Genomic DNA, 72089 nt, shown 5'->3' on the forward strand with positions numbered 1-72089 from the left:
ATGAGACAATATATGCTAAATAAGGAAGCATATTATTGACCAAAAAACACACAAAAGGAAAGAGGGTTTCCGGAAATTGAAATAAAGGAAACCAAATATTTCCAAACAAATCCGAACAATATAATAAAAGAAAAACATCTATTTTTCGAAAATTATAATAAAAAGAAAACAAATATTTCCGAAAATTATAATAAATGGAAAACAAATATTTCTGAAAATTATAATAAAAGGAAACAATTAAATCAACCAATTTCTCTTTTAAGAAAAAAAGATATTTCTATAAAAATGCCAATTATAGGATTTACAATATATATAAATAAATAAACAATTTTCTATATATATTTCCGTTAAAAAATTAAATTAATGTCACACATTTTTTTTTGGTAATCAAGCAAATTCATTAATAAAAAAAACCTCCAATACAACCTACAGTAACCCAAGAGGGAAACCAGAGTAATAAAGAACAAACAAATTTTATACAATTAACTCTCCAAACCAGATTTTATCTAATTCAGAAATACTATTCTTCAAAAAAATATTCCCCCTAGCTTTAATGTCTCTTTTGATATGTCTAACTGTACAATCAACATTCTAAGCTTTGTCCTCCCACAATGCAGTGTTTCGCACTCTCCACAAATAATAAGTAGTTGCAGCTAAACTAGAAGCAAAAATCTCCCTCCTGAAACGGGAGAGACCCTTCCCTCTAGCTAGCCATCTCAGAAGGCCTTGAAGATTCTCAGACTCGAATGTCAATCCAACCAATGTTTTACCTCTGTGATACACTTCCTGCTATAACAACAAGAGAAAAACAAATGAAAATTATCTTCCTTAGCAGCGTCACATATCAGACAAGATGATGAACTCGTTATTCCAATGTGATATAATCTAGCTCTTGTTTTCAATCTATTCAAATTAGCTAACCAAGTAATAAAAGCATACTTAGGCACTACACAAGCACTCCAAATAAATTAGTCCAAATCAAGTTCCCATTCTCGGTCAAGCCCAAAAGTTTGCCATAAACTTCTTGAGTGCTATACCAAATAGAGATAAAGGAGTGAAAAGAGTAATAGTTTTTCAATCTATTCTTTACTGCTACCATTTTCTTCCAATACCAGCTGGAATTTATAGGAGCCTCATATTTCCACCAATTCTCTCCCCTAAGGTACACCGAATGAATCCACTTAATCCACAAGTTCTCCTTATTTGTTGATATAGCCCAAACATATTTACCCAAAGCTGCAATATTCCAAATTTCAATATTTCTAATGCCCAAACATCTTTCTTTCTAGCGTTTACACACTTCTTTCCAAGCTACACTACCCGGACCTCCATAATCAGCCACACCCTTTCATAAAAAGGCTCGACAAACCTCATCAATTCTACTAAAAACTCATTAGATTATACAAATTTAAATAAAATTTAAATTAATATGGGATGTCACACATTTTTTAGTAGTTTAAATAAAATCATTAGATTATACAAATTAAAAAATTAATAACAAGTTTAGTTGATTTAATTTTTTTTCTGTTACGTTGGCATATATAGAAGTTAGGAACATATACGTAAATATAAATATAAATATATAACAAAATAATAACAGAACTAGCTCCCATATTATATGAATATTTAATTTCAAGTTTAAAGTGGGGGTAGAGTAGTAGTAGTAGTATACTACTAAAACTAAATTATATATTAGCTATACTCCTCAACAATTTACAAGTTTGGCCAACTTTTTTTATATTAATGTCTCAAGTCCCTCACCAAACCAACTCGGTATAATTAGAGTATTGTTATTTGGTACATTCCAATATCATATGGGGTGACACTCTATAATTGGTTAGCGATACCCCATCATACTTATTAAATTCAAATAATTAAGATCTGATATTAAATTGCCCCAATAAAAATATTTCAACTCCTTATAGCGTTGGTTAACAAATCTCTTATAATTAAGTTAGCAATACTTAATTAAGTCCGGCACGTCACGAAAGACCAAGGCTAAGTCAATGGTGGAAAAAACTTAAAAAAAATATGAAATGTATATATATATATATGTCCATATTTATTTACACAAAATTTTACAAAATCAATAAATTACATACGAATTAATATGGGATGTTTGGAATTAATATATAGGTTCGATAAGGACCCCCCACCCACCAGTATTGATTATTTCAATTGAGAATTTGTAATATTTGTCAATATATATATAATTCGTGAACCTAACAACGTACGAACGTGTGAAAAATAACACTCTTATTACTTTTAAAATTGTATAAAGACTCTAGACTTAACAAGAACCACATAAACAGACGATAAACGATAAAATATATATAATATCTTCATTATCATTTTCAAAATATATGTGGGATATAGTTTTACTTGTACTAAAATATAACACACACATATATAAATATACTAGTTACAAGCAACGTGTGAAATATGCACGTTTACTTAGTTTTATTTATATAATTTATTAATTATTTTTATTAAATTTATATTAATGTCATATAAATTTTAAATAAATATCATATTTTAATTAAATAATTTATTTATTTTTGTTTAAGTTTATGTTTGTTCTAGTTTTTGAATTTAGGAGTAACAACAAGAGATTATATATTATATGTTTAATGTAATATTAAATATTATTCACAGTAGATTATATTATATGTTTAATATGATATACTATTCTAACAAGCTTATAAGTTTAGTTAAATTTTATTTAAGTTATAAAACGTATGATTTTATTATTTTTAAATAATTATTATTGTAAAATATCTCAAAAATATCATATTTTAATTTGTTTAATTATTTATTATTTTTAAATAATTATCATTGTAAAATATCTGAAAAATATCATATTTTAATTTATTTAATTATTTATTATTTTTAAATAATTATCATTGTAAAATATCTTATTTTAATTTTTTTAATTATTTATTTTATTTTATTTAAATTTAAGTGTTTACAAATTATCGTTAAATATAAGAATATTCTGTTAAATATAAGAATATTCCGTTAAAATTAATATTAAAAAAATAAAAAACCGTTAAAACCAAGAATTTTACAAACTTATTATATAGAAGATATATATATACTAGATACAAACAACGTGCAATATGCACGTTTGCTTTGTTTTACTTATAGAATTTATTAATTATTTTTATCAAATTTATATTAAGGTCATATAAATTTGAAATAAATATCCTATTTTAATTAAATAATTTATTTATTTTTGTTTAAGTTTATGTTTGTTCTAGTTTTTGAATTTGGAAGTGACAACAATAGATTATATTATATATTTAATGTAATATTAAATATTATACGTGGATTTTAAATTTAAGTTTCTTGCTAGTTTTTTTATAAAAAAATAATTTGTTACTAATTCACATTAGATTATATTATATGTTTAATATAATATTATTATAATAAGTGAGTTTAAATTTAATTAAATATTATTGAAGTTATAAAATATATGATTTTATTATTTTTAAATAATTATCATTATAAAATATCTTAAAAATATCATATTTTAATTTTTTAAATTATTTATTATTTTAAAATAATTATCATTGTAAAATATTTAAAAAATATTCTATTTTAATTTGTTTAATTGTATATTATTTTTAAATAATTATCATTGTAAAATATCTCAAAAATATCATACTTTAATCTTTTGAATTATTTATTTTATTTTATTTAAGTTTAAGTATTTATTAACTACTGTTAAATATAAGAATATTTTGTTAAATATAAGAATATTCCGTTAAAATTAATCTTTAAAAAATAAAAAACCGTTAAAAGCAAGAATTTCCATTATCTACACAATTATTATATATAGAGATATATATTGCCAGGTCATGATCACTCGGCCAAACTCTCCCACCCTAAGCTTTGTTAAGTTATATAGCTAAATAGATCGAGATATAGAGTCAGTCATAAAAGAATATATATATATATATATATATATTTATATATATATATATATCTTTATATTATTAATGGTGAGTTTGTGATATATATATATGGAAGAGGTAGCCATGGCTGTGGAGTGTGACAAGAGTTTTTCAGCTAGCTATATGTTATTGAAATGTGAGGAAGTGGGTTTGTTTGATTTATTGTATTTATTATTATATTCGAGTGATTCGGTGAAGAAGAAGTTATTGGTTGAGTCGTCGGATAAAGCTGAGGAAAGTTTTGGCCGCCGTTGGATCATTTTCTTGTCCATTGTGGTTCAGAAGGTTTTGCAATTTGTGTCCATACCCCTCGCCGGGGTTGGGTCTGCCTTTGAGATGGGTTTGAATATCTTGTCAAGTAACGGGAACCTCTTTAATCTCATTCTAAATTTTATTCGAGGTTCGTTTTGCTTTATCTATATATAAATATATATATATATATATATATATATATTATGTTCATATCACTTGTCTACAAATTTTTTATGTCATGAAAAATTTATCACTAAAAAATATTATCATAATTATAACAAATTTTATTATTATTATTATTATATAAAAAATAATAATAATCTTTTTGGACCCGAATTGATTAAAAGTAATTTAGTTTTGATCAAAATATTTCTGAATATTAATTACTCCATAAAAATCGATGCTCATCATAGATTAATGATTTTTTTAGGTTGATCGATCCGGCAAATAAAATATGAGAATAAAAATATTTTGACAAAAATAAAGTTCAATGAATTATTTTGAACTAAATTGAAAATATGTAGTCCACAAAGATAATTTCCAAAACAGACAGGACCCAAACAAGTATTTCGCAGAGAGTCTAAAATTGTATTATCCAAAATTATAAATCAATGATAATTCGTAATTAAATATTAATTTTCATTCACTATAAGGAGTATTTTTTAGCGACAAAAAAAACTTATATTGTGGGCACATATATTTTGTAGCGGATGTGTGTATTATAATATGGATTCTACCCATTTAATTGATTTAGTTAAAAGGTTTTATTTAGTATGTATATTTGTTTTCTTATAATTAAGTCGATTACACTATTTTTTGTTGTCTGTGTTGTTCTTGTTATATATACTAACTAGAAAATATAATCGCTTTTCGCACGGTCTTTTATAATAATTAAAAAATATTTTTTTTGGAGATTGTATAATTGAGATTCTTTTTTATCCTACTCGTACAACATACTTCTTACATGGACACGTGAGGATGTCTTAACCATAGTTTTTTAATGATGATGTTCATTGTATAGCAAATCTTCTAGAGGTTTTCGAAAAATTATGAATAATAAGGGTTATTTTGGCCAATTACCCATTTCGATCATTTATTTTTAAAAATTTATTTTTAGACCTGGTATTTTGTCAAAATCTTCAAAATAAGAATAGAAAGATTGATTATTTGAATACTATATATTGGCAGATTATCTATTTTGACACTATTTTTAAAAATTACCTTTGGACCACACATGTTACAATTCTTGTTACATAGAATAGTGTTACGATTCTTGACAACAAACAACTTATAATAACCACACATGTTCTAATTTAAAAGGGAATAAGCTTACTCTAAATAAGGCTCAATTTCAGGAAAATTATCAAGTATGAACCACTCAGCTATTTCACGAGTGTTATGATTGAGAGGCTTCAAAGTTCCCTTTGTGAGTAGACGACATTGAGATTGGAAGGTTTCGTGGGATATAAGTTGCATCTTCATTTCGATCAAGACGGTTAAATCTTGTTTCAATGTCTTTGAAATACATTGAACAAAAGGTCAAAGCATCATCTGCAACATAGCCTTCAGCGATCAACCCTTCAGGGCGAGCTTTATTTCTCACGTAATTCTTCAATTTTTTCATGTACCTTTCAAAATGATACATCTACCTCATAAATATAGGGCCACCCAATCTAGCTTCTTCTGGAAAATGTAATACCAAATGAATCATTATGTCAAAAAAAGTTGGAGGAAAAATCAACTCCATCTTGCACAATATCTAAATAAGACCATTTTGTGCTTCCTCCATATCTTTAACATTTAAAGTCCTCGAACATATTTGCCTGAAGAAATTGCACAATTCTGTAATAGTGGTTGATATAGATTTTGGAAGAAACTTGCGAACACCGAGAGAAAGTAACCATTGCATTATCACATGACAATTGTGTGACTTCAACCCAAAAATATTTGTATCATTCTCAGACACTTTCTTCTTCAAATTTGAACAAAAGTCATCTGCAAATCTAACTCCTTTTATAAACTGACAAAATTGTTGCCTCTGCGCCGAAGTTAACACATAAGGAGTGTGCGGCTTCATCAATTTCTCGTTCTCATCTTCATAAATCCACAATGATTCTCTCACACCCATCTTTTTAAATCATGTCTTGCATTAGTGGTGTCCTTAGGTTTATCATTGTCTAAGATGGTGCCAAGGAGACTATCACACACATTCTTCTCAACATGCATGACATCTATATTGTGTTTTAATTTGTTTGTACACCAATACTCAAGCACGTAAAAGATACTTTTTTTCCTCCAATTACCTTCATCTACACCTCTTTTACATTTCACACCCCCAAACTGGACGTGTTTTCCTGGAACTTGCGCTGCAAGAGCATTAACTTGTTCTAGTATATCCTCACAAGTAAACCGTCTCGGAGGATGTCTTGTCTTAACTTCTCCATCGAACTCGGTGTCTCTTCTTATTCGATAAGTACTTGACAAGAATCTTATGTGACCAAAATAAGATGTTTTACCGATCACTCGGATGGAAGTTGTATCTTTATTACACGTAGGACAAGCTTTGTATCCCTGACTACTCCATCCAGACAAACTACTGCGAGCTGGAAAATCGTTCACTGTCCACAAAAGGGTTGTCCGCATCTTGAACATCCTATTGGTCGTACTATCTCTTGTATCAACTCCGTTAACCCATAGATCCTTCAACTCATCCACCAATGGTCTCAGAAATACATCCATGTCCTTACCTGGTGATTTTGGCCCAGGAATAAGGAGAGTCATCATGAAATAATTGTCTTTCATACAAAACCGAGGTGGCAGATTATAGTTTGCCAACACCACAAGCCACATGTTGTATGCAAGGTTCATGTTGCCAAATGGATTGAATCCATCGGCAGCTAAGCCCAGACGAACATTTCTAGGATCCCTTGAAAAATCAAGATACTTGATGTTTACCCAAAAAACGGCTGCTGATGATGTGGCAAGGATTTCTCACACATGGTTGACATGTGGCGGAAGTGTTGTTCGACTATCGACCAAAGGCACATCACTTCGTCAGGTTTAACTATTAGATACGACCAGACTGGTCGTATAATTTGATTTATTTACTTCTAAGATTGTAATCCTATAATAATTGCATTGAATATTTTCTCTTTATGACCTTGATACGCGGTTATTAAGGAAAGTTAAAGGCCCATTGGCTTAGGTAACCCTCCTTGAGCCTATAAATATGCATGAAATAGCTCAAGGAAGAGACTTTTGGACTTTGGAATCTTTTTCTGAATATTGAGAGAGAACTATAGTGCAATTATCCATCATTTTATTGTAATTCTCTCAAGGTTTGTGAAACTCAAGAACCGTAGTTCTTTGATCACGATTTTGAGATCCAATATTAATAATAGCACTAAGTGGACGTAGGTCATTACCATTCTTTGGGGCCAAACCACTATAAATCATTGGTGTTTTCTTTTTTTCCATTAGATTGAATTCTTAATTGTCGTCTCATTCCCTGTCGTATATTTGACTCCGTGTCGTTGGCCAAATCGAGGGTCAACACTTGACATCAAAGTCCTTCCACGCAGAGCCATCCACCGGGTGTCGCATCACCCCATCATCTTTTGATTTCCCGTGATGCCATATCATGTGTTTCGCTGTAATCTTTGAACTATATAATCTTTTCAACCGAGGTGTCAAGGAAAAGTAACGCATCACCTTGTGTGGCACTGTTTTTCCTTTTGTCATTTCGGAAGTAATCCATCTACTACTTCTGCATACTGGGCATGTCTCTTTAGATGCATGCTCATTGTAAAATAAGCAGCAATCATACTGACACACATGAATGGACTCGTATCCCAACCCTAATTTTTTCAATCCCTTTTTCGCCTCGTAGTACGATCCAGGGATTTTGTTTTCCTTAGGAAATGCAAGCTTTAACAACTTTAACAATTCATCAAATATGTCGTTAGGCACCTTCACTCTAACTTTTAGATGCAATAACTTTGCTAAAAAGTTCAGGGATGAAATCCAATCACATCCAGGATACAACTCCGCTTCAATCTCCTCAAATAACTCGTCATAATACTGACTCCCACCGAGATCCCTTTCTACTTCCTCAGTTGTCGGTAAAAGGAAGTCTTCCACAATGTGAATCATCTCATCATCTTCATTCTCATCAACCACCTCATCAGCAACAATTTCTTCCACCTCACCATGAAAAATCCACTAATCATAAGCTTGATGAAAACCCCTATCGAATACGTGTGCCCGAAAAACATCCAAAGATTCAAATCTATTATTTTTGCATCTCACACACAGGCACCTAATTCTTCCATCAGAATATTTATGTTCCGACGCCATCCTCAAAAAAGCTTGCAGACTATTCCAATATTCTTGACAACCATGATTTCTCAATGTTGTCCAAGTCTTGTTAATCGTCATCTAAAGTTTTATAAGAGTGTGTGAGTTTTAGTAATGTGAATAGGAATGGATAACAAAAGAAATTTGTTATCATTTTTGAAATCTTATGCAATATTATAATATCTTATGCTATTTTATGATGTTTTATTAGATAATGTTATTTATAAACAAATTAATATTATTTCCTATACTAATTTATTATGTATTCTTAATTTTTTAAACGTTTATTAAATATAATTATCAATTTCTATATTCGACTAATTTATAACTATTTAATATTAGATAGTGTTATTTAATAAACAAATTAAATTAAATTATTTAATTAGATAATGTTATATCAAATTTTTATTATTTAATTAATTAAATTAATAAAAAATAATTAAAAAATAAATTATTATTTATTTAATTCTTTATTCATAATAAAAAGTGTTTAGAAAAATTTAAAAGTGAATTAACAACTTTCTTTTCAAAATTTAAAAAAGTAAAAATAATTACCGAACTTTTTTTTTAATTTGTTTTCCTATTAATTTTCAATTGAATAAATAAATAAACCTATTTAAATTATAGTTTTATAACATTTAAATATATATATAGTTTCATAACGTCTGATTGCAACAAATAGATATTTTAACAGATTTTTTTATTATAATTTAAATTTAATTTTCGTTGGTATAAATGTCAAGTCACATATGCACAATATATATAGACCATCCTCACTCCTCACCATTCATAAATTATTATTATCATCATTCATATCATTGATAGATTATTGACCTTTTTCCAAACAAAAAGAAAACCAATATGGATTATTATTATTATTATTATTATTATTAATGAAAATTGTTATTATTCAAAAAATCAATGAATGTTGCGTTCCATCATTTAATAAATTCATTATGTGTGTTTAATATTTATGAATGTCTAATTTTAAATAATAATTAATTATAGTCATATTCATCCTATTTAACTTTTTTTTTCTGGCTTCACCACTAATTCATGTATTCTCTATGTGTGATATTCCCAACCCGACCCACACCCACTCTTACAAAATTATTTATATATAGGCTAAAAAATCCTAACTACAACACATTTTTACACAACCAAGAACACATTTGTACAAACCATTCATATCATTGATAGATATCAAGAAACCAAGAATCAAGTATAGTAACCCAAGAACAAAAAAAAATGCAATTCGGAGCAAAACCCAGATACGAAAACCGATCTTAGATATCAAAAAAAAAATCCAGACTTGTATAACCTGTTGTTGCCGAGAGGACCCGAGGGACCGTTCTTTGCGTCTGAGAGATAGAAGAGCACTGCAGACCGTTCGTTGCGCCTGAGAGAGAGAAGAGGAGAGGAGATACGAGAGAGATAGAAGAGAAGAGAACTGAGAGGGGAAACGAAGAGAAAAGAAATAGGCTGTGAAATTTTTAAACCGTAAGGGTATCAGTGGCGGGACCCGCCGCTATTACTATAGTCCGCCGCTAATAATACTATTACCGGCGAGTACTCTGCCGCCAATGAAAGAGATTACCCACCGCTAATACTATTAGCAGCAGATAGTCCACCTCTAATAAATGTGCATATCCGCCGCTAATAAATCTTTTAAAAAAAATCTCTCTGTTTCCCGGGCATTTCATTAATGTATTAGCGGCGGACTACCCGCCGCTAATACATAATAATATATATTTTAAACTAATCAACACTTTATTAGCGGCTGACCCCCTAGTCCACCGCTAATAACCTATATAATAGCGGTGGATTTGGACCGCCGCAAATAGCATTTATTGTTGTAGTGAATAATTATAACAATTTGACATTTAAAATTAATAATAATAAATATTTTTTTAGAAATAAGACTATCATTTGTAATTATATTAAAAAATCTTGTATACATATAATTTATAATAATGTGTGACTAAATTTAAATTAATGTGTAACTAAATTAATTTTTTTTAGAAAGTAAACGTGTTAATGTGGATTGTGTAATGTTTCTTTTTTTTTTTTAAACAAAAAAGAAATTACGTTTTTTTTAAAAGAAAATAAAAAAGAGAAGAGGTATCTCAGTCATGTTATTATATTACATATAACATGATATATTTATATATAATATTATTAATTTAAATAAATAACTTGTAAATATTTATTTAAATTTAAATTAATATGCAACTAAAATGAATAAAAAATTAAATTAAAGGAGAAAATAGTATGAGTGCTTTGAAGAGATTTTAGAGAATCGCATTCTTTATATATATACTAGATACAAATAACGTGCAATATGCATATTTGCTTAGTTTTATTTATAGAATTTATTAATTATTTTTATTATATTTATATTAATGTCATATAAATTTAAAATAAATATCCTATTTTAATTAAATAATTTATTTATTTTTGTTTAAGCTTATGTTTATTCTAATTTTTGAATTTGGGAGTGACAACAATAGATTATATATTATGTGTTTAATGTAATATTAAATATTATATATGGATTTTAAATTTAAGTTTCTTGCTATTTTTTTTTAAATAATTTGTTGCTAATTGACTGTAGATTATATTATATGTTTAATATGATATTATTCTAATAAGTGAGTTTAAGTTTGATTAAGTTTTATTTAAATTATAAAACATATGATTTTATTATTTTTACATAATTATCATTGTAAAATATCTCAAAATATCTTATTTTAATTTGTTTAATTATTTATTATTTTTAAATAATTATCATTGTATAATATCTCAAAAATATCAAATTTTAATTTTTTTTAATTATTTATTTTATTTATTTAAGTTTAAGTGTTTATAAACTATCATTAAATATAAAAATATTATATTAAATATAATAATATTCTGTTAAAATTAATATTAAAAAAAATAAAAAAATTATTAAAATTAATAATTTTTATTATCTACACACTTATTACATTAAAGAGATATGTATAGACAGATATAGATTGTTTCTTATGAACTTTCTTAATATTATTCGTATCATTCCGTTCTTTCGTAAAATAATTCATTAAAATAAAATCACGCGCGCTATAAAGTTTTTTATAGGGTGAATAGCTTTACATTATCAGAGATACAAAATTTCCATACTTTTATAATTTGAAAAACTTCGATTTATAATAATAATAAATCATCTGGGAAAGTGATATAAATAGCGAGCTATCTGCAATCTCCATGTGTTATTTGGAAGTGATAAAGATATTCATATACACGTTTGTACTGCGAAAAAGCTAATTAAGGGACTGTTTGGTATGATGAGTTTACAGTTTTTATATTACTGAAAAAGTTGAAGAGGATAATCTAATAATCTGGAAACTTACATCATTGTGTTTGATTGTGCACTTTAATCTTATCTATGATTCCTGAGAATATCACTTTATGTGTTTGGTTGTGCATAGTAACCTGTTAAGTTTTCATATTTTCATAAAATTAATATAATAATATATTTCATCAAAATAATTTATAAACAATTTTACTCATGAAATATTTTTTTAACAGAATTAAAAAAAAAAGTATATCTATTGAATTTTAGAATCAAGTATAATTTTTAAAATTACAAAAATACCCTTATTTTATTTTTAATAATATTTCATTTGTTATTTTAAATTAAAGGAATGATATAAATGATTTACAAATCAATTTATTTAAATAAACAAATATTATTTATCATTTTATAGTTTGATATATGTATATTTATTTTTATATTATAAGCTCCAAAAATAAAATAAGTTATTAACTAAAAAATTATTACTTTAAGATTTTTTTTTTAAAAAAAAAATAATAATAATTTTGAAGTGTTTCACATTTCTGGGTATCTGAAAACCACTTGTCAGATGGGTTTCACTTGAACCTAGAATCAGGAAAAGTTAAAACCCCTGGAGTACAGATTCCCAGGTTAGAAAAACTCAAATCCAGTACCAAACATGAGAAAGTGTTCAGATTCTTATTCCCGTATCCAGATTCCTGCATACCAAACGATCCCTAAGATTACTTGCATATTCCATAATAACCCCGGAAAAAATAATATATTAATTAGGCTAATATTTTAGAATTGAAATAAGTTCCATATACTTTAAATGACACAAAACACTACTTGTAGTGATCGATTACTTATAGAAAACATGTTTAATTATATAAATTTCTTAATAAAATATCAAACTGGTTATATATACAGGGGAATTCTCTTATAGGGGCTTCATTTTAAGCCCTACCGATAGGGCTCTCAGTGTTCTCAACCCGTGAACAGCTTTCGGCGCGATTTTTTTTTATAACAGTGTATATTATAGCTATTTAGAGCATCCTGCAAATTGTCAAAAAATTCTGAATAGTTTACAATACCGAAAACTAGGTTCAAACATATTGTTGCACGCGTGACTAATTTTTTTTATGCGCGTGGAAAACAACATGTTTGAACCTAGTTTTCGGTACTATAAACTATTCGGAATTTTCTGAAAATTTGCAAGATGCTCTAAATAGCTACAATATACACGGTCATAAAAAAAAAAGTCACGCCGAAAACAGTTCACGGGTCGAGAAATACTGAGAGCCCTACTAATAGGGCTTAAAGTGAAACCCCTATAGAAAAATTGTCATATATATATATTAGTGAAATTTATTAGACATATAGACAGTTAAAAATAGACTAATGTTATATTTTATGATATAGGTGAGATAGGTTGGAGAAAAAAAAGGAAAGTGTATTTTTATTAAGTATTTTGATACGAGTGTTGTTATTTCACTTATAATTGGTTAGTTATGTTCTATAATAAGTATTAAATTAAAATATATAAAATCTAATGATAAATTTCACTAATTGTGGTAAAATGATTGTGGTAAAATTTCACTTTTGATATATATTTATATATATATATAATTATAGGATAATTCTTCTATAAGGGCTTCACTTTAAGCTCTATTGCTGAAGCTCTTAGTGTTTCTCGACTTGTGAACAGTTTTCGGCGCGATTTTTTTTATAACCGTGTATATTATAGCTATTTAGAGTATTCTACAAATTTTCATATACAAATTTTCATAAAATTCCTAATAGTTTACAGTACCAAAAATTAGATTCAAACATTTTGCTTTCTACGCATATAAAAAAAATTAGTCATGCGTGTAACATGTTTGAACTTAGTTTTCGGTACTGTAAACTATTCGGAATTTTCTGAAAATTTGCAGGATGCTCTAAATAACTATAATATACACAGTTATAAAAAAAATCGCGCCGAAAACTGTTCACGGGTCAAGAACACTGAGAGCTCCACTGATAGGGCTTAAAGTGAAGCCCTAGACGAAAATTCCCCTATAATTGTATTTATTTATACATTTTACAGGAAGAATAGTTATATATATAATTATATTTATAAATACATTTTACAGGAAGAGTAGTTATTCCGGTGAGAAAATCAGCAGATTTCAAGTCCGTGATTGGAAATGTAGACTGGCGGCTGGGGCTTGACCCTGAAATTAAACATGGAGATCCACGCTATAATGCAGCTCTCTCTATCATGGCTTCCAAGATCTCCTACGAGAACCAACCTCTCATTCAAAACACTGTCACTCATCACTGGAAGGTATATAATTATAAATCATTAATTTTAATCAGAGCTAAAAATTTATTGAGATGATTTTATTCATATTTTTTAAGATCCAACATTATAATGAAGTTAATTTTTTAGTCATATGATATATAGTATAATTACCAAAACTTTAGTTTGTCTTCTTAGTTAAAAAAAATATTAATATATATATATATTCTAATTTAATTCCTCTACAGATGGAATTCGTGGGATTTTATGACTGCTGGAACGGTACGAAACCAAATTATTAAGTTTGTTACGTGGTCAACGCTACAAAACATGTCATTTTATAGTTTGAATGATTAATTATAAATGGGTTATGGGTCCAATTAAAAAAGTATTACAAATGGTCCGATTTTAAATTCGACTACATAAACTTTAGGTTCTTAACTTATTACATTAATTTTGTCATGATTCGAGTGGTAAGCTGTGACAGATTTATAATATTTATAACTTAAGTAGTCAAATGTCTACTTTGACCTTTGTTAAAAAACAATCTTTATAAATAATCATTTAGTTTATATTAAATAGTATTATAATTATAAGTCAAAATAATGGAATAACTCCTATATTTATATATAAAAATATTAGTGATAAAAGGATAATCATTTATCATTATACCTAGAACAATAATATATCCACAGTAATATAGTCACCAAACAGTTAAATTTAATAAGTTATAAAACACCCAAAATAATAATTAGCATTCACCATTCCGCGTTCATAACTATTACATGACTAATTTAGATATACAAACCATTAAGTTCCAAATTAAATACATATATAATGTTCAAAAGAGAGGACTAGGACACTAAATAGAACTAGGCTAAACACATTGGCTCCATCAATAATTCATCTTATCCACATTTGTGTCACTAGATTCCTCGAATGAGAGAGATATAGGGGGTGAGCTTATAAAGCCCAGTAGGAAAACAACTAATATCATAGGACCCAAAATATTTAATAAAACCCCTCCATGATTAGCTTTGAAAACAAAACATATATCATCATGTATAAACCAAAATAGAGAGAAACCACAAATAATCATAAGAGCATAGCTACAAGTGCACATCACATCGTCCACTAGATCCCTAGTTCCCGTTACCCACCATAAAAAAACCGACATCATAAACTAGGTAGCCGGACCTGATAACCACCACAAGGGGGAGGCTAAGAACACTTCCTGTATACAGATGCTAGGTCTTTACACCTACAGGTGAGTGGACACCTGATCTACCTATGATGACATAGAGACTAGGTCGTGAAACAACAACATGCACAAATCATGATCACTATGACTCTCATCGGTATAACCAAATGCAGGTAAACATGAAAAGAAAGAAACATATTCCATTTATTTTTTATAAAATTGGGCAGCATAACAACTGCATTGGAATGAAAACCAAAAATCATAACCTGCATAAATAAGTGAACAAAAATATATTTGGCACTCAGTGCCCTCAAAACAGATCAAAAACACATGTAGATTAAGTTTTCAATTTTTCAAATATTTTATAAATATCGAAATTGGAATATGTTTAATGTAATTCAATACGAGTAAAATAAGTCAAATAGTTAAGTTGAGTCCCTACCTCCTTAGAATTTTCAATCCGAGCCCAAAGCGACGCTCCCAAGCTTAACGATGATCCTAGAATGTTCTAGTCCAATTTTAATATCACGCTTTTCCTACATAGACCAAATGAGAAAACGATTATCATCATTGCATTCCTTATTCAAAAATCGTATCCAACGACATATAATATGACCATATTTAAAATTTCAAGTTCTGGAACCTCACCCAAGCGGTGCACAGTAGCGGTTGCTGGCAGCAGTTAACGGTGCACCGGAAAAGTCGAAAAATATATGCATGAAATATATCAAAATGATCCCCTCAATGAGTACATCAAAAATACGCAACTCATTAGCCCAAACAACAGTCGGTGTCGCCAGAAAATGCTTCCAAAGGGGCGGATATACCCAATATCTCACCGGAGAAAAACGGTGAGTTGATTGGAATGACTTAGTGAGCAACGTTCCTCTCGTGACGCTGATTCCAACGGTGCCATCCACTCGATGAACACGTGGTCAGAGTTCGCCGGAAAGTCACCTCAAAGTTTCGACGACAAAATTTCGGAGTGGTCGTATTGGCACGTCCTTGCTCCGATGGTCACCAAATTTTGGGTCTGCTATCGTCGTCGGTCAGAGAAGTTGTAGCTCCGGCGCATGTCAAAAATGGAGCTCCGATGGTGGTCCGACTGGGTTTCAGTCGTGGCTAGTTTGGAGAGAAAACAAAAGGAAGAAAAGAAAAAGAAAAATAAAAAGAAGAATAAGATTTAAGGAGAGAGAAGGGGAAAAGAAAAAGAAAAAAGAGTCATTTGACTCTTTTGACTCAGGTGGGTCCACCCACTTAAAAAAAATTTAAATAATATTTTTTTTCTGAGTCTTTACATTCTTCCCTCCTTAAAGAAATTTGGAGATGTTATTTATATGGGGCAAAGTTTGAATTATATTATGATCATAAGAGTTTAAAGTATCTCTTTACTCAAATAGACTTGAATTTGAGGCAAAGAAGATGGGTCGAGTACATGGAAGATTATGATTTCACTTTGCAATATCATCCTGGAAAAGCAAATGTGGTCGCCAATGCATTAAATAGAAAACCTCATGGCACTTTGGCTTGTTTGGCTGTTGTGGATTGGAAAAGAACGATCTGAGTGGGTGATTATGAATTAGAGTACTATGAAGGAAAAGAGATTGTTTGTATTTCAAACGTAGTGGTTACACCAGTGCTACTTCAGCAAGTTAAGCAATGTCAGTGGCAAGATGAAAAATTGAGACTTATTTGGGATCGAATCTGAAACGGTGATGAGTTAGACGGGTGGGCAGTAAATGTCGAAGGATTCTTATACAATAAGGGAAGATTGGTCGTAGAAAATATCCTTGATCTTAGAGTCAGTTATGATTGAGACTCATAAGTCTAAATTTGTTGTACATTCTGGAAGCACAAAGATGTATCAAGACTTGAAAAGACAATACTGGTGGGAAGGTATGAAGAGAGATGTGGCTAACTTTGTAGCAAAGTGTATGGTTTGCCAGCAAGTTAAAGCTGAGCACCGGAGACCTTCAGGGTTGCTTCAACCTTTATCTGTACTAGAATGGAAGTGGGACAATATCACGATGGACTTTGTGACGGGATTACAATTAACACCATTAAAGCATGACACTATCCGGGTGATTGTCGATCGTTTGACCAAATCTGCTCATTTCATTCCAATTAGGAAGGATTATAAGGTTTCTAGACTAGCTCGACTTTATGTGGGTAATATACTTCGACTGCATGGGTTGCCTTCCAACATTGTTTCTGATAGAGATCCTCGACTTACATCAAGGTTTTGGCGAGCATTGCAAAAAGCTTTAGGAGCTGAACTTAACTTGAGCACCGCTCACCACCCTCAGACAGATGGACAATCAGAGAGTACTATCTAAACTTCGGAAGACATGCTTCGTTCTTGTATTTTGGATTTTGGGAGTAGCTGGGGATAACACTTGTCATTGGTGGAATTCACTTATATTAATAGCTACCAGGCCAATATAGGTATGGCTCCTTATGAGGCCTTATATGGGAGACCATGCAGATCACCTTTGTGTTGGGCAGAACCAGATGAGCATGTCACAATTGGAACTCAAATAATCGCTAGTACAACTGAGAAGGTCAAAGACATCCAAGAGAGACTTGAGGTTGTTGAAAGTCATCAGAAGAGTTATGCCGATCTCCACCGACGAGAAGTTGAGTTTGAGGTTGGTGACTATGTCTTCTTGAAAGTTACTTCTAACCGTGGTGTGATAAGATTTGGAGTGAAGGGAAAGCTAGCCCCGAGGTATATTGGACCTTTCGAGGTTATCGAGAGGGTTAGGGAGGTCGCTTATCGATTGAACTTACTAGTGCCGTTGGGGCATGTTCACAATGTGTTCCATGTATCGATGCTGAGGAAGTATACTCTAGACCCATCGCACATCATTGAGTAAGAGGCTATCCTATCCCTCTTCAGGAGGACGTGACATATGAAGAACAACCTACCAGAATCCTAGCGAGAGAGTTAAAGGTGCTAAGGAACAGGGAGAATCCAGTAGTCAAGGTCTTATGGCGGAACCATAGAGAAGACGAGGCTACTTGGGAGTTAGAGTCGGACATGTATGAAAAGTATCCTCATTCGTTTAATTTCAGCTGGAAATGGTACTTTGAAAAATTTCGGGGCGAAATTTCTTTAATGATGGAAGATGTAAAGACTCAGAAAAAAATATTATTTAAATTTTTTTTAAGTGGGTGGGACCCACTTGAGTCAAAAGAGTCAAATGACTTTTTTATTTTTATTTTCCCCTTCTCTCTCCCCGAATCTTCTTCTTCTCTTTTTCTTCTTTTTCTTTTCTTCCTTTTGTTTTCTCTTTAAACCAGCCACGGCCACAACCCATTCGGACCACCGCTGGAGCTCATTTTCGACACGCGCCGAAGCTACAACTTCTCTGACCGGCGAAGACAACAACCCCAAAATTTGGTGACCATTGGAGCAAGGACGCGCCTGTACGACCACTCCGAAGTTTTTTCGTTGAAACTTTGAGGTGAATTTCCGCCGAGCTCCGACCACCGTTCGACGAGTGGATGGCACCGTTGGAATCAACATCACGAGAAAAACATTGCCCACTAAGTTATTCCGGTCATCTCACCGTTTTTCTTCAGCGAGATTTTGGGTATCTCCAAGCGTTTTTCGGCAACACCATCGGTTGTTTTGGCTAATGAGTTGCATATTTTTTATGTACTCAGTGAGGGGATCATTTTGATATATGTCATGCATATATTCGTCGACGTTTCTGGTATCCCGCTTACTGCCGCCACCAACCGTTACTGTGCATCGCTTGGGTGAGGTTCCAGAACTTGAAATTTTAAATATAGTCATATTATATGTCGTTGAACATGATTTTGAATAAGGAATGCAATGATAATAATCATTTGCTCATTTGGTGCACGTAGGAAAAGCGTGATATTATATTTGGACTAGATCACTCTAGGATCATCATTAATCTTGGGAGCGTCGCTTTGGGCTCAAATTGAAAATTCTAAGGAGGTAGGGACTCAACTTGACTATTGGACCCACTTCCATTCTGGTACAGGTAAAGGTTGAAGCAACCCTGAAGGTCTCTGGTGCTCAGCTTTAACATGCTGGCAAATCATACACTTAGCTACAAAGTTCCACATCTCTCTTCATACCTTCCCACCAGTATTGTCTTTTCAAGTCTTGGTACATCTTTGTGCTTCCAGGATGTACAATAAATTTAGACATATGTGTCTCGATCATAACAGACTCTAAGATCAAGGATATTTGCAACGACCAATCTTCCCTTATTGTATAAGAATTTTTCGGCATTTACTATCCATCCATCTAACTGATCACCGTTTCAGATTCGATTCTAGATAAGTCTCAATTTTTCATCTTGCCACTGACATTTCTTAACTTGCTGAAGTAGCACTGGTGTAACCACTACATTTGAAACACAAACAATAGTTTTTCCTTCATAGTACTCTAATTCATAATCACCCACTGTGATCGTTCTTTTCCAATCCTCAACAGCCAAACTAGCCAAAGTGCCATGAGGTTTTCTACTTAATGCATCAGCGACCACATTTGCTTTTCGAGGATGATATTGCAAAGTGAAATCATAACCTTCCACGTACTCGACCCATCTTCTTTGCCTCAAATTCAAGTCTCTTTGAGTAAAGAGATACTTTAAACTCTTATGATCAGAATATAATTCAAACTTTGCCCCATATAAGTAACATCTCCAAATTTTCAAGGCAAAAATCACTGCTGCAAGTTCCAAGTCATGTGTAGGGTAGTTCTTCTCACAATTGGCATGAAGCATATGCAGTAACCTTGCCATTGTGCATGAGAACTCCTCCTAAACCAATACCAGAAGCATCAGTGAATACCACATACGGTTCATCACTATTAGGCACGGTGAGAACAGTCGTCGTAGTCAATCTTTGCTTAAGTTCTCAGAAAGCTTATTCACAACTGTCATCCAACATGAACTTTAAATCTTTTCTTGTTAGTTTTGTCAAACGCGTAGCAATTTTGAGAAAAATTCTACCCAAAGCGGCGATAGTAGCCTACTAACTCAAGAAAACTTCGAACATCAATAACATCCTTGGTCTTTCCCACTGCAAGATAGAAACTATCTTCGCAGGATCCATAGTAATACCTTCTTGAGATATTACATGCCCTAAGAATTTGACCTCGGTCATCCAGAAATCACATTTCTCTTTCTTAGCATATAATTGATGATTTCTTCAAAGTTTGCAACACAATTGGTAAGTGTTTTGCATTGCCCTCAGGTATCTTGGAATACACCAAAATTTCTTCAATAAAAACAACTACAAACTTATCCAAATAGGGTCTAAAGATCATATTCATAAGGTCCATAAATGTTGCAGGCGCATTCGTCAATCCAAATGGTATCACCAAAAACTCTAAGTGTTCATAACGCGTTCTGAAAGTAGTTTTGAGGAATATCCTCTTCCTTAATCCTCAATTGATGATAGCCTGACCTCAAATCAATCTTGAAAAAAATACTTTGAATCTCTAAGGTGATCAAACAACTCATCTATCATTGGCAAATGATACATGTTCTTAATTTTCATCTGATTCAATTTCTTATAATCAATGCACAGTCACAAGGATCCATCAGCTTTCTTGGCAAACAAAACTGAAGCTCCCCTTAGGGAAGTACTGTTCCTGATGTACCTTTATCCATTAGTTCACCCAATTGCTTTTTCAATTCAGCCAACTCTGCAAGTGTCACGCGATAAGGTGCAATAGAAATTGGTTGAGTCTCGGGAATCAAATCAATGTAAAACTGGATCTCTCTATCAGGCGGTAGTCCTGGCAAATCCTCAGGAAACAAATCTGGAAAGCCACTAGCCACTGATATCCAAGAAAACTTGTCTAAAGGCCTAGACTCATCCTCAATTGCGAACAAACTCCCATAACACTCTAAGTTTCTTTCCCCACCTATACATGCCTTAAGGATAGGATTTTGCCTTACTACATTCATGTTGGCTCGATATACAATTAAATATCCACTTGGAGTTAAAAGAGTCACCCTTTTGCGTGAGCAATCAACAATGGCTTGGTACTTAGACAACCAATCCAGGCCAAGAATCACATCAACTTGTCACATAGGTAACATTATCATGTTTCCTAATAACTTATGCCCTTCAAACACAATACAAATTGATTTGCATATGGTTGATACTTCACCATGCCCTCCCATAGGTACACTCAACTGCAATGTAGGACTAAAAGTTTCCCAACTCAAACCCGATATGCTAGCAAACATTAATGATATAAAAGAAAGTGATGCACCAGTATCAAATAATACATGAGCCCAAGAGTGTGAGATAAGAACCATACCATCCACAAATCCTTAGCCTGTTCCTCCTTATACATCATCACCACCAAGAGCATAGGCTTAACCAGAGACTTTTCCTTCCTCTTGGTCAGATTTCTTTCTCCATCATTTTTCCTTATAATGAACTTTAATTCACAAGGCTAACATCACACACTCGTTCATGTCTGTAAAGGTTAGGGTATTGGTTTCATCAAGTGTTGTAGTCCTCAATCGAGTCATGAACTTTTCAATCCAAAGAGACTAATCAACGATACCGATATAAACGTTGAAGGTCAACTCTACAAACTCTATGTAGAATTCATTCACTCACATCCATCATTGTGAAGTCTCAGAAAAGAAAAAAAGAATATATATATATATTATTTAAGTGGTGGGACCCACTTGTTTTAAAAATCAGAATATTTTTTCTTTTCTTTTCTTTTTCTTTCTTTTTCCTTTTCCTTCCCGAGCACTCTCTTCTCCTTCTCCTTCTTCTTCTTCTTCTTCTTCTTCTTCTCTCGGCAACCGGTGGCAAGACACCAGACCCAACCACCACCGGCCACCATTTTTGACGCGTGGCAGCTCATCAGTTTCGCCTTGCCCCGACGACCTCAACTGCCAAGCGGCACCGCCCAACTCGCCGTTAATCGTTCGGAATCGCCAGTCAAAGTTTTGGTCCGTCAACTTTGACTGTGTTTTCCTGCCAACTCCGACCACCACTCGGCAAGTGGTTGGTACCTTTGGAACCAGCGTGAAGAGAGGAACAAAACCCACTAAGTCATTCCGGTCAACTCGCCATTTTTCTCCGGCAAGATTTTGGGTATCTTTGCCCTTTGGAAGCGTTTTCCGGCGACACTGGAGGTCATTTGGGCGAAGGAGCTGTACTTTCGTGATGTACTCATCGGGGTGATCGTTTTGATATATGCCATGCATATATTCGTTGACGTTTCCGGTACCGCCACCAACCACTATTGTGCACCGCTTGGGTGAGGTTCCGAAACTTGAAATTTTAAATATGGTCATATTATATGTCATTGGACACGATTTTGAATAAGGAATGCTATGATGATAATCGTTTGCTCATTTGGTGCACGTAGGAAAAACGTGCTATTAAAATCGGACTAAATCATTCTAAGATCATCGATAAGCTTAGGAGCGTTGCTTTGGGCTCGGATTAAATTCTAAAGAGATATCTAAAGAGGTAGGGACTCAACTAGACTATTGGACTTATTTTACTCGTATTAAATTGCATTCAACATATTCCAATTTTGATATTTATAAAATGTTTGAAAAATTGAAAACTTAACCTGCATGTTTTCTGATCTGTTCTGAGGGCACCGAGTGCCAAATATATATTTTGTTCACTTATTTATGCAGGTTATGATTTTTGGGTTTATTCAAATGTAGTTGTTATACTGCCCAATTTTCTAAAATATAAAGGGAATATGTTTCTTTCTTTTCATGTTTACCTGCATTTGGTTATACTGATGAGAGCCATAGTGATCATGATTGGTGCACGTTGTTGTTTCACGACCTAGTCTCTGTCATCATAGGTAGATCAGGTGTCCACTCACCTGTAGGTGTAAAGACCTAGCATCTGTATACAGGAAGTGTTCTGAGCCTCCCCATTGTGGTGGTTATCAGGTCCGGCTACCCGGTTTAGGATGCCAGATTTTCTATGGTGGGTAACGGGAACTAGGGATCTAGTGGACGGTGTGATGTGCACTTGTAGCTATGCTCTTATGATTATTTGTGGTTTCTCTATTTTGGTTTATACATGATGATATATGTTTTGCTTTCAAAGCTAACTATGCAGGGGTTTTATTAAACTTTTGGGTCCATGATATTAGTTGTTTTCCTACTGGGCTTTATAAGCTCACCCCTATCTCTCCCATTCCAGGAGCCTAGTGACGCAAACATGGAAAAATGTGAATTATTGCTGAAGTCAATGTGTTTAGTGCCATAGTCCTATCTTTTGAACATTTTATGTATTTAATTTGGAACCTATCGGTCTGTACATCTAAATTAGCTATGTCCTAGTTAGAAATGAGGAATGGTGGATGCTAAGTATTATTTTAGGTATTTTATAACTTATAAAATTTAACTGTTTGGTGACTACATAACTGTGGGGATATTATTATTCTATGTATTAAGATAAATGATCCTACTTTTATTCGTAATATTTTCATATATAATTATATGAGTTATTCCATTGTTTCGACTTATAATTATATTATATTTAATATAAATTAAAAGATCATTTATAAAGACTATTTTCCACCGAGGGTCAAAGTTTGACCTTTGACCACCCAAGTTATGGATATTACAAATTTGTCACGGCCTAGGGCTCGGGTCGTGACAATCATTCTCTAGTCATTATGTGATCTCATCAACATATCATTGATCTCAAGCAATAAAATGCTCCAATCAAGTCTTCCTATGAGATGTGTTAAAATGTTGTTCTTTGAAAACCCATCTCAAAATTTCCTCAAGTCATCCCATTAGTTCCTCTCATTCTACTTAAGGCTTCCTACCAATCCGGTGCACTCCTTTCCAACTTGGACACATTAAAATTAACATGATACTCTTCAGGTGTTCCCATAATGTTAAAGCTCTTATTTATCTCCCTCGACCATTTTTCAGCTATCGTGGAATCTTGTCCACCTTTAGACTTATGCATTTGAATCTGATGGAAAATCTGGAAGTGATGGCTCCGTCGGATAGATGGATCCATCTGTTGGGTAGGAATGCCTCTTAAAGCCTCAAGAATGACATTCATAAGGAAATGCAACTGGCAGAGAGGGAACCTCGGCCTCAGAGACATCATCTATAGGCCTTCTCCTTGTTGTCCTTCCTTTCGAAGGCATTTTCTTAGGTCAGTAAATCAAAAGCTAGTTAGTTAATGAGGAATGGATGCTATATATATACATACGCCTTTATAGATCAAAATACTTTATTTTAAAATAAATTTAATTTATTTGGTGACACATTACGAGGTACTTAAACCCAATGCTCTGTTACTATTTTTCTGTCACGACCGGAGCCCTAGGCTGTGACAAATTTGTAATATCCATAACTTGGGTGGTCAAAGGTAAAACTTTGACCCTTGTTGGAAAATAGTCTTTATAAATGATCATTTAGTTTATATTAAATAGTACTATCATTATAAGTTAAAACAATGGAATAACTTCTATAATTATATATAAATATACTAGTGATAAAAGCATGATCATTTATCATTATACCTAGAACAAATATCTTCACACTTATGTAGTTACCAAACAGTTAAATTTAATAAGTCATAAAACACCCAAAATAATACTTAGCATCCACCATTTTTCATTTCTTACTATTACATAGTTAATTTAGATATACAGATTATTAGGTTCCAAATTAAATACATATATAATGTTCAAAAGATAGGACTATAGCGGTTGGTGGCGGTAGTGAGCGATGTACCAGAAACATCGATGAAAATATGTATGACATATATCAAAATGATCCCCTCAATGAGTACATCAAAAATATGCAACTCATTAGCTCAAACAACAGCCGGTGTTGCCAAAAAATGCTTCCAAATGGGTGGAGATACCCAAAATCTCGCTGGAGAAAAACAGCGAGTTTACCAAAATGACTTAGTGGAAGACGTTCCTCTCGCGACATTGAATCCAACGGCGCCACCCACTCATCAAACAGTGGTCGGAGTTCGCCAGAAAGTTACCTCAAATTTTCGACAGCAAAACTTCGGAGTGGTCGTACGGGCGCGTCCTTCCTTCGAAGGTCGCCAAATTTTGGGTTCCTGTCGTCGTCGGTCATAGAAGTTGTAGCTCTGGTGCGTGTAAAAATTGGAGGTCTGGCGGTGGTCCGACTGGGTTGTGGCCGTGGCTGGTTTGGAGAGAAACAAAAGGAAGAAAAGAAAAAAAAAATATGAGAAGAAGTTCGGGGAGAGAGGAGGGGAAAAGAAAAAGAAAAGAGTGAGTCAATGACTCTTTTGACTCATGTGGGTCCCACCCACTTAATAATATTATTTTTCTTCCCTGAGTCTTTACAAATTTTATACTACTTGTAAAAATATATATCAAATGAATCAATGACGATATATTATCACATATATATAATATTCAATATATTATATATACGGTCATAAAATTGAATTTGTCTTTATTATGTATTTTCAGATGATATGATTTAATGATATTATTATTAAAAGTGAAATCTTACGTACAGATTATCAAAACAAAGCCACAACAAAAGTGTTCATAATGCGAGACAGAGACGAAGATCACGACACCATTGTGGTGGCCTTTAGAGGGACCGAACCATTCAACGCCGACGCATGGATCTCGGACGTCGACATCTCATGGTACGAGATCGAAGGAATGGGAAAAATCCATGGTGGCTTTATGAAAGCCCTAGGGCTAAAGAAGAGTAAAGGTTTTCCAAGAGAACTAGCCGAAAATAGCAAACCCTTGGCTTACTACGAAATTAGAAAGGAGCTGAAGAAGCTTTTGCAGCAAAACGACAAAGCCAAGTTCGTTGTAACCGGACACAGTCTGGGTGGGGCCTTGGCGGTTCTTTTCTCTGCGGTTCTTTCATATCACGATGAGAAATGGTTACTAGAGAGACTGGAGGGAGTGTACACTTTTGGTCAACCAAGGGTTGGAGACCACACCTTTGGAGAGTTCATGGAAAAGGAAATGGTTGAACATGATATTCACTACTCTAGATTTGTTTATGGTTACGATTTGGTACCAAGGCTTCCGTACGATGACGATTCCCTAATGTTTAAGCATTTTGGCACATGCATCTATTGTAACAGGAATTACCAACCAAAGGTACGTACGTTAATAACCTAGCCACGTGATCGACTTTATACTATTTTTAAGTACGTACGTATTCATATATAAATATGTGTATATATTCCCATGCATGTGATTTAATAAGTACATATATTTATGATTACATTGAAGGGAATGATTAATAAAGTTTTGATGATTAATAATGATTATTATTGTAGATTGTAGAAGAGGAGCCAAACAAAAACTATTTCTCGCCACAGAAGGTGATACCAATGATGGCCAATGCTGTTGGAGAGTTGGTGAGAAGCTTCACTCTTCCACTAAGGAAAGGTCCTGTATATAAAGAAGGGAGGTTGATGAGATTTATGAGGGTAATTGGTCTGGTGATTCCAGGGATACCAGCTCATTTGCCTCAAGATTATGTCAATGCTACCCGCCTCAGCCCCCCAGACAGTCTCCTTCTTCCCAAGGATTCCACTACTACACATTTTAAAATTCAATAGGGGAACAACAAGTGTTTCTAGCTAATATTTGGAATATAATTCATCAATATATGGACCTAACATACGCCTTTATACATCAAAATAGTATAGAGACTATCAAGAACCACATATAAACAGTGTTAAAACAATAAAAATAACTAATCTCATCATTATTGTTCAATGGTTGTTTTACTTTCACTAATACATGTGGTCGGATTGTGACTTGGCCTAATGTACTCTCCCGAGCTGTGTCTAAAGATATGGAAAGTCTCTAGCTTAAGTTCATCATCAATATTTTGAAGGTACTAAACTATTATATATAGAGTCGAGCCTTAAGAGGTATGTACTTGTTGTGTGTTGATAGGATAAATTCTATAAAAATGGATATATATTGGAGCTAGCCCACCTTTAAAAAATATATAAGGTACATTTGTGGGAAGGGGAAGCATATATATATATATATATATACTAGGTATAAATGAGGTGTATTTACTTAGTTTAATTTAGAAATTATTATTTAAATTTTAAATAGAAAACAATGTGATATATTATAAAAGAATGACACAAACATATTTAAAAAAATTAAGCCAAAATATTGTCTATAGTTTTAAAAGAAACACTACAACATGATTGGGCATTACCGGTGAAAGGGTCTGCTGTTAAAAAGAGAGGAATCCGCCTCTAAAGATTATTACCGGCGAGACCCCGCCGGTAATGGACCGCCGGTAATAATTGGTATTAATCATTATTACCGGCGGACTAACACCCCGCCGATAATAATATATTAATATCGATGGATTAGTAAGGGCAGGCCCCGTCGGTGTACAAGTAGTCAGACATCGTATCCAACTCATTTAATACCGGCGGATCCCACCCCTATTAATCTGTCAGTAATGAATCAATTATTTTTAAAAAAATAAATATTAAAATATAATAATTCATTTTGAATTTATTTAAAAGTAAATAAATATATAATAATTTTTTAAAGATAATAAAATTTAACATAAATTAATATTAATAACACAATTAATATTAATTCATCAAACAAAATTACATATAAACTAATCATAAAATAAACATAATAAAATATCAATTGTCTTAATTTAATTAAAAAAACGTAAACTAATTATCATTGTTTGGATCGGACCAACCAAGAGATAAATAGTCATTAACATTCAGGTCAATATCTTCATCAATGTTACGGGACTAATTTATTATTTATTTAATTATTTATTCATATTTTTTTAATTTGTAATAATAATAATAATAATTTAACAAATTAATTATTATTTAATTCTTATACTAATTTTTTTTAAGGGGTATTTGCGACATAAATACACAATGTTTTATACTTGTCACAAATAAATATCTAATATTTTATTTTTACAGCAAAAATACTCAATGCTTAATATATGTTGAAGATAAATACCTAATTTTTTTTTGCGGCAAAAATACACAAAGTTGCTAAACCATTGCTTTTATCAGTACCTCCTATGTTGAAGTTGTTGACTGTTGACTCACCAGATATGTATCACTCCGTAATTTGAGTATTTTTGTCCTCAAAATATGAATTTTTTAAATTTGAATTAATTTAAAATGTCTTTTTAATTCATTTTTCTACTTTAAAATGTTTTTTTTAATATATTATGAAATTGACTGATTACAGAGAGACAAATGTCTGTTTAGTCAACATGTTTAAGAGTTCTAGCAGATGAAGTACTTACGGAAGCAATGTTTTAGCAACTATAGGTATTTTTATCGCAAAGAAAAAAGATTAGGTATTTATCTTTAACATATATTGAACATTAAATATTTTTGCCGTAAAAATAAAAGATTAGATATTTAAGTGTAACAAATGTGAAACATTGGATATTTATGCCGTAAATACCCTTTTTAATTATTACATAACTTTTATTAATTTTTTTCATTCATTATTTTATTAATTATATTTTAAACTTTTTAATTTGATAATTACCGATAAATTTTAAAATTAAATTACTAATTACTTAACTTAAATAATTATAAGATTATATCATAAGCTAATCAAATTACTATAACAACTTACACTAAACTTTTTTATTTATTTACTATGGGAATTTACTCATTTGGTACCCTATGTTTTTGCAAAGTATCATTTTGGTACCCTCTATTTTCAATAATGCTCATATGGTACCCTGTATTTTAAAATTATACATATTTGATACCCTAGACTCAGATTTGATAGATAAAATTTTGTCAATATGATCAAACTTTCATCAGTTATATGTAATTAAGTAATTAAATTTAAATTTGGAACTTACATAATTGACAACAGTTTGATTAAATTGGTAAAATTTTATTAATTAAATTTGAGTTTAGGGTACCAAATATATACGATTTTAAAATACAGGGTACTATATAGACATTATTGAAAATAGAGGGTATCAAAATGATACTTTGCAAAAACACAGGGTACCAAATGGTTACCTACCATTTATTTATTGACTATAGTTTTTTTAATAACTTTAACAAATTTACTTAAATTAAAAATTTTAATTAAATTATAATTTTACTTTTAAAATAATTTAAAATTTATTTATATTTAATAATAAATTTTATTTTATTTATATTTTATAGTTAATTTTAAAGGGAAATTTGATTTTTAATGCAATAAGTGACACTCCGTTTGAAAAATACCTTATCCCTATAAATCTCTCGTTTTGGTCTTACTAATCCCGTTACTACCCAAAATACCCCTGGCATAATTTTCCCTCTCTTTTTCTCAATCTTCACTCTCTATCTCTTATTTCCCTCTCTATCTCTCAAACTCTCGTACACACAAAAAAAGTCAGCCACCATTAATTTGCATTTCGGATCTAGGGGCAAGTTGTGAGTCCTTTCAAGTCAAGAAACTTCATTTTGGATTTCGGATCTAGGGGAAAAAATCGTATGGGTAAGTATATATTTGCTATATGTAGTGAGGAAACTTGTCTGGTTACATTACTTGTCTTATTTCGAACAGATCTGTGTACATATTTTATTGCAATTTTTCACGGAATGAATTTTGGATACTTCGTGCGTTTTTTTCTGGATTTTTTTCCTGCCTCGATGAGTTTCGATGAAACTCGATAGGTCTCGATGTGTTGCATGCATGCTGTCTTGATGGTCCTCGATGGACCTCGACGTGCCTCGATAGTGTTAGGATGTTAGTACCTCGATGGTACTCGATAAAACTCGATACGTGTATAAGAGTTTAATTGGATTTAATAACTCGATGGTACTCGATAAAACTCGATAGGTGTATAAGAGTTTAATTGGATTTAATAACTCGATTTTAATCGATTGTACTCGATAAAACTCGATAGGTGTATAAGAGTTTAATTGGATTGTTTGCCTTGATTGTACTCGATAGGTTTATAAGAGTTTAATTGGATTGATTGCCTCGATAGTCCTCGAGTGTACTCGATAAAACTCGATATGTGTGACCTCGATAGGACTCGACATATATCGATAGAAATCGATATATTCTATTTTATGTTGTAGTTTAACTTTTTGTCCTTTTTTTTTTGCAGACTCGACTGTTTCCGTATTTGTTGCATTCAATGGTGTTTGGGAACTCGAAAATAGGGAGTGGATTTTCAGAGATGCTGAAAATCAAGTTCTGCCTGTGGAGAATGGTGTGACATATGAGAAACTGCTTGACATGCTGTACAATGAGCTTGAAGTGGATAAATGTGTGCATGACTTGAAAATTGAGGTCCCGTACACATGCCTATCACAATCCGTCAAACCTACCGTTATAAAAAATGATAGGCATGTGCGTGCATTCATTGGGTTAGCATCGAAATCTGTAGAGAAGCTCATTCCTCTATGTGTCACATTGATTAAGAAGGGAGGTGTAAGAAATGCATCGGCTTCTGCCAGTGTTAATAAAGAAGTTCGATTTGAAGAGAACATTTCTCCTCCATGTCATGGTTTCAAAGGAACTCAAGGTGATGTTGGAACATGTGTTCCCGAGACAAATCCAGATGTCATAGTCCATGATGATATCCCGGTTAGAGATCCTTCATATGTGCATGATACGGCAGAGTACGATCCCTATGGCTACGAACCTTATGTCAACGACGATCCTGTTGCTGATGCAACAGAACTTGGTGGGCCAAATATTAGGGCAGATTTTCCAACACAGAGTTCAGATGTTATGGTAGATGAGGAGCGCATAATAGAAGACCGGCAAACACCTGGGACCAGCAGTAGTCGTCCAGGTCCAAGTAGAACCGATGATAGTTTTAGATGGAGTTCTCCATTGGACTTAGGTGAAGATCGTAGAACATGGAGTGCTCCCATGTTCACCAAAGAGGATATAGAGGCCTCACATCAACATCATTCCTCAACCAACAAAGCTTCAGGAGAATTGCACCTTGGGAAGTTCTTTCAGAACAAGCTTGAATTGAAAACCAAAGCATCCATATTTGCGATGAAGAATAATTTTGAGTTTATGGTGAAGAAATCTAGGACTGATGTGTGGTACATTACCTTCAAGGATCCTGATTGTGGTTGGAGATTGAGAGGTAAGAAAAAAATACGATCTGAAATGTTCGAGATTACTGTATACAACGAAGTACACACTTGCTCACAAGAAATTCGAGATAAGGACCACTGTCAAGCATCACTGTGGGTTGTTGATCACCTAATCAAGAGGAAATTTGCTACCGATGGTACTCGGTACATGGCAAACAACATAAGGGAGGACATGAAGCACCATTTTGGGGTTGAAATGAGCTATGAGAAGGCGTGGAGATGCAGAGAAAAGGCTTTTATGTATGTCAGAGGGACACCTGAGGAATCATACTCCAAGTTACCTGGATACCTGTGTCAGTTGGAGCATAAAAACCCAGGTACAATTACTGATTTTGTAGCAGAAGATGGTCGTTTCTTGTATTGCTTATTTTCCCTCGGTGTTTCTAGGTGTGGTTTCCAGTACTGTCGTCCTGTAATTTGTGTGGATGGCACATTCTTGAAGAATAAGTATGGTGGCCACATGCTATGTGCTGTTGCGTTGGATGCAAGCAACCAGTTGTTTCCAATTGCGTTTGCATTGGTGGATAGTGAGAACCATAACTCTTGGACTTATTTCATGAGAAAATTGAAGGAAGCCATAGGGGACGTTGAGAACCTTGCTTTTGTATCGGACAGGCATAAAAGCATTATTCATGCTTTGGAGCTTGTGTTCCCAGATGTGTATCACGGTGCATGTTACCATCATATCTGTATGAATGTTGTGGCAAAATTCAAAACTGACCACGTGCAAGACATCATGGGGTGTGCAGCGTACGCATTTCGAAGAACGGAATTTCACAAGTTCTTTGACAAGATTAAGGTAATTGATCCGCCCATTGCTCAATATCTAGAGGGAATTGGCTTTGAAAGGTGGAGTAGTGCTTATTTTCCTGGTAACCGATACAATATCATGACGAGTAACTACGCAGAAAGCTTTAACAATAAGGCCAAGGAGGCAAGGAGCTTTCCAGTCGCCACTTTTCTTGAATTCATAAGATTCACTCTTCAGTCTTGGTTTGCAGATAGACGTGAAAGAGCTGCAAAAGCAACAACTGTGTTATCACCTGAGATGGAAAAGGATTTGAAGCAAATAGGTGATAAAGCAATCTTTTTAGATGTCCAAGTCCTTGGTCATCACGAATTTCTTGTGGTCGATGGTAATGGTGATGGTGAGGTGAACTTGGCCACAAAATCATGCTCTTGTGGCATGTTCCAAACCATTGGGATACCCTGTGTACATGCTTTTGCTGCAGCCAGAAAAAGAAGCATAAACATTTACTCATTGTGTTCCCCTTACTATAAAATCGAGGCATTGAAGGACACTTATAAAGATACTATTTACCCTGTTGGGAACGAGGATAAATGGGTAATCCCTGATCACATCAGAGATACGGTTGTCGACGTCCCTGCTGAGAAAACCCCTGTAGGAAGGCCCAGGAAACAGAAAGTGGGTAGGCGAAAGACAAATCGCTATGCTTCACGCGGGGAAAAGATTGTCAAACCTCGTAAATGTAGCAGATGTGGTGGTAGTGGAAACAATAGGAAGTCATGTAAGGCTAGGATTTAAAATATTGTGTTATGTAATTATTTAATTGATTTTGCTGCATTTATCATATGGAATACTTCGTCTAATACTTTGTGTGTTTGGATGTCGAGGCAGACACACTATGTGAATTTAATATTTTTTTATTTAATAACTTTTTCAAAAAATATTGTTTGGAAAAAAATAATATACAAAACTAACTATATGGTATACTATACAGGATGTGTAAGACAAAAATGTAAAGAGCATCACGAGGCCAAATTCTGATAGAACAGGTCCACACACCACTTGGTCCTGAAATGCTGGATGTTCTCATCGATAACAGTATTAAGTGGTAGCCTGGCAACCAGATGCTCGATATGTTTGATGGCAAACATACCACAATCCCCACTGCATATAATCGATTTTGTGTCAATAGAAGATAAAAATAACTTTAATTTTCCAATTTCAAAATCCACTAATTAAAATAGGGGAATACCTTGTCTTCGTCTGAGGACAATCCTCTGGAGGAATACAACAATATGAGAAAGGTTTTGCATTCTGCTCAGGATCTACCTGGAGGTCCTCGTGGTCGTCAAACATGCCAGAACACCATAACAATGAAGGCAACAATAAGCACCAAGGCTTGATCGCTTCCTCCATCAGAGCGGGACTGAGCACGCTATGGTTGGAATCATAAACGTTGATGCACCACATTGTAATGGAGACTTCAATGGCGATCCAATGTGCGGCTTTCTCGACGTGCAAGGCAAAATATACTTCACTCACATTTTGCCATGATGCAAGGAATTGATTATCATCGCCCTTCAACATTCACAGCACATTTGTCCCATGTATACTTAGTGCCGGTCTCTCTGAAATGATTCCAACGACCTAGGCACACCTGGGGGAAGGTAGTGTTCATGATCGCAACATCCTGCCGAAATGCAGCATGGTAAAAGTGGCGTCGGCGGCGTAGCATGTGCAAAGCGACATCAATATGCTAAAAAAACATAAAAATTTGTTAGTACCATCAATATATTTTAAGATTGAATTGAAAACATGAATGTAATTTACATATCGAATCCCAAAGCCAAGTCTGGACTGTCAGCAACTGTAAGAACCATGCCACACCGTGCGTCCCAGTATACATGTTGCAGTCTCTCTTATTGTCGATCTCTCCGACGATCCACCTATGGAAGCTCTTCTCCTGCTATGGGTCACACTTCCTCAGTGGTTCAGCAACTAGCCCCTGTTTATCTAGTATGATCTTCTTTGTTGGGTCGGTGAAGTCATCAAAACGCTTGGGCCTGCGTTTCTTCCTGACAACTTCAAGGCCAGCTGCCTCCTCGAGCTGCAGTACTCGTACACTGGGACTGTCAGTATCACTAGGAGCTACAGATGTCTGGGCCTATGGAGTGGAGGGTTGATCACCGCGCTCGTAGTCTGCAGGCAAGATATCAGACTCTGTATCTGATTTTACGTCGGTGGATCGACCTGAGATCAGTGAAATCAGCTGCGCCAACTGAGCCATGATCGTGGTCTGATTCTGTAGTAAGGTTGCATGGCCCTCCTCAACCCTCTTGAGCCTCTGCAGAAGTTGCTCATAATCAGGTTGGGCAACCTGACTAGATGAAGCTGCACAGGCCTGTGAAGTGCCCTCATCAACCCTTGGGACATCTCATAAAAAATGGGAGGCTTCCTTTGCAACTTCTGCGAGCTTCTCTGTCTCCTTCTCAGGTACCACTACTCCATCCACTGCAGTCCCAGCCTCCAACTCAGGGAATAACCTGGAATCAACTTCTGGGAGGCTATTGTAGTAGACTACCTCACCGGGACGTGGCTTCAGCATGGAAAATACCACTAACTGCATAGTTGAATAACATGTGTCAGAAAAACTTTAATAAAATAAATCGTTAAAGCATTAATTTGTGACATTTAACCAGATAAAATGGAACTTACTCAACGATTGGTGAATATAGGAGCCAACAGAGCTGTCGAAATAGTGATATCAGTCTTCATAGCCCAGCTGAGCATCCTGGGAATCTGATTCCCACTGTTCTCACCGAACTTACTCCCGAGAGAAGGCATGGCCTCAAAAGCCCAGTAAAGAAGCGCGGGTGCATAGCAAGTGAAACTATACTTCGCCTCCTTCTGTTTTTTGCTTGACCCCTCTTTCTTCTTCTCCTCATAGTGTTTCAATTGCTTCTTCATGTCCTTTTGAAGGCCTTTGCTAACCTTCTTAAATGACAACTTCCCCCAAGGATACTTGAAAAAGTAATCAATATCCTCAACCATCCTCAGGGAATCTCCCCATATCGTTGTTGTCTTCTCTGGGGCATTCAGTATCCCCTCTATCAAATAGCACAAACCCAGCTTAAATGCATCTTCTGGGTTTGTGGAGGCCTTCAATGCATCTTCCAACTGACCAAAACTAACCTTCGAATCACCATTAAAATATTCTTGGATGATCCGATCACTTGAAAGATGCTCTTTCAATTCATCTGGGGACGGTGATTTCCCAAAATTTAGCCCGGTAACTTGGGCAAACTCTGCAATACCAAAACTACACAGAGTGTTGCCCAGGTAGAACTGACCCTCTTCAGGCTTCTTACTTTCTACCTTATGCCACACTAGCTGATGCAGCAGAACCCCAGAAAAACTAAACGGTTTTGCCTTAAAGAACTGTCCCAACGGGCATGCCTGTGCCCTTTCAATAAGACCATGCCTCTTAAACTGCTCTATAAGGGTATCCAAGTAGGCACTACCCCTATAAGTGACACGGCCAGGAAAGTGTTTCTCCAACGGCACAATAAGTTCAGGCATCTAGAAAAAAAAACAAAAAAAATTTTAAAAATGTAAAACAATCTGGTAAGGCAGTTACTATCGAGGCAGAAACAATCGAGTTCTATCGAGTCTTATCGATGCCTATCGAGGTGGATTCCAAAATCACAAAGAATAATATAATCGGGTTACTATCGAGTCTTCTCGAGGCCTATCGAGGTAAGGCAAAAAAACCAAAGTCTAGTCATATCGAGTCCTATCGAGGCCTATCGATTCCTATCGAGAAGGGTCCTAAAAATCTCAAAGCAGTGTATCATCGAGTCCTATCGATTCCTATCGAGGTACGTTCTAAAAATTCCCAAAGCCGTGTATCATCGAGTCCTATCGATTCCTATCGAGGTAGGTTCTAAAAATTCCCAAAGTCGTGTATCATCGAGGCCTATCGATTCCTGTCGATTCCTATCGAGGCACAGTCTAATCCATTCCTCATCCTATACTATCGATTCCTATCGATTTCTATCGAGTTTCATGAAAATATCGAAAAAAAACCCAGATTTCTTCATTGCCAGCCCCGATCTATCCTATGAACAAAAATCAACAAAAAAAACCAGGCACATACACATATTGCAGATTAAAAAAGAAAACCCTCACCTTCACTTTCTTTGAGGTTGTTTCCTAAAAATTTGGTTGCCTTGCTCGACGTTTTCTCCTTCCCCTTCTCCGATCGTCAAGTCCGACCTTTGGGAGCCCTTGTTCGTGTTCGTGGAAGACAATGAAGGTTGGGTTCTACGAATTCAATCGAGTCCTATCGATTTCAAAGTTTGCTTGGTTCGGGTATTTTGGGAGAGAATACAGAGAGTTTGAGAAAATTATGTCAGGGGTATTTTGGGTAGTAGCGGGATTAGTAGGACCAAAACGAGAGACTTATAGGGATAGGGTATTTTTCAAACAGAATGTCACTTATTGCATTAAAAATCAAATTTCCCTTACAAAATTCAAAAAATTAAAAAAAAAAAAATAAATGCTATTATCTTTTATGGTTATATTTATTTTAATATAATAAACAATAATATTTTTGTAAAATTACAATTAAATTTTTTAAAATTATCAAAATTAGTTTATCAAATATTTAACTAATTACTAAATTAAAATTTTCTTGGTTAAAATTACAAACCATTTCATTAGAAATTATATTTTATCAAAATGTGTAAAATTTCTACAGAAATTTCGATTGCACCGAATAGAAATACAGATTAAACAAATTCATCAGAAACCCCAAAATCAATCTAATAATAATATATTCAAGTTTTAATATCTCAATACAACATTCCATAGTAAAAAATTTAGAAACTTACACACAAAATTTACTAACTTCCAAATAGAATTCAACTAACTTACACACAAAACCATAATAATAATAATAATACGCATTAAAACAACTAGCCTGAGCACTACCACAACCTCCACCCTGACCCCACCATCACCACCACCACCTACAACCACCTGCAACAGGAAAAAAATTAGTGAACATGCGAGAGAGAAAAACTAAAATCTGTCGCTTTTTGAGAAAAATCTTTTGGGAAACTAAAAGCTGAAGTAAAAGTCTAACCAAACATACTGAAATTAAACTTTGTTTTCAATTATTATATAATATTATTTTCTTAATAATAAATCTAAACTAATTTATAAAGTATATCTCTCTCAAATTTTTAAATTTATCTCCAAGAAGCCTTTTAATTATTCTTTAATATCTTCAAAAATATATTTTGTATTGAATTTGAATTGGGTGAGTTCAACACTAAATTTTTGGTTAAACCAACGTGTTACATATTGGCAAATGTCGATCCAACTTTGAGATTGGGCGAGTAAATAATCCTTCCAACCTGACTAATGAACACTCGTAGTGGAATGATCCGAGCACACACATTTAGTCCCTCAAGTGGCAAGGCCAGAGGATGCAAGCTAAGAATCAAGGAGGGACCCTGAGAGATCAGTGAGCTACCGTTAGGAGAACCATGCTTAATCCTGCATATTGGAGGACATCTTTAGCTTGAGTTAGAGTCATGGTAATATGAGTTCAGAGGTAATCAACTCGAGGAAAGACTAGCTCAAATGGAGCAAGAATTGAACAAGGTTGAGCTGATCAGTTTGAGGACTTAGACACTCTGTTTGGCTTAAAATCTATTCACGACCACAATTTTATGGTCACCATTACCACCAAACTTCTAGCTCGTCGTACATGACAGTATGATGGAACTATAAACCCCATCCATCACTTGAGTAGTTTAAACATCATGATGGGGTTGCACAGGGTCTCCAAGTTAGCTAAGATGAGATGTTTTTTCCAATGATTTTCACTGGGGTTGCTGGGGAATGGTTCAACAAAGTTGAGTGCAAGTTGATTAACTATTGTGAAATGTTTTCAGCAAGTTTCAAGAAGTAATGTCATGGGAGTATCCCTGGCCAAAATGAAAGAGGGACCCAATGAGTCTCTCGAACTACTCATTAGGTGATTGAATGTGCGAGCACAACAAGCCAATAATGATGGTATGCTTACAGCCATTTTGTGAGGTCTTTGAGTAAAAACTCCTTTATGGCTAAGCTTGCAGAAGAAGAGTTGTGACTCCATGGATGATTTTCTCCAATGAACTGATAAAAATATGCAGCTTAAGGAGGCCATGGAGTATAGGCTCATGCCGATCAAACTTTCCATGCAAAAGGAGCTTTGACTACACTGTCCTTGCTACCTTTGCACAAGTTACATTTCACCAATTTCAGCTAATTTCACAATGACCATAGTCACAAACATAGATGAGTGTCGGCACCTGCAAGAAGAGATTGAAGCCCTAATTAGAAGGATAACTTGCTCAGTATATCTGGTCTCAAGATTAGGGGAACCCCCAAGATGATAAGGCGCCTAATTAAGGTCGAAGGGTTGACCCAATGAATAGCTGGAGGTGGTCTTGGGAAAGATGTCAATGCTCATACTAATGAAAGTAAGTCACTTTTTTTTTGGCCAAATCACCATGACTTTGTTGCTTTTTTCACTATTTTTAATTAATTATTTTTTATTCATTCGAAATACAATTATGATCTAATTTATCGTTGACAAAAAAGAATATTATATTAATGAGAGAATGTTATTTGAAATATTATTTATTTGTGATCCACTAAGTTATTTTGTCCCAAAATTTACTCCTACCCATTCCCATATGTCTAGGGGTAAATTATCACTTGATAAATGTTTTTCACATGAATATACCTTAAAAAGGAAACTCATATATGACTTTCACCTTTTACATGAATATACCTTAAAATCTTGTTGCTTGAAAGCTTAATGTTAGTTGACAAACGACCAAGCTAGTTGGTACATACCTGCAAATAAGTACAATTAGAAAACAAAAAATAACCAAATAAATATTGAGCCAAAAAAAAAAAAATTAAGGAGTATTGTGATAAAACTTTGCTACATGCATATACATCAAAATTCCATATAAAAAAATTACATTAAATAATTCACACAAACAATTTTGATAATGAACATTAAATTCTTTTCATTGTGAGAAGTTTCTATAAAGACACATGATGCTGGGCTCCTTAAAACCATTGTACATTATTATATGCTAAATAATATATTATAAACCTCAATAAAATTATAAACTTCAGTACAAACTTAGCAATATATTTAATATAACACATTCGTTATACACTTTAATGTTTATGACTTACTCATAATAAAGCAGACATATTATACAGTAGTAAAGATATATGCACATATTACTTAGTCCAATAATATTATCATTGTGATAATTGGGCTCACAACATATTTAATAAACAATTAAGACAAAGAATATAGAGCAAACAATATATATATATATACTACAAGCCATCTATTGTTTTTTTCTATATCCAATGGATGAGGTTATTTACATATCAAGAAAAATTACCATTCACATAAGCAATCTATAAGCAACAATAAGAAAGCAACTAAGATATGCAAGATGCACATTAGAAATCTAAACAAAAGACAAAAGCAGAATAAATAAGATGAGTAATGAGTCACTAATATAATCTTTACAATGACAGAGTATTGTACATCATTTGTAATTCACCTTAATAGCTTTAAAAATCAAATTCAAATTTTCATAGTCACCCAATTGTAGCAAATAAATTAATTTATTCACAAAACCACAATGATAAACCCACAAATAGAAAAATACAACAATAAGACGATAAATGCATATATAATGCTAATGCAAAAACTATATATTTCTAGTGACTTATATTCCAACTATAGTATACTATTTTTAGAACCTTTGTATAACTATTTGATGCAATAGTGGATCACTATACTTAGCACGTGAGGTCATGATCTTCCTAATCACCTATTATTTCTCTTTGCCAAATTTTCATTATAAAATTCACAAGATCTCAGACATGATACCATATTAATTTTGAAAGAACCCAATCTTAAAAGTAAAGCATAAATATATTCTTTTACTAAATTATCCTCTAGCCTATGATAGAAAAATAAGATAAAGGGAAACTGTTGCACAAGCAAACTAAGTAAATATGTCATATGTTGGAGCTTATATGCTATAAACTAGTTGAGACAAATCACAAATAATCAAATAGGAAAAATAAACAACAATAAGCGTTATTGTTCAATGTGTGGGCACCGCTCAAAACTACCCTTTTATGAAAGTTGATAGGACAAGTTTCAACAACACAATTACTTGGTCAATAAAATGTGAGCCCATTGAAACAAGCAACCAAGCTGCAGCTCTTTGCCAGTCAGTATTTATTTCTTCTAAGAGCATTTCAATGAAGTGTAAGCACAATTTTACAATTCACCAACAAATATGAAATCTACAATGAAGCATATTACATAAGTATTCAGCTATTTATCTACTAGTTAAATGCATTAAGATGGAAGACAGTTAGCGTATAGTTGCAATAATCTTTCATCATTAGTTAATAATCTAAAAACACAAGATATCATTGAATCCAATTATCTTCTTGTAGACAACAACAACTTCAAGAAATCTTTTCTACAAATAGTTATATGGTCAGGTTCTTTTCCCATATCAGTGTTCGAGAGATTCTTATAATCCTCTATAGCTTTAAGATTCTAAACGATTTTCAGAGTTAAAACTAACAACCATATAAAGCCTAGTCTTCTCATAAAAACAAAATCAAAAAGCCATATTAGCAGTGGATCACAACTTATTCTTGATACAATCTTACTATGGTAACTCAATCAATATATTCTGATCCCAAATAAACATCGAACACAAACATGCAAACTAATTATCTAAAGCATCATGATAGGTGCAGCTGCCACATATCAATCTAACGCATCATGAGGTGAAAATCAATAAGAAAACAATATAAATGCAAACGAAACCAAAACAGAGCAAAACTCATAGAAACCCAAATCGTGAATGGAAGCAAGCACTCTTCAAAACACATAAAAAATTAAAAAAATTAAAATATTGAAGGAATGAAGAAGGGGTTTACAAATATGGAGGAGGACCCATCGCTCACCCCGTTGAAGCTGCCACCGTCGAGAGCCCCAAGCCACATCGCTCCGCCCAGCCCTGTCGAGAGTCCCAAGCCACGTTGCTGCCCCGAGCACTGTCAGTCAACTACCCGCAAGCCCATCGCAATCGAGAGCCCCCTCCCTGTAACGTCTGAAACACAACTGAGCCCTTTCGCACCCCTTGCAGCTCCGTTGAGCCTTCGCACGAGCCCCGCCAATTGCAAGACAGAGAGAGCCGAGAGGTTAGATTGAGGGGTGCAACAGGGATGGTTGAGTTAGAGGGGAGATAGATGTACGCCCTTGGGCTTCGACCCCATCAATACAAATTTTTTTTTGTGTGTGTAAATAACCTATTTTCAATTAATATTAATTTTATAAATATGTCAAACAAAGTTAACAATTATTCTCTATATCATAGTTTAAATTTAAATATATAGGTTATTATAAAAACATATAAATACAAAATTGAATAATATTAGAAAACTTTTAAAACAAAACAAAATCTAGTTTTAAAAAATTATTATTTAATACATTGTTGACGTCGTTTTTCGTCATCTTAAATTTGAGGAGTACTAAACAAAAATTCAGAAAAGAAGAAAAGAACAGTAAGATTTTTACGTGATTCAACAGTCAAAATCCATTTAGTCAACGAATCAATATTATTGATTCGTGATACTCTCTCAAAGTTTCCTTAGAGCAATTCAACAGAGTATTCTCAGTACAAGAGTGTGCATGACTACAAATGAAAATTACCAAGCTATTTATAAGTGTGGTTGGATGAATATATTCCCTTGATTTCGAGGAAGTTACAACTAATTATTTTAATCTGAAATAAATGTAATTAAATACATTAAATGCATAATATCCCATGATAACTGGGATTTCATTATCAGAAGAAAAAAAAATCCCTAAAGAGTAGGGATCTCCTAACAGTTGTTGCATGCAAAATACGTTGTTGACCTCAAATGCAAGGTTAACACGCTTTCGAGATCGACATACATTCGAGCTTGTTATTTCGGTCAGCCCCTCTTCAGTTGGTGGTTTCATCGAACTCAATCGTCGGAGACCAATACCTTCGAACTTTCAACTAAGGCTCGAATAATATCCATAAGCGGCGGAGAAGATTCTTTCTTTCGAGCTTGAAGCTTAAGCTCGAGCCTTTTAAACTTGTGCTCGATCGCTAACAAAAACAAATCAGGAATCATGCATATTCATACAAGTGTTCAGCCAATGCTTGTTATTTTATAGCTTACGCTTTTCGAGCCTACATATCGAGAATAATTTATTCATCCTCGAAATTATGGTGTAACATTTTGCCCCCTCAAAAGTATTGGTTCGAATCCTATGAGAATGAAACTTCTGAACTTCACTTTCGAAAAACTTGCCCACCTACCTAACTCGAGTGCGGACATGTGTCGTTAGGGGATTGCATACTAAGTGTACTCGAGTACCTCCCTATTCTGTACACGTCCTTTCCTAGGACCTTTTTGCAACCAATGTTAAAATGAAACCCCATCCATCAGATCATTTTTCAAGTTAAACCAAGGGCTCAGATCCTTTCGACCTTTGACATCCCCTCTAGGATATATATATAAATATACAACCCCTTCGTCTTCATCACTTTCATTCACTCCTTAGAATGCATGAACCAGAGAGAAAAAAGAAAAACTCAAGATTTTCTTTGCATGTTCTCTAAGCCAAAGAAGTGAAGCAATCCTAGTACCTTGAACTCCGTTGGATCATCTGCTTCCCATTCTTCAGTCGACGATCCCCTCGTTCCCACGAAAAAATTTGTGTAAGCTTCCTGATCTTCCTCTAGTATTCTTCTCTTTTTTATTTTATACGTTTCATTTGTTCCTGATAATGGCCTTCTAGTTTTACCAGATTTTTAAGGCTTCACCCTTGCATTAGGCAAGTTTGTGATTTGGGTAGATTTGGGGTGATTAGAATCACGGTTTAGACCACAAATTTTTTGGTAGAAAATGTAAAAATGAGGTTTTTCAAGTAATGGGGTATTTTCAGTCGTAAGTTTCATGTGGCTTAAGAAATAGGGTTTTGGATTAGGGTTTTGATGCACAAATCTCAGAAACATCACTTTTTCGGGATACTGCCAACTTTTTCCCTGGAAATCCTGGATTCTCTTTTGTTTTAAAATTATAGTATCTGTCCCACTCTCACATGGTGCACTCTCGATGCCTGAAATTTACAATAGTTCGGGATAAACATCCGAGTCAATCTCGCCATTTCGAGCCTTCAGTCTCGATTGAGGCAATATTGTTATCTCGAGCTTGTAAACTCGAGTTATTAAGATAAATTTTTCCACTCTTTAAAATTATGGGCCCTCACATTTTTCTTTCTTGTTAGATGTCGCAGTCTTCAAAGAATTGGTGGGGGCTCGAGCTTGCCATCCCTTACCATTCATCAACTCCCAGTCCTGAATCGCCATTTACACGAAATCAACGACTGATTCGCGAGCATGGGGAACGGTGCGAACAAGAAGATATACGAGTTCACTTCCGACGCCAAATCGACAAGGTCTAGGAAAGAAAAAGGAAGAGACTCCGAGTCGCAGCCTATCCTGACCCGAATACCGAGATCAGACCTATTCTATTAGACCCCAAACTTAAAGTGACCATAGTCTTTCCACCTGGTGAGATCTCATTCACCCTAATGAAGGATACTTCAAAATGACCGACCACCTCCCAGGCCCTCTCAATCCCTACCTTGAAGGAGGAGTTTTTTTAGGCTGAGCACTACCAGAGCTTAGTTACTTCCACCGACCATATCTTTGAGTTGCTGGCCTATCATGGCCTTAAGATTTCTAATACACTGATTTGTCGTCCTGTAACCTCCAACGAAAGGAGTTGCTATGCCCCGGGAGATGGCAATCCCAATCGTAAGGTCAAGCTTGTCTCCTGGAGCTACAAGCACATGAGGGTTGGGGCCTTGCTGCCTCTGAAGGGTTACTTCAAAAATTTCTTGGATTATGTCGCCTCGCCCCCTTCCAACTCCAAACCAACTCTTTCAGAGTTTTGTCATCTCTAAGGTCTCTGTACCACTAGATGAAGTGGGTCGGGCCTTCAACACAAGAGATATTACATCTCTTTTGCCTTAAGAGCAACCTTCTCGAGCTCACGAAGGAGAAGGGTTCTACTACTTATCGAGCTACCCGAAGGAGAAGCGGTTGTTCAAGGACATCCTAAACCATCCTCCAAATTTCAAAACGATATTTTCCTGGACGGATGAGCTCACTCCTTCCCAATTCTACTCCTTCCAACGCATTCATATGTAATTCAACGTCTTTTCTATTTTAATTTGAACTTTTGGGCTCGAAATATTTATTCCACTCTTGCTTGAAGCCACCTATCATCGGCCTACTCCAACAAAGGTCATGAAAGAACATAGGGCAGCTATTCTTCAGTTCACATACGGTCGAAGGTCCCTCACCTATCTCCTCCACGAAGACAAGCTTCGAGCTTGTGACCTCTTAGGCGAAGGTGAGTCCATGGATGATTTGGGGATTTGCAAATACCTGACGTGGGAAGATGTGTCAATCCCCATAGCCAAACTGTTGGATTAGCTTATACAGGATCTTTATTTATTTTCATGTATATCTAATATTAAACAAATTAATACGAGATAGCCTAAAATATGTTTCTAAAATTGAATTCAAAGAGAAACAAAGAATAGAATACTTACAGTATACGCAGTGGAATTAAAGAGTCCTTCCTTCAGTTTCTCTAACTCTTGTATCCTCTTTGTCGCAGAGTATTATCAAGAAACTGAACCGATCTTCTATTTTCTTCCAATCTTCCAATGTATCCTTAGAACCACCTAGACTAGTGTGGGCAATTATCAACACATGAGATAGATATAGAGAGAAGAAAAGAAAATAACAAAGAGGCTTAGAAAATGACTTGTGTTTAGAGAGAATCTAAAACTATCAGAAAATTTGACTTATGACTTATCAAACTTATGTTTTGACTTCTCTCTAAGCACTCCTTTTATAGACTCAATTAGGTCATTTAATTTAATTAAAAAATCGATAAAATAATAGTCATTTTGAAGCCCTAGGTCGAAATTATCATGGGCTATAGGCCCGTGAAATTTTCCATTTGATTATAAGCCCATTGGTCTTAAAATCAAGGCATGTATTATTTTCTATTGATTTAATTAATTAAATAATTATTTAAATCATTTATCAAATTAATTATTTATAATTTGAACCTTGATTTAAAATTATTTATTAATTTAGATACCAATTTATCTTAATTAATAAATCTGCCATAATTTCTCTTTTCTTCTCAAAATTACACAACTCTGTGAAACTATCCAAAATTGACCTGGTCAACTTTGATAATTCTAATTGATGATTAAATCAATTAATTGAGACTATCTAGATGATTTTATCCAAGGTACAATGGGGACCATGGGCCTATGAAATCAAGCTCCAATAAGTTATCATAAATCTAACAAATAAATTTATTAACTTATTAATTCCTCGTGACTCCACTATAGACTCGGAATTGCACTCTTGAATTCATAGAACGCTCTATAACAAATATAGATACGCTATTAATTATCCATTGTTACAACCATAATTTTCACTAAATCCTCTATAGACGATCTACAATGAGATAGGACTAAAATACCATTTGACCCCTCATTGTATTTTATCCTTAAAACACTTAGTTCCTTGTAAATGATATTTCAGTAAACTAATTTAATTACTGAAATGAGATCTCTATCATTTAACACCTTGAACCAAACTAAAAGGAAACCATCATTTCACTTCTTCATCAGAAGCTATAGATGTTCATATCTATGATTAACACTCCCACTCAATTATACTACCGAGTTCCCAAGATGTAAGTATGGGCTAGTCCGTAGGGTAAGTTGGTAACGAACAAATCAAAGAACTCAAATAATACAATCAGTTAGAATACTAACCACTCAAAATTGAGATTGAATTGACCTATGGTCAACTATATGATATGACTAGAATAGATAATAACGGTATGTTTACTTATCGTCAATATCGGTCCTGTCCGATGTAACAAATACATCCGATCTTATCTACTTTGCTAATGTTCTGGAGAGAACATAACACTGTAATGTGTAAGTAGATCATATTGTAGATTGCCAAATCAGTGTAAATCCAGTGCACTGACTAATCTTAGGAGTAACTTATTTTGAACATATAATCATATTTATATTCCACTGTGATTACGTCACTATAAATAAGATTATCTATATGCTCAGGATTTAATAGAAGTTTATATTAAACAAATAATCATGAAAATAAAACATGTGAGCAAAGTGATTGACTAAGTTTCTATTCTTTTATTGATAATAAAATGAGATTACAAAGAATTTGAGTTTTAATTAGGGCATAAAACCCCAACACAAACGTCCCCCAAGGAGGATGCCTTCAGGCTTGCAAGCCCGTGCCACCGTCTCCCGTCTACATGAGCAACCAGTCTTGGGCAATGAAGTGCACGACGAGGCCTCAACGAGCTCGACGGATGGAGGTAAAGTAGTGTCGGTTCATTCCATGTGGTCTTCATCATTACTTAAGCACGAGCCTAACGTAATGATCCTCTTTGAGGACCCCAGAGATAACTTCTTAGCATGGTAGAGGGTTGACCTTAGATTCCTTAGGTTCGATAGCTAGCTAGGAAAATACTAGACCAAGTATAGTTTAAATGAGGTCTGGGATGGGGTAGCTGTACAATATGGGACCAACATATATAGGGACCTTTCAAGACTATCCCCCACCTATAGAGAGGTGGCCTCCCTAGAGTCATTAGAAGATAGGGGGATTTCTTGGTCCCCGAGCGCAAGCTCGGCCGGAAGTACCGGTTAGGTTTATTTTATCTTGGAGTCTCATTTCTTCTAACAACCTTGTTTGATTACTTACATATAATCTTTTCTGATTCTCAGGTGACATGGATTGGGACTTGGACAATGTTATCAACAAGCATGTGGCCTCGAGGGCAAACAAATGCCAAAGAGTGTCCCAAAAGGGAGGTCGCCCCTCTAGGCTATCCAAGAAAAATGAGGTGGTCCCCTCGGCCTAGTTGCCACAAGAACCAAGCCATGTTGCTGAGCCCTCAACATACTCCGAGGTCATACCTCCCCCTGTAGCTCAACCGAGTTGAGTCCAAGCTCCCATCTGAGACCACTTCCTGTCGATATCGACTTATGTGCCTGAGTTTGTGGTCGACAGCACTGTTGGAACCCATGGAGTCAATCTCGGTTCTAATGCTTTGACCCGTGTCGGTCAAAGTTTCAACAACCTCAAGGCCCCTCTGTGGGATTTTCTGACCTTCTATCGAGATACCAACACTCTTTTTGACAAGAGTGGTGAGCTGTTTTCCTCGGTTAGTCATTGTTGCCTAGCCCCTTCTTCTGTGCTAGCTTTGATTTGTGCTATTCTAACCTTGACCTTTTTTTATTTATTTTTTTAAAAAAATTGTGTAGGCATTCATATCCTTTGTTCAGCATAATTTCTTGCTGAATAGCGAGGTTACAACAAGGGATGCGGAGGTCAAAAGGATAATTCCCAGGAGGCCCGAGATGCCCGCTGAGGCTCGAGGACGAACTTAAGAAAGCCCGACTAGAAATTGAAGCAAGGGATGTGGAGGTCAAAAGGATTCCCGAGCTTGAGTCCAAGCTAGAGGCGACCTTGAAGGAGGTCGAGGCCAGGGACTCCAAGATCAAGTAGATTCGGGAACTCAACGCCAAGCTAAAAAAGGAGATGAAGATGACCTTTGAGGTTATCGAGGGTGAGAAGGCTCGTCTTCTAGAGGAGTTTAAGACCGAAAAAGATCGCGTCGTAGACATGGTGATGTATCGAATTTGGGCTAACAACCCCGACCTCGATATCAGCTTTCTTGCTAGCCTGGATACCGAATTCGTTGCTAAATGGTAGGCTCGACTTAAGAAGGAAGAGGCCAGGCTCGAGGGTGAGGAGGCGGCGGAGGCTTCCAGTGTTGCGGCTGAGGAGGCAGCTAATCCTTGAAATCCAAATCATGGGTTGCGACCCATTATAATTTTTGTAATTATATTTTTTGTGCCCTTGGGGCAAAGACAATTTTCAACTCGATTTTGAGCTTTTTTAATCATCTTATGACTTTATATTTTAATAATAGTTTTTATGCTTTCAACTTTCTAGCTCGAAATGGTTTTTGCACATTGTCTACCTTTAGCTTATGCACCATATTTCTGGATCAAAGTATTTCTAGCATTTTTTATTATTAAGGACCTGCTTTTATACTTGTTTATTCGTACAAATATACGCTGGGTTTAAGTTTGAATTTTAATACATTCATGCATAGTTTATTTGAAATGTCCATGTTCGACTTCGTTATTGTCAAGGTCGAACTTTACTTTTACCACGTATTTAAGAAATACTAAAATGGTATGTAACCTAGTTAGTCTAGTTACATTTTTTTTTTCCAGTTACTTTTCCTCATCCTTGAGTATGACCTCGAGGTTGCAAGGTCGAAACTCATTTGCAAAAATTTCCAGCCCTAGTTTCAACTTATGTTTTTTAGTTGGTTTATCTGAAATTCCAACTTTTGACTGTGTCGATTAGGTCTTGCTGGTTTTTTCCAGGCTTGTTTAGTTCGTGTGTTTGGTTAATGATCCATACACTTATTGTTTTCTTCATGTTGGGTTAATAATCCAAACATTTCTATTAGAGTTAATTTTTATTTATGTTATATTTTTTTGAGCCTATGGTATGATTGTATACCACTTATGCCCCCTTAATATCCTATGATTGTGATCTTAGGTTATTGAATTTCAAGGTCTTGCAAAAAATTATAACAATAAAAATACAACATTTGAATGAAATTCAATACTTTATTAATCAAAAAGTAAAATAAAATACACGCTTGGTTAAATCGAATAAACAACATTCCTTTATTATTGATAATAAGGTCATAGATGTTCACAATTCCAAGCTCGCGGAACCAATCCTCCATTCAGCCTCGCTATGGACTCGATCTGATAGGGTCCTTCCCACTTAGGCCCAAGTACCCCAGCAGATGGGTCTCATGTGGCAAAAACACGTGTCTTAACACCAATTCTCCCAATCCAAATTTCCTATCACGGACCCTTTTGTTAAAATATCTAGTAGCCCTTTGCTAGTACGCATCATTTTTCAACTAATTTTCGTCTTGTCTTTCTTTGATGAAGTGCAAACTTTCTTCGAGCCAGGATTGGTTTGAGGCTTGATCATATGCATCGCACCTTATAGTTGGGATTTCGACCTCGATAGGCAACATGGACTCTCATCCATAAGCTAAGGAGAAGGGGGTATGCCCCGTCGAGGTTCTTGGTGTTGTTCTATATGCCCACAGGACTTGAGGCAGCTCCTCTAGCCATCTTCCCCTAGCTTCTTCTAGCCTTTTCTTCAAGGAACTCTTTAAAGTCTTATTTACTGCTTCAACCTGTCCATTTTCCTTGGGATGGGCCACGAAGGAAAAGCTTTTAATTATCCCATTCTTTTCGCAAAAGTGTGTAAACAAATCACTGTCGAATTAGGTCCTATTATCCGACACAATCTTCCTGGGCATCCCGTATCTACAGATGATGTTTTCTACTATGAAATATAGGACTTTCTTCGAGGTGATGGTTGATAAAGGTTTGACTTCGGTCCACTTTGTGAAATAGTCGATAGTGACTACATCATATTTTACTCCACCCTTTCTGGTTGGCAAGGAGCCTATGAGGTCGATTCCCTATATCGCGAATGGCCATGGGTAGTGTTGGCCCCAAAATGTTCAGCCCAAAAACCCTTTCCTCATTTATCAAATATTCAAAACGGAACGTTTTGACAAAGAAAGGTTCCAAAGGCAGAAGTTGTGGGTCAGAGGCGATCTGCACCTCTGACCCCTGAGCGAGACATTCAAAGTCGGTATTTTTGGAGGGAAATTCAGTTATTTCTTTCCCCCCATTCCAGGGTTCGCTTGAACCAACTAACTGTTTTGCATATTTTGTCCTATAAATATAAGATTCGTAGAAGGGAAATGGATCGAATTTTGAACTGACTTAAGCATCGAAGTGTCTTTCTTGTAGGTGATCCCGACGAGTCAAAGGAAAACCTCATCACCGGAATAGTAGCAGGTCATCATTCATCGTTGGGTTTTACTTCCAGATATAGAAAGACAAATTGTTGCACTAACAGGTAGCTCATCATGGTAAGCTCGGTGGGTGGAGCTCGCGGTATTGAACCAAACCGTTGACACTTATCATAGCATTTGACGTACTCGAATGAATCTTCCTTGGCTGTTGGCCAGAAATATCCGTGCCTAATCACCTTTTTTGACAAGCTATGCCCCATCGGTGTGGTCTCTGAAAAATCCTTCATGGATTTCTTCTAAAATGGTTTTTGCCTCGGGGGGAGTTGCACACCTAAGTAGTGCCATGGAATATCCTCTTACAATTTTCCTTCCAAGATGGTGTATCTTGGTATTTTGTACATAAGTTTTCTAGCCTCATTCTGATCTGCTGGGAGACTTCATGTTTCGAGGTAGTCAACTATTGTGGTCATCTAGGTGGATTGCGAGTCAATCATGTTTACATCTTCTTCCTCAGGCTCGGTTATGCTCGGGGCCGGTAATAATTCTACTGGAACCATGTTGAGTGTGTTAGCTTCGTTGGTCGTGGCGAGCCTGGCCAATGCATCTGAATTCGAATTTTGTTCCTGGGAACTTGTACTATAGCGTAGAACTCAAACTCCCCAAATGTTGCCTTAACTTTCTCCAGGTGAGCTGCCATTTCTATGCCACGAGCCTGATATTCACCCAGGACCTGGTTAATGACCAATTGCGAGTTAGCAGTGGGTGAATTTTTATTTGAGCTTAGTGGCTATCCGAACACCTGCTAACAATGCCTCATACTCAGCCTCGTTGTTCGATGCCTCAAAGCCAAACCTTGGCGTCGAGTGGAAGCAGTTTCCCATCGGGGTGATCAGAATGATTCCTATCCCCGATCCATTTTCATTAGAGGACCCATCGACGTAAAGTCTCCACAGCTTGTGGGCTGGGGTTACGACTTCCTTGTTGGAGATCCCTATACACTCGACCATGAAGTCTGCCAAAGCTTGTCCTTTGATTGTTGTTATAGGTTGATAGGTGATTTCGAACTGTCTGAGCTCGACAGCTCACTTCAACAATCTCCCTGACACTTCGTTCTTGGATAATACTTGCCTTAACGGCTGATCAGTTAACACATGGAAAAGATGTGCTTGGAAATAGGGTCAAAGCTTTCAAGATGCGTGCATTAGGCTCAAAGCCAATTTCTCCATTAATGGGTATCTCAAATCCGCCCCCAATAACCTCTTACTGACGTAGTATACGGATTTTGTATTTTCTTATCCTCCCGAATAAGTACTACACTAATCACATGCTTGGTTGTGGCGAGATATAATTATAAGACTTCCCCTGCGATTGGTGTAGACAAGATTGATGGCTCGGCGAGGTGCTTCTTAAGGTTCTAGAATGCGAGTTCACACTCATCTGACCACTCAAACTTCTTGCCCCCTCTCAAAATATTAAAGAATGGAAGACACTGATCTGTAGATTTCGAGATAAACCTATTTAAGGCCGTCATTCGTCCAGTTAGGCTCTGAACATCTTTATGTTTTCGAGGTGAGGACATGTCAATTAATGCTTCAATCTTGTCGGGATTAGCCTGTATACCTTGAGCTACGTGGTGCAAGTAAAGGCAAGGGTAAGATGAATCGACCATGGGTTGGAGAGCTCTGGGGGCGAGATGTACATTGTCAGCTGCTCAGCCGCCACGGTCGAGGGATTGTACAGGGACGGAAACCTAAAATGTGTATTTTGCCATTAGAGTGGCTTTGATTATCTATAACATTTGAAAATCTTGTAAATATGTCATTCAAATCCTGCTTTGGGATCCCATGTATCAAACATTTATTTTAATGGAAATTATTCATTTATAACCAAAATCTTTTGAACATAACCTGTTTTTGTCTTTAGATTCACACATTTATTTAAATGACTTGGTTAGCAAGTCTCGCACTATTTTAAACACACATTGTAATTGTCTTGGTTATCTAGGGCGTTACACACTGTCACTGGAAAAGATTTGACCCATCTCCTGGATACTACCAACTCCATAGTGGGTAATAAGGTCCCGAACCCCACACCATAACAATCACATGGTCTACGCATTCTATCAATAATTATACTAACAACAAAAGTATGTGTAGCACCAAAATCAATCAAAACAATATAAGGGGTTCCAACACTAAAAAGCTAACTTGTAACTATTGAGGGTGAAGCCTCAGCTTCTGCTTGAGTCAATGCGAACACTCGAGTTGGAGTCGAGTTGTCCGCCTTCCTGGGCTATTCCTTTCTTGCTTTTGGCCAGTCTTTCTTAAGATGTCCCACTGCCCCACATAAGAAGCAAGTTGTGACAGTCAGAATTCCATGATCCACAGGGGGAAAGACCGGGTAAAAAGCTGTGCAATCCCACATTGCCTGGGGAAAGTCAAGTGTGATGATTCTAAGATTGTGTGGGTATGTGACTACACGATTGAAGAGGGCTTAAATGGATTGATGAGTACTACCTATGCCAATAATATGCATATTCTTTTCGGTAACCCATCACTTGAGAACTCCAAAGTTAAGCGTGCTAGACCTAGAGTAATCTCATGATGGGTGACCTCCTTGGAAGTTTCCCCAGGAAGTGTGCGAGTGAGGACAAAGCACGCTAGAAAGACTTATGTTGGTTTGCAGGGCTAGTCGTCATTCCAGGAAGCAACCATAATGACGTGGGGCGTTACACAAGCCTTTGCCCTACACTTCCCCAAATGGCGCCTCTTGCACCTAGGGCACTCTAGATAAGTCCTCCAGGCCTTACTGCCACCCTGGCGGCCCATTGGAATACCACGTGGTTGCCTATCAGGGCCTGGAGCTGGGAAAGCATCAGGAGCCTTCCTTTTCTGATCACTGGGGCCTCTACCCCTACCTGAACCCACAAATGGAAGACCTATCCTCCTCAACTCTCTTCTGGCTACATTTTCCTGCCATATCTTGTTCTTTGCGCTCTAAGCTGTGAGCGCCTTCTCTACCACCTGTGCATAAGTAGCAACTCCAGCCACGGTGGTGATACGAACATCCCGGGCTAATCTAGGTTGTATCCCTTGGAGAAACCTCTCCCTTCTGGTCCCATCAGTGGGCACCAGCTCCATGGAAAACTTTGTCAATCTATCAAACTTCAGAGCATATTCAATCACTGACAAACTCCCCTGAAGTAATCTAATAAACTATTCAGCCTTTCCAGCCCCGATTGCATCATTGTAATACTTTTCATTGAACAGAGTCTGAAACTCTTCCCAACTCAAGGTATTGATGTTTCTGGTCTGGGATATCACTTCCCACCAAATTCAGGCATCATCCCGAAACATGTATGTGGCACAAGCCACTCTCTCATTACCAGACACCCTCATGAAATCAAGGATGGTGGTAATCATGTTCATCCACTGCTCTGCCTTAGCTGGATCTGCACTACCCTAAAAAACTGGAGGTTGCTATTTCTTGAACCTTTCATAAAGAGGTTCTCATTTGCTTCCAGCCTCTGGCAATTGCTCAACTACTGGCACCGCTGCAGGTGGTGCCTCAAGTAAAATGTTCCATGTAGGAACCTGTTGTTGTCTCAAGAGGCAGATTTCTCCTTCCTGCCTTATAACTCTTGCCTGCAAATCAACAAACAACTGCTGCCAGTTATCAGGAGCTGGCTGTTGAATCTGATTCTAGTCATTCTCTTGACCCTGTCTGTTATTCTGGCCCTGATATTCCTGGCCAATTGATGAATCTGTCTGTCTTGGAAGCATAACTACAGCTTATACTGTGTTGAAATAATCAATGCGGCCAGTTAGGCAGTGATAACTAAACCTCTTGCCGCCTCACGGTCAAAGATCAAACAGATAATCACCCATGTTCCACAATCATGCAGATGAACAAATGGGTACATGATCATAACATTGAACATTTAACACTTATCAGTTAATAGTTCAATGATTAACAATAGTAATAAGCATGTTCTAGCAATATCAGTACTAATAAGCACGTTCTTGCTTATGATGCAGTGGTCAAGGCCCAGCCTTATCAACATATCTCATGTAAGCAAGTAAGACATTTATATTCTATTCAAGCAGATAAACACATAACCATATAAATAGTTACCAAACCATGAGTCGAGCTTGTCTTCAGTGGCGAGTGTACATGCCCAGCCAGTCTACAGGAACCCTAAACCTTGGCACACTCTGATACCAAGTTGTAACACCCTGGTTACTCCAAGACCGTTACTGTGGACTTTAAACAGTGCTTAACTCGCTAAATGAGACATTTTGTAATAAACGTGCATCTAGGTGTTATTAATAGGCTAAGGTGAAAAATCTCGGTCAAAAGGAATGGATATATTTTATTTAAAACATAAAAATGTACATGGGCCCATAAAAGTGTGTACAAATTTATTTACAATCCAAAATGGTCATTACAGTGTAAACATTACAACCCGCCGACCTAAGCGGTAAAAATAGGGTTAACCCCTAGTTCCTCTAAGAAACACCTTGGTTGTGGTGGTCAAGCGGCTGCATATGTATACATCACCACCTAAGCTCTCCACTTAAGGCTGGATGAGCTTTTCTTTCCCTTTACCTACACCACAGAGCACCCGTGAGCCAAGGCTCAGCAAGAAAAATTATTACTGCATGTATACAATATCAATAAATGATTATAGTAATCATTCTGGGGCTTACAGCCCAATTAGATAAGTGAAGATCAATAATGATTCTGGTAATCATGCTGGGGCTCGTAGCCCTAGTCAAATATGTGACTATTGAGTCACACGATGTGCAGGTGACTAATAAGTCAACCTCTAAGGATTTGTTCCCTGTATATATGACTAATAAGTTCATCTCTAAGGTTTTGCTCCTTAAATAGATGGCTAATAAGTCCATTTCTGGGGATCCGCTCCCTAAGCCATTTGACATATCAGTCGCCTTAGCCTTTTGGCTCTGGCTCTAAGTAACTAGCCTTTAGACTAGACAAGCGCTTTTGTTTTCATCGAACTTAAGGTCGGTCAAGCATTTCATACTAATGTTGATAATGCTTATGTCGATTAGATCTAATCTTTTTGGCTTGTGTTTAACATGCTAATACCATTCTTGACTCATAGGTCAATTCCATACGACCAATGCTCAATACCACTGTCGAACTTGACTAATAAGTCACAGCTTCACAGTCAATACTGACTCCATTGTCGGTTCTGACTATACAGTCCAAAATATCACCCAAAACCAGCTGGAAAACAAAACAAAAACCAAAAAAAAAAACATGGCTGAAACCTTACCTTAAGCTCAGGTTTGAATCCCCTTTAATGGCTGAATATTAGCCTAGAACTTCCAGCCTTAATTCCCAAGCTTGAACCCTCAATCTTAGCTTCAAAACCTCAAAGGAAAATAGAGAAAAATGTGATCGGGAAAGAAGAAGAGCTCTGGTTTTGCTTCAGCTTTTACCCTTCTACAACCATCCAATTTAGTTTAAATATATCCTAAGGTCAAATGACCAAAATGCCCCCATGTCTAATTATCTCCTTAACAACCACTAAGGGAAAAATCATCATTTATCGTCTAATCCCGTTAATCATAATTAACGTCCTCCAATTCCCAATATTCCTAATATTCTCAAATATTAATAAATCATACCCCATTATCCTTTAATTCTTAGTAATGTACTAATCATCAAATTACCCCGAGACTCACCCGAATCCGGAAATTAACCCCGTTATGACCAAACTGCTAATTTACATTCTAAGATCGTCTCATGCCGAATAGCTTGAACATATCCACATAATAATGTGGCATCATCCATAGATCATAACACATGCATGAAAATATACAATTATGCCATCAACGGGCCAAATTACCAAAATACCCTTACAATGAAAAGTGGACCCACATGCATGCATTTATCATCATATAAAAATATAACTCACATAATCATGCATATAATCATTTAATTGCATAATAAATAAATTATGGCCATCCTGGCCCCCTAATCCAAGCTCTAAGCCACATTAGGGAATTTTGGGACATTACAAAGTGTCTCTAGACCTAAGGTGTCCAATGATGAATGACGGACTTATGTCCAGGGCTTAATTGCCACCCCTATATAAGCACTTATATTTTTATATTATGATCTAAGACCTATAGTTACGATTATGACTTATGACCTATGAATTATGACTATGAACTATGAATTATGACTTAGATTATGATTTATGATTATGACTTAGGCTATGATATGACCTAGGGTTTTATGATTTTGTATGATTAGTATAAATAAGTTTTGGTATGACTCTTGTGAAATTTATGATATGTTGATTAGATGATTATATGACTAACTCTTGTTTGTATTTTCCTTACTGGGCTTAGAAGCTCACCCCTTATGATCTAGTTATTTTAGGCAATTGAAGATAGAAAGTTCGGTGGCGAGTGGGACCTAGGAGCTTCGTGATGTACTCGTGGGGACCATATAGTCGAGGAAGATCAAGCGGGACTATTTATTTATTTATTCATTAAAGAATGTTTTCTTTTAAAGTTTTATTTAAATGTTGCTCATTTTAATATGTTAAAGACAATTAAAAAAACCATGGATCCATATACTTATTTTTAAGTTTTCATACAATAAAAGAGCAATGTTTATGATTATGATCCAACACTGTATTCTCGATAATTTATGAGAAATTAGGGCGTTACAAGTGGTATCAGAGCCACGACTATATCGGTCTCGATTGTTCCCATGAAATACACACGGCAACTACAAAGGACCAACTCGTTACCAAGTAAGTATATACATTGTTTTCGAAATATGTTTGTAATGTCTTTCTTGTGTTATTTTCATAAATTAGCTCAATGGACTTAAGTGTGGTTAGAAAGGCTAAAGCTATAAGAAGAATATCAGACCCTAAGTATGATAATGAGTTCGAGAGAGTGTTTCTTAGAATCAATCGAATTCACAAGAAAATAAAAAAGATTATTGATAGTCATACAACCTTTTTAAAATCACATGAGAAGTTCATAGTTCTCATGCACTCAGTCAAACTATTGTTAGCAGAACCAAGCTTAAGGATAGCATGGAATGAAGTTTTATTTGATAATGATGTACCTATTGAAGATAAATATGACATATTTATGGATAGGTTTGCATGAAATTTTAAAATATTTGAGGATATTATATTACCAAATGGAGAAATAGGAGACAGGGTTCATCAGTTATCAAATAACCTTAGTGAAGGATTTCTTAATCAAGTTCATTTTACTTCAAGGTTTATCTACACTCAAGAGGATTATGACGAATTCACTCAAGATATGCTAGAAGAAGGATCTAATGTGGAGGATTAGATGTATATAAGAACACATTGTTAAATTTTATTTTATGCTATTTTAGAATTTTTCACTAGCCTGTAATTATTTTCTTATTTTAATAAAACATGTTATTTGCTTTTGTTATTGTTTCATTTTTTAGTAAGTGTTAAGAATTTTGGATCCAATTGAAAGTGTAAAGTTTAAATTCCTCTATTATGGGTTAGCCCATTTGTGGCCCATTTACTTTGCATTATTAGATTGGGTCAAATTTAAACAAATAACAATTAATAAAGCAAGGGTTCAAATTCCTATCTTTTGGGTTCAAGTGGAAGTTAGGGGGCCTTAGTAGTGGGTACGATATACTAAACACAGCCCTCCTCCATGGAAGAGTCAATTGTTAAGACCCATTTACCCAAGTTGTACTTAATTGTAATATGATAGTTTTAATAGATAGATGGACCTAATAGACAGTAGTACAATAGGCTAAGTTATAACCTCTACTTGTTTTATTTGTCTTAAATTTTTCAAAAAATTTATCTTTTGGGGAAACATAAAAGACACATTGTAATGCCCTAAACTCCAGGGACCATTACGTTGTGCACTTTGAACAATGCTAAACTCGCTAATCGAGTCATTTGGCCATAATTGTGTAACTAAGTATGATTAGCAGTTTAGGGTTAAAATTTTTTGTTAAGATATAATGGTTACTTTATACATTGGGATCCCAAAAATATAATTTAAAGGTTAATTACAAGAAAATATTTACAACCAGTCGATCTAAGCGGCAAAATAGGGTTTAACCTAGTTCCTCTTTCAACCCTCGGTCGTGGCGGAAGAGCAACCGCATATGTACACATCATCACCTATACTCTCCATCTCAAGGATGTTCCAACTTTCTTTGGCCTTTACCTGCACAACATAGCACCCGTGACCCGAAGCTCAGCAAGAAAACTCAATATGCTCATGAATAGTAATAACATGTTACTAAATCATATAAGGCATGCCTAGCAATAACATCCCTATTCATGCATGCAAATAGGTTCAGATAATGATGGGGGATCCTGCCCTCCTGAATAGATGACTATCAAGCCAATCCTAATCAGATGAGTGATTTAACACTTGAGGTTATGTTGACCATGATGGGGAGTGTAGCCCTAATCAGATGAGTGATTTAACACTTGAGGTTCTGTTAACCATGATGGGGCGTATAACCCTATTCAGATGAGTGATTTAACACTTGAGGTTCTGTTAACCATGATGGGGCGTATATCCCTAAACAGAATAATGATTTAACACTTGAGATTCTGTTAACCATGCTGGGGCGTATACCCCTAATTAGATGAGTGACTGATGAGTAAGTCACTAACTTAAACCAGATGAGTGACTGATGAGTGAGTCACTACGTGGCCTCAGCACCCATAGCCACGTGACGATGCAGTCACATGGGCCTTCTGGCCCTGACTCTAAGTGACTAGCCATAGGCTAGACAAGTGCTTTTAGTTGTCATCGAACTTGAGGTCGGTCCGGCATTAATGCTTATGATGAGTCATTCAATGCTGATGTTGATTAGATCTAATTCGACTTACGTTAAACACACTAAGACCGTTCTTGACTTATGAGTCAATACCATATGACCAGTACTCAACACTACTGTCGAACTTGACTAATGAGTCACAACTTCATAGTTAATACCGACACCATTGTCGATTCAGACTAATGAGTCAGTGCCATGCACAAGTAAGCAATGCAACTAGACATATATCATATGTAAAATATCCAAATGTAGGGCATTCAGCATGCTTACTTAACAATCGCTAGCATAATTATGAATATGCACAAATGCAGAGACTCAAGATCTGAACAATCTCATATTCAACATTCATGCCATGCCCTAATCACATGTTTCTCATGCATCACATACTAGGTGCAGTTTTCTTACCTCTGGTTTGAGTGAGAAATAACAATTGAACGAACCTAGAGAATGATCGATCATTTGATCCCTTAGCGGTCATCTAGTCATAATTAATGAAATCAACAATGAAAGGTTCTTGACCTAAACCTCACTCCCGGGACCCCGAATTGTACCCAAACGGTGAGTAGATTTGATCCCGAGCCTTAGGAATTGAAACCCCAAGCCAAAAACCCTCAAAAGTTCCCAAAAAATGCATAAGGGAAAATAGGGTAGCACTACAGCGCTGCCCCCCTAGCGCCCCAGCGCTACAACTAGGATTGATTTGCCCTGGCTAGCGCTGTAGCGCCCTCCCTTGGGCGCTGTAGCGCTAGAACCAGGCTGATCAGCCCTGGTTTTTACTTCCATCGAGTTTTCCATTTCCAACCTGAAAAAAAGCTTCGAAACTTCAATTAAACTCCCAAATGAACCCAAAAACCATATACACAAGTCCTAGGCATCATAACCCAAGTAACTCTAGCCAAAAACTCCCATCAATTCCCATTATCCAACTCAAAAATCCAGTTGAAAATCAATAAGAAAAACATAGCAAGAACCATAGTTTTAATGGGTAGAAACTCACCTCAATCTCAGAATCACACCCTCTTCAATGGTAGAACATAACCTAGATCATCAAAGTTTGGTTCCTAAAAAAGAACTTCAAAATTCAAAGAGAAATGAAGAAGAAATGATGAACAGGAGATTAGAAGAAGGAGGCTCTATTTTTTCTTAGCTTTCCACAACCTTCTAATGGCTAAATATAACCTTAGGGTGAAAAGACCTTATTGCCCCTATGTCATTTAAAGTCTTTTAAAGGCTCCCAAGGGTAAAACTATCATTTCCCGCCTATTTCGTTAATCATAATTAACACCCTCCAATTCCCGTTATTCCCAAAATTCTCAAGTACCAATAAATCATATCACATTACCCTTTAATTCCCGGTAACATTCTAATCACCAAATTACCCCGAGACTCACCCCGAGCCCCGAACTTAATCCCGTTATGACCAAACTGCTAACTTGCACTGAAAGATCATCTCATGCCGAATGGCTCGAACAAATCCACATTATATATGACCTCAACAATAGTTCACCAACATGCATACAAATATACAATTACGCCCTCAACGAGCCAAATTATCAAAATGCCCCTATGATGAAATGTGGACCCACATGCATGCATTTAACATCATATTATAATATAATTCACATAAACATACACATAATCATTTAATGGAAGAATAAATCAATTATGGCCCTCCCGGACTACTAATCGAACCATTAAACTGTTGGATTTTATGCCCTTATAAAACCATGTTGGACATGCAGCACGATTTCATATTATCAATAAAAGTAGTAGAAATCATTTAATTTGACAACCGTGTTGCTTGCTTGTTTTATTACATAATTATTGAAATAATACAAACATTTATAAAATCCCAAACATATGGATAGTTACAATTATAGTGACTAGGTCACATTAGATTATAGTTGTAATTATATGTTCAAAAGAACGAGTCCTAAGATTATATCAGTGCATTGGATTTTCACTGATTAGGCAATCTACGATATGATCTACTTACACATTCAGGGTGTGATGTCTTGTCCAAGGCATCGACCAAGTAGATAAGATCGGATGTATTTAGTTACATCGGACTACGACCGATATTGATTATTGATTGATAAATAAGTATCGTTGTTATCAAATCTAATCAATGTCACAACGTTGACCATATGTGAAGTCGATCTTAATTCTGAGTGATAATATTCTACTAATTATATTATTTAAATCTTTTGACTTGTTCGTTACCAGCTTACCCTACGGTCTAGCCCATACTTACATCTTGGAGATTTATTAGTGTAATTGAGTGGGAGTATTATTCATAGATACGAAATCTATAACTTCTGTATGAGAAGTAAAAAGATGATTTCCTTAATTGCTTTGTTCAAAAGGTTAAATGATTGAGATCTCATTTCTGTGATTAAGTTCACGGAAATATCATTTATAAGGAATTTAGTGGGAGTTAAGGATAAAATACTGATGAGGGGTAAAACGATAATTTGCACCCAGCTCGTTAGTAAGTCATCGATAGAGGATTGACTGATTGTAATGGTTATAACAATGGATAACATATTTATGGTTTTGAAAATACATTCTATGAATTCAAGAGTTCAATTCCGAGTCTATAGTGGAGTCACGAGGAATTAATAAGGTAGTGAAATTATTCGTAAATAAATTCATGGTAACTTGTTGGAGCTTGATTTCATGGATCCATGGTCCCCGCATCACCTTTAAGTAAATCATCTAGAATGTCTCAATTAATTGATTTTATAATCAATTAGGATTTTTAAAGTTGACTAGGTCAATTTTGGAAAATTTACAGAGATATGAGATTTAGAGAATAAAAGAGAATTTTTGGGTAAATTTATTAATATTGATAAATTTGTATCAATATAAATAAATAATATTAAATCAAGTTTCAAATTATAATTAGTTAATTTGAATAAGGATTTCATTAATTAATTAAAAAAAAAATAAATAAAAGGTTTTGAATTTAGGCCCAATTGAGATTTAAATTCAAAACAAAGAGATTGGGCCCAAGTCCATTTATGGCAGCCCAAGGCATTTATTTTTGTTTATTATTTTTAATTAATTTAAATTTAAATAAATCCCATTAAGTTGCCTATATAAGGAATATGATATCTAGGGTTTTCAAAAAGGGAAGCAAGTCAGTCTCAGTTGATTTGGGTAAGTGAAAACCTAGACACTCTAAACCTTTCTTGGCCACTCTCTCTTCTTCTTCTCTTCAAGATCTCTGTCTCATGTGTTGAGAACCAGCCCACACTAGTTCTAGGTTGATCAAAGGCTTGGTGAGGAAGACTGTGTTGCTTATCTTGTTCAATCTCTTGATGATACTCTGCTACAGAAAGGAATCAAGGGTTAGAGAGATTGAAGGATGGAGTTGTTCCAGTTCCGCTGCGTAATGTAAGTTTTTACTTTACTTTGTATTTGTATCAATTTCATAGGAGCATGTTCTAGGAATTTGCATGTTTGTTTGATAATATGTAAATTGCATGAAAATAAATAAAGATCCTGCAATGAGTATTTCCAACATAAACCTCATTAGGGATTTTGGGGCATTACAAATATCCCCTCCTTACAGAAATTTCGTCCTTGAAATTTACCTAAACAGCTCGGGATACTGATTCCGTATGTCTGACTCCAGCTCCCAGGTCACTTCCTCGATCTTACTGTTCCTCCACAATACCTTAACCAAATGTATCGTCTTATTCCTGAGGACCTTGTCTTTTCTGTCAAGTATCTGGACTGGTTGTTCCTCATAGGAGAGATCTACCGCAAGCTCAAGATCTTCGTAACTCGAAACATGGGTCACATCAGATACATACATCTGAAGAGCTGAAACATGAAACACGTTATGCACGGCCGACAATGTCGATGGTAAGGCCAACTTGTAGGCCACCTGACCAATCCTCTCCAGGATCTCAAATGGACCTACAAATTTAGGGCTCAACTTGCCCTTCTTCCCAAATCTTCTCACCCCTTTCCATGACAAGACTCTAAGGAAAACATGGTCTCCCACTTGGAACTCAACGTTCCTACGCTTGGGTTCTGCATAACTTTTCTGCCTACTATGAGAAGCGAGCATCCGAGCTCTAATCTTCCCAATGGCCTCACTGGTCCTCTGAACCGCTTCAGGACCCAAGTATCTCCTCTCTTCTGTCTCATCCCAATGAATGGGAGATTTGCATTTCCTACCATACAACATCTCATAAGGTGCAACCCCAATGGTAGACTGATAACTGTTGTTGTAGGAAAACTCTATCAAAGGTAGATACTTACTCCAGGATCCACCAAAGTCCAGCACACATGCTCGCAGCATGTCTTCTAATATCTGGATCGTCCTCTCAGATTGTCCATCTGTCTGAGGATGATAAGCAGTACTGAACTTCAACTGAGTTTCCATGGCCTTCTATAAACTCCCCCAGAACTTAGAAGTAAAAGTGGGATCCCGATATGACACGATCGACCTCGGTGCTCCATGAAGGTGCACGATCTCTTTCACATAGAGATCTGCATACTGGTCAATTGTATATGTATTCCTCACTGGCAAGAAGTTAGCTGACTTGGTATAGCGATCCACAATAACCCAAATGGAATCATGTTGACCAACAGTCCTGGGTAACCCCACCATGAAATCCATCGTGATGTCCTCCCATTTCCACTCTAGGATATCCAGAGGCTGCAATAGCCCTACCGGCCTCTGATGCTCAGCCTTGAACTTTTGACATGTCAAGCACTTAACCACATACTCCACTACATCCCTCTTCATCCCAGGCCACCAATACAACGATCTCACATCCTGATACATCTTCGTGGTGCCTGGATGCAAAGAATAAGGAGTAGTATGAGATTCATACAGAATCTCCCGTCTCAAAGCAGTGTCTAACGGAACACATATCCGACCCTTGTACCTCAACAAACCCAAATCAGACACTATATGATCTTTGGATACTCCAGCCAAAACATCCTCTCTAATCTTGATCAGCTGTGGCTTATCCAATTGACCTCCTTGATTCTCTCCAAAAGTGTAGACTGTATCGTAATATTGGCCAACTGGCCCACCAGCAACTCTATACCAGCTCTGGTCATATCATCTACTAACTCTCTGGCTATCAGCCTCGCACTATAAATCTGTCCTGGACTCTTCTGGCTTAAAGCATCAGCTACCACATTGGCTTTTCCTGGATGATACAAAATGTCACAATCATAATGTTTTACTAACTCTAGTCAATGCCTTTGTCGCATATTCAAGTCTTTCTATGTGAAGAAGTATTTCAGGATTTTGTGGTCAGTGTAGATCTCACACTTCTCCCCATAAAGGTAATTCCTCCATACCTTTAAGGAAAAGACCACATCCGCTAACTCTAAATCATGAGTGGGATATCTCTGTTCATACTCCTTCAGCTGACGCGAAGCATAAGCAATTACCTTCCCTGACTGTATTAGAACACAACCCAAAACCTGATGTTAAGCATCGCAGTAAATCACAAACTTCTCCTGATATGTTGGAAGAATCATAACCAAAGTTGTAATCAACCTCTGCTTCAGTTCCTGGAAGTTGTTCTCACACCTGTCTGACCACACAAACTTCTTATTCTTGCGTGTCAGCTCATTCAATGAAGTAGCAATCTTAGATAACCCTTCCACGAAACGTCTATAATAACCTGTCAATCCAAGGAAACTTATAACCTCAGAAGCATTCATTGGCCTTGGGCAATCTCTGATACCAAGTTGTAACGCCCTAAACTCATCGGGGATTCTGATAAAGCTGGTTATGACAGGCTTGGGTGTGATCCAGGGTTTGGATTGGTTAAGTAATTAAAGATCAGTCTTGAATGGCAAGGAAAGTATAGTAATTCTTGGCTTGAGAGTGGAGAGCCTTGTGTTGGTTAGTTTGGTGAATGGTACCGTGTGCTTATGAAACTTGTAGCGAGAGCTAGAGTTTTGTGCAGGGGATGCATGGAACTCCTAGCTAGCGTGATGGTTATCACTTGGATTGTACTAGTAAGATTAGGACAGACTGGACTAGTCTGTGAGTTTTGAATGTGTTCTCAGGTGGTCTGTCAGGGCTCCTTTTTATGAAAAGAGACTAGAATGGTGATTGGTTTGGTACCAGAAATAGAATCAGCTGTAAGTATTGGTTCGAGTGGCTCAGTGGGGTTATAAGAATTAAAGGGTTAGTTGCTGAGTAAGATGGAACCCTTTAAGGTGGATCTTGGATCTGGTTAAGACCAGTTAGAGGTCAGAGGGAGAGAAAATTATGTAAAAGTTTGTGCTGAATATATATTGAGGATTGGTTTGATGTTAAGTGTTTGTGAATCAGATGAATAGTGCATTCAAAGGTTTAATTGAATGGGATTTGTGATCGTCCTGGACGATGGTATAGTGGTGTTTTCTCTGCGGAGAATTGCCAAGAGTGAAGAGTGCCTTGGGGACAGAAGTGTCCATGGATAGTAAAGATATTTCAGGTGCCTTGGGGAGAAAGTGCTGGGTCCTTTATAGACCAGGATCAGTTAGAGGATTGTTATGACTACCTAGTGATAGAGAAAAATGATTGTCTATGCAACATGTTGATTAAAGAATCTGACCAGGACTGGAGTAGAGTTTCTAGCAGGCCAGGTGGCCAGTTTATTGTTTAAGATTATCATCTCAAGAACGAAAAAAGGAAAGATGGTTAAGTGAGCCACAGACGGGCAAGATTGAATGGAAAGCTTTAGCTGGATTAGCTAAAGGTTGTATAGTGACAGATATGAATTTATGGTGATATAGAGATCGGACTTGGGATCCGATGGACATTGAGGTTAACTGAGAGATTCTGGATAAATCTCATGTTATTCTCTTATTAGTTTCATTCAGGCATCGTGAAAGGGTTACATGATATGGAAATCTTATAGTGATGGCCTGAGATGAAGGGGGAAGTAATGAGATGTGTGAAAAGTTCTTAACCTGTTAGTAGGTCGAGGCAGAATATCAGGAAACAGCAAGGCCATTACAGCCTTTGGGTATTTCATAGTGGGAATAAGAGAGCATCGCGGTGAGTTTTGCGGTGGGATTCCCAGGTTGATGGATCGGTATGAATTGGCATTAAGTCATTGTGGACTGGTAGTCCAAGTGAGTTTATTTTATCAGTAAGAGTAAGTGAATAGTACGGCTGATCAATGTTCGAATCTCTTTGTGAGCAGGATAGAGAGCCTTCGTGAACTCAAGGTCTATCTTATCAGATAAAGACTTTATTGTGACTTCCAGGTTTTGGAAGGGTTAGGAAGGCGATGAGTATATAGATGGAACTCAGTACAGGTTATTACTCTCAGACTGGTGGCAAATCAGAGAGAGAGGTTTATCCAATTATTATTGGAGGAACATCTTATAAGATGAGTGCGTTGATGTATATTTGGATCCTGAGGTGGTTCAGGGGATTTATGAGATTGCTGAAGCTTGAATTTTGGTTGCTCATTTCTTAGAGTAAATGGGAAAGTATTATTGAACTGGAAAATGGGAATGTGGAATTCCAGGTAAGAGAATGTATCTTCTCTAAAGTATCACCATCGGAGAAGGGTGAGGAATTAAGATAAGTCAAGCCCTAGTTTGTTTCAGCGGTTGGATCCTGATTGGGTCTGAAGTAGGGTGACTCTGAATCAGTTTACTTCTGGCACTGGCAATTCTACACAGTGAGTTATGTGCTTCCATGCGGTGGGCATGGGCCGAAGGAACTTATGAGTTGAGTTATGAGAATCTGAAGGTTAGGTTAGGTATTCTGGTAAGGAATAGCCAGTTCATATTATGACATAAGTAATGAGGTTCTGTTAAACAGAATGTACCTTGGGTTAAGGTAAGACTATAGAAATAGTAAGGTCAAGGAAAGGACTTAAGGAATTTGTGTCAATCGTGTGGAATTCTTGTTCCGAGCTGTTGAGTAAATTTCGAGGACGAAATTTCTGTAAGGACGGGATAGTTGTAATACCCCAAATTTCCTAATAAGGTTTAGGACCTTGATTAGGAGGCCGGGAGGGCCATAATTGATTTATTATAGTATTTAATGATTATATGCATGTTTACGTGAATTATATTATTATATGATGGTGAATGCATGCATATGGGTTCATATGTTAATTATAAGGGTATTTTGGTAATTTGGCCGCTGTGGGCGTAAATGTGTATTTTGGATGCATGACTGTGATTAATTAATATAGCCACATTATAAGGTGGATTGGTTCGAGCTAATCGATGTGAGACGATCATGAGATGTAAGTGTTCGGTCTAGTCATAACGGGTTTAAGTTCGGGGCTCGGGGTGAGTCTCGGGGTGGATTTAACGATTAGAAGCGTTACCAGGAATTAAAGGGTAATGGGATATGATTTATTGGTATTTGGGAATATTGAGAATAGCGGGAATTGGAGAGCGTTAATTATAATTAACGAGATAGGCGGGAAAGGACGGTTTTACCCTCGGAAGCTTTTAGAAGGATTTATTTGGCCTAGGGGCATTATGGTCTTTTGACCTTAAGGATTTATATCAGCCTTAAGGAGTTTTAGAAGGCTGTGGAAATAGAGAGCCCCATCCTCATCTCTTCTCTTTCTCTCCCGTACAAGTCTTCCTTCATCCTTTTCTTTGAATTTTGAGAGCCACCTTGAGGAGTTAAGCTTAGAGATCAAAGGGGGAAGCTAGGGAACTTGTCACAGCCATTAAAGGGGATTCAAAGCCGTGTTTGAGGTGAGTTCCAGTTATGAATTTAATGGTGTGCTCTGTTTTTAAGCTTTAGTTTTCAGCTTGTGAATTTCTTGTAGAAAGCTTGGATTAATAGAAGTTTGGTTGATGTTTTCTTTGGGCTTTGATGAGGGAGAGTGGTAGAGGATGTTTGGTGGTTGAATTGGGTGTTAAGTTGTTATTTGAGACAGGTTTGAGGGGATGGTTTTAAGGGAAAACGCAGGGGAAAGATTCAGGTGCGTGCTGGCTTTTTGCCTGGTCTGGGCTGAGCGCCGCGACGCAGCTGTGGTGCGCCGCGGCCCTTGGCGTCTGGCAGGGAGGCCCTCTTTGTTTGAGGGCGCGCCGCGGCGTAGCTGGGGAGGGCCGCGACCCTTAAGGTCAGTTAGCCCAAAATAGTGTTTTTGGCTTGGGGATTCAAGCCTTAGGCCTCGGGGTTGTACCTAGTACCCGGTTAAGTGGGGATTGATGTCCCGAAGGCTAGATATTGGTTTGGGAATTTATGTTGACCATTTTTATTAATGGTGTCTTATATTTGGTTATGATTAGGTGACCGTTAAAGGACTAAAAGTTGATCGTTCTCAATGGTTGTTCTTTAAATCATTCTAGCTCGAATCTAAGGTAAGAAAACTGCACCCTGTGTATAATGTTTGACATGCATGGCTGTTATTGATGCATGTCGGTTGATTATTATGTTTGACATGCATGGCTGTTATTGATGCATGTCGGTTGATTATTAAGTATGACATGCATGGCTGCTATTGGTGCATGTTGGATTGTTGGATATATTGCATATGATGCATGAGAAACATGTGATTAGGACATGCTTTGTATATTGGGTATGATATTGTTCAGAGCTTGTGCCTCTGTGGTTGTGCATGGTCTTAATTGTACCAGTATTTGTTTAGTAAGCATGCTGAACACCTTGTTTACGAGTATTGGGCATGTGATATATAATTGGTGGCATGACTTACTTGTGTATGCCACTGACTAGTCAGGGACTGACCCTAAAGTCGAGAATCATGCATTGAATGGCTCTATGGCATTAATGCTGGACCAAATCTAAAGTCGAGAATCATGCATTGAATAGCTCTATGGCATTAATGCTGGACCGACCCTAAAGTCGAAGAACTTATAAGCGCTTTCCTGGTCTAAGACCATATGATCATAGCCCTGGTGACCCTATCGTCACATGGCTGGGGTACGCTGTCCTTAGTTATGACTCTAGAGTCGGGAGGATGGTTATGTTGGTGACCTATCACCATGCACCTATCCTGATCAAGCTTATGAAGGAACCACCTATCAATTAAGCCCTGGTGACCCTATCGTCACATGGCTAGAGGGAGCTGTACCCATTTCTGTGACTTTTGGCTATTGTCACCTACCTGTTTTGGACCGTTGGTCCTGAATGGCTGTTACAATTACTGTTGATATTATATCATGTTATCTGTTGATATTATATCATGTCACCTGATGATATTATATCATGTTATCTGTTGATATTATATCATGTTACCTGATGATATTATATCATGTTATCTGTTGATATTATATCATGTTACCTGATGATATTATATCATGTTATCTGCTGATATTATATCATGTTATATTGTGTTTTCTTGCTGGGCTTCGGCTCACGGGTGCTACGTGGTGCAGGTAAAGGCAGGAGAAAACTGAACCATCCTTGAGTTGGAGAGCTTAGGTGATGATGTGTACATATGCAGCTGCTCATCCTCCACGACCGAGGTTTAAAGTGGAACTAGGGTTAAACCCTGTTTTGCCGCTTAGAACGGCCTGTTGCAAATATTTTCTGTAATAGACTCTGAAATTATATTTTCAGGATCCCAATGTAAACATTAAACGTTCTAGTGAAACGTTACATCTTAACCAAAGTTTTTAATCCCTAAACCGCTAATCATACTTAGTTCACGGTTTTGGCCAAATGACTCGGTTAGCGGGTTAGCACTGTTTACAAGGCACACCATAACAGTCCCTGGAGTTTGGGGCGTTACAGTTTTAGCTGAAAATGTGCAAAAACGTGTTTGATATATATCCGTGTATGTCAATATATCGCAGCTATAAGGGTCGAAATATCGCCTATGATTGATACGGAAAACACGTCGACTTCACACGAACGAAACCACGAAGGCTTGGGATTATGGGGCAGGCGATATATCGCCTATAAGGGATGATATATCAACTCCCTTATGAATTTTTGAATTTTCGTGGAATTCGAAACAAGAAACAACCCTCAACAACTTTGACTTGTTCCTGAACGTTTTTTTACTGAGTTTTGAGCATCTATTAAACGAAAAATGTATTTTTAATCATTTATTTATTCATTGAAATAGGAGTTAATTTCACTCCTTGAACTCTATAAATAAGACCTTTCACTCAGCCATTTTTCATCATCTTTCAAGCACAGTTCAGAGCCTCCAAGTTGCTAAGTGCATTCTAGAGAGAAACACTAGGGTTTTGAGGTTAAAAGCTTTCCAATCTAAGATTTTATAAACACTTGGGAAGTAAGATACAGTGATATTTCAGTATTGAGGTGTAGATTGAAGTTCTAACCTATCCAAGGTATTCTTTATCCTCAGGTTTAGTTCATTATAGTTCCTCTTATTCTTTTCATTTTCTTCCAAATCCTAACTCGTTATAATGACTTTTGGTTAGGTGTTCGATTTATTTGAAACTTAAGGTTTTTAGTAAATTCTTATCTTGATGGTTTAGATCTTCTCTTCATCTTATTTTCTTTGGGAAATTTATGATTTTTACTGTTTGGTTTTAGGAGTTTCCAATCCCGCCCTTGTCTCCAATATCCTGGTTTTTGGTAAGGAAAATTAAGTAGTTTAGTTTATGATCTAGTTTATGTTTTGTATGACCTAACATTTCAGGTACAATAAAGGGGTAAGTGTCTCTGGACTTAAGGTGTCCAATGATGTCGGTAGGCTCGATTGCCAAAATTTTATGACGGGCCTAAGTTGATGTTCGATGTATGACGAACTTATGTCTGGGGCTTAATTGCCACCCCTGTATAAGTACTTATCTTTTTATTATATCTGACTTGTTATTATGATCTATGACCTATAGTTACGATTATGACTTATGAAATATGAATTATGACTATGAACTATGACTTAGATTATGATTTATGATTATGGTATCAAAGTGGTTGGAAATAACATGCACTTGAGCTTGTAGCCAACATTGCTAGCTTGCATGATGGTATTAAATGTGCTCAGGTGGCTGTACGGATCTGATTTCCCATCAAATGGAGCTACATGGGGTATCTTGAACTCGTGAGGGAATGACATGTTTGAAATATGTGGAGCAAAAGGCTCGAGCTCCTCATCAGAGTCATCGGCCTTGTCCTTGTTCCTTTCATCCTGAAGGAACCTGAACGCTCTTTCAAGTTGATTAGTTCTCTCCTAGACGAAGTCCATTGGAGGCTGAGCTTGTGCTTGGGGTAGTTGGTTATTGTTTATAAAAACTCCAGCTCCTTATCCCGCATAGGGTTATATTGGTTCCCATATAGTAACTGCACAGGTTCCTTTCGGCTGTTCAAATGATTGCGCAAATCGGGGTTTGAGGGATCGACTTGCCCCCGGTTTTGGTTTAGGTGATCTCAAAGATCAAGATTTGTAACTCCCACTTCTTTCTACAAATGCATTATAACAATTATGAAAAATAAGAGAAGATATTTTATTCATACTTTTGAGTGCATTACAATGTTAATCGAATGCTAGAGCTATTAAGTAAAGTGGAAGAATAACTAATGAATACACAACTATAATATTCATGGGCATTTCATTAGTATAATACCCATAGAATGATGTTAAATATAAGCAAACAATCACTAAAGTTATGAACAATAAAGAGAAATTCATGTTTTGATGATGAATTTTATATAGAAGATTAAGAGATGAAGAAGTTGTGCAAGTAAATGGTTGAAGGAACAAGTATTTATAGGACAATAAAAAACTAGCCGTTATGACAGTTGGTGAATAGTGACTTGACCGTTGGGGATATATGTGTATTATATTGTGGGATTTTAACAATTCTAAGTTGTTGAAGTAACTAACACATGAGAATAATTAATTTATGGATGTTAGAGAAACTTTTTC

General features: G+C 35.8%; 1 protein-coding gene and 1 long non-coding RNA gene across 2 annotated transcripts; one reads left to right on the forward strand and one right to left on the reverse strand.

Annotated features, from left to right (window-relative positions):
- Positions 1 to 3999: 3999 nt before the first annotated feature.
- LOC133810144 (triacylglycerol lipase OBL1-like) lies at positions 4000 to 27117 on the forward strand. Its single transcript, XM_062245999.1, has 5 exons — positions 4000 to 4356; positions 14013 to 14206; positions 14410 to 14443; positions 25883 to 26490; positions 26673 to 27117. The coding sequence occupies exons 1-5, from the start codon at positions 4026 to 4028 to the stop codon at positions 26955 to 26957; spliced, it is 1452 nt and encodes a 483-aa protein (XP_062101983.1). The 5' UTR covers positions 4000 to 4025; the 3' UTR covers positions 26958 to 27117.
- Positions 27118 to 38879: 11762 nt separating this feature from the next.
- On the reverse strand, positions 38880 to 41650 carry LOC133810055 (uncharacterized). The gene is made up of 2 exons (XR_009881799.1): positions 41302 to 41650; positions 38880 to 39156 (listed from the first exon to the last, which is right to left on the reverse strand). It is a non-coding gene; the product is annotated as an uncharacterized LOC133810055 (long non-coding RNA).
- Between the last annotated feature and the right edge of the window lie 30439 nt (positions 41651 to 72089).

This window comes from Humulus lupulus, chromosome 1, assembly GCF_963169125.1.
Source record: "Humulus lupulus chromosome 1, drHumLupu1.1, whole genome shotgun sequence".
NCBI lineage: Eukaryota > Viridiplantae > Streptophyta > Magnoliopsida > Rosales > Cannabaceae > Humulus > Humulus lupulus.

Bases quoted from the DNA above. Each gene is read 5' to 3' on its own strand.
- LOC133810144 (XM_062245999.1), top strand. From the start codon at position 4,026: ATGGAAGAGGTAGCCATGGCTGTGGAGTGTGACAAGAGTTTTTCAGCT. The intron at 14,444-25,882 runs GTACGAAACCAA...TCTTACGTACAG, and splicing joins ATTTTATGACTGCTGGAACG to ATTATCAAAACAAAGCCACA. The intron at 26,491-26,672 runs GTACGTACGTTA...TTATTATTGTAG, and splicing joins ACAGGAATTACCAACCAAAG to ATTGTAGAAGAGGAGCCAAA.